Source organism: Candoia aspera, chromosome 2, assembly GCF_035149785.1.
Source record: "Candoia aspera isolate rCanAsp1 chromosome 2, rCanAsp1.hap2, whole genome shotgun sequence".
In the NCBI taxonomy this organism is placed as follows: domain Eukaryota; kingdom Metazoa; phylum Chordata; class Lepidosauria; order Squamata; family Boidae; genus Candoia; species Candoia aspera.
Window position 1 is genome coordinate 95,018,599 of NC_086154.1, and position 71,936 is coordinate 95,090,534.

The 71,936-nt window shown below is 37.9% G+C and overlaps 4 protein-coding genes across 4 annotated transcripts; 1 reads left to right on the top strand and 3 right to left on the bottom strand.

Moving 5' to 3' along the window:
• Positions 1-6,029: 6,029 nt before the first annotated feature.
• Positions 6,030-14,548, bottom strand: MAT2B (methionine adenosyltransferase 2 non-catalytic beta subunit). The gene is made up of 7 exons (XM_063292456.1): positions 14,414-14,548; positions 12,463-12,657; positions 11,861-11,975; positions 11,424-11,576; positions 9,088-9,281; positions 7,483-7,596; positions 6,030-6,677 (listed from the first exon to the last, which is right to left on the bottom strand). The coding sequence occupies exons 1-7, from the start codon at positions 14,474-14,476 to the stop codon at positions 6,507-6,509; spliced, it is 1,005 nt and encodes a 334-aa protein (XP_063148526.1). The 5' UTR covers positions 14,477-14,548; the 3' UTR covers positions 6,030-6,506.
• Positions 14,549-15,614: 1,066 nt separating this feature from the next.
• HMMR (hyaluronan mediated motility receptor) lies at positions 15,615-36,884 on the bottom strand. Its single transcript, XM_063292457.1, has 18 exons — positions 36,816-36,884; positions 33,519-33,617; positions 32,109-32,197; positions 31,556-31,636; positions 30,538-30,726; positions 29,148-29,231; positions 28,819-28,907; positions 27,429-27,500; positions 26,139-26,320; positions 24,700-24,818; positions 23,027-23,241; positions 22,043-22,159; positions 21,555-21,713; positions 20,281-20,427; positions 19,424-19,523; positions 18,817-18,993; positions 17,078-17,240; positions 15,615-16,552 (listed from the first exon to the last, which is right to left on the bottom strand). The coding sequence occupies exons 1-18, from the start codon at positions 36,859-36,861 to the stop codon at positions 16,518-16,520; spliced, it is 2,163 nt and encodes a 720-aa protein (XP_063148527.1). The 5' UTR covers positions 36,862-36,884; the 3' UTR covers positions 15,615-16,517.
• Positions 36,885-37,923: 1,039 nt separating this feature from the next.
• Positions 37,924-44,768, top strand: NUDCD2 (NudC domain containing 2). Its single transcript, XM_063292459.1, has 4 exons — positions 37,924-38,159; positions 42,007-42,055; positions 43,186-43,337; positions 44,279-44,768. The coding sequence occupies exons 1-4, from the start codon at positions 37,971-37,973 to the stop codon at positions 44,360-44,362; spliced, it is 474 nt and encodes a 157-aa protein (XP_063148529.1). The 5' UTR covers positions 37,924-37,970; the 3' UTR covers positions 44,363-44,768.
• Positions 44,769-47,750: 2,982 nt separating this feature from the next.
• Positions 47,751-56,902, bottom strand: CCNG1 (cyclin G1). The gene is made up of 7 exons (XM_063292460.1): positions 56,800-56,902; positions 55,425-55,688; positions 54,071-54,324; positions 52,914-52,992; positions 52,720-52,818; positions 50,504-50,702; positions 47,751-49,153 (listed from the first exon to the last, which is right to left on the bottom strand). The coding sequence occupies exons 2-6, from the start codon at positions 55,686-55,688 to the stop codon at positions 50,511-50,513; spliced, it is 888 nt and encodes a 295-aa protein (XP_063148530.1). The 5' UTR covers positions 56,800-56,902; the 3' UTR covers positions 47,751-49,153; positions 50,504-50,510.
• Between the last annotated feature and the right edge of the window lie 15,034 nt (positions 56,903-71,936).

Sequence of the window (71,936 nt, forward strand, 5' to 3'; positions counted from 1 at the left end):
GGTAATGATCCTTTGCTGAAGTACTTCATATTACTGAGTCATATTTAATTTGTACTATTCTTTTTCACAAATACTATTACCAACTCATATCCCTCATGTGCATTTGATTGTTTCCCAAATACATCACTCTGCATGCCCTTTGTATTGTTAATGTCATTGTTATTTTCAGAACATTTCTCTAACCTATTAACATTGATCTAATTTTTCAAAAAAATTACTTCTGTCTTCTAGTATATTAGTTATACCACTTGGGATTTTATGTCATCTCCACCTCCACTTCCTCATACAAACTAATACAATCCATTCCTTTTTGAAAAATCTGCAATTTGGTTTTGGAAAGTAACTTTTGCATCTTCTTTCCAGTCTTACAAGAAGACAGATTCTAACTGAATGTTTATGTATCATATTTATATGGCCGCCCATCTCACAAAAATTGACTCTGGGTGGCATTCAATCAAACCATAAAACAATTTTAAAAAATATTCAACTAATACAAATATTACAAATATTATTGAAAGGCTAGGAGAGAGCATCAGATACCATGAACAATGGAGCCACCTCATTAGATCTCCATTCCCTTGTGACTCCCAGGCCTGTTCACACAACCAGGTTTTGAGGAACTTCCAAAAAGTGGGGGAGGTGATGTTCTACAGGGTAGATGCCATGGCAAAAAGACTCGTCTCCTGGATCCTGCTAGTTGTAACTCTCTGCAGATGGGACCCGCAACATACCTCTTCTGCCAGACCTGATGCAATGGGCAGATGTAACCTGGAAGAGCCAGTCCCTTAAATAACCGGGTCCCATGCCATGAAGGGCTTTAAAGGTTTTCATGTTAGGAAAAACATCTTACTGTTCAGAGAAATTCTGCAGTGAAACTACTCCCCAAAAGTGGTGGAATTCTCTTCACTGAATGTGATCTGGCTGAATGTGATCTAGTGGACCCTAGAGAGCAATCTCCTGATAGTGCTCTGACATGGAATCCTGCACTAAGCAGGCAGTTGGATTCAGTGGTCTAAATCAGTGTTTCTCCACCTTGGCCATTTTAAGATGTTAGACTTCAACTCCCAGAATTCCCAGCCAGCATGGGAAGTTGAAGGCCACTCATCTTAAAATGGCCAAGGTGGAGAAACACTGGTCTAAATGGCCCCTTCCAACTGTACAATCCTATTGTACAAGCTGTCTGCAGTATATTGATGGCCTGGAAGATCAAGAGGCTGAATACCAGATGTATTTATTGAGACAAATTTTCCTACGGAGATGAGGAAACTAATCCAGTCTGAAGGCCAAACTGGCCGCAAGCAATGGCGTTAGAAGTAGCTGCCAACAGTGGGCAGGGTCACAGCTGAGAGTGAGTGGAATGCCAGTCAAATTGTGCAGGATCCTAACATAGCTGCTTGCATAGTTGCCTGGATACTCACTCACATACATATGTAAACACAGTCTTTTGCACTCTGCAATGAATGATGAGGATTGCTCCTAATTCTAACCCTTAATTATTACCTTTAAAAGATAACCACATTCAGTTCAAGTATTTTAAAAGGAGCTACAGTTTGACCAGTTAATATTGGATGAACATGGCATTTCACATCAGTCTGTAATAGTTATAATTGTCTGTTGACTCCACCATAAAGTCTTTCAACATCTCACTTATTCTTGCTTGCAGAATATGACCTCCTTCAGTCAGTTTAATGAATAATAGGCTACCATTTGAGGTTTTAGCAAGTTCAGCATCATCCATCTTCATTTTTCTTCATTGACTTCCCACTTTTTTGCAGCTTTAGATATTTATATGAATTACCACATTTATCACTTGGGCATCATTCTTTTTCTTTGTTCACACATCTTCTGAAATTATTAATGGAGATCCTTTGACATCATTTATTTCAATCTTATAAATGTACCCAACTGCTATTATACAGGGATGCACCCATGAATGGGGGAAAACCACTTCATATGTGCGAGTGGAGGAAGACAAAAACAAAACAGGATCAGAAGTTCAAAATTCTGCTTCCCTAAGACACGAGTTTTCTTTGTTACTTAAAAAGAGACTCTTAACAGATTGTTTAAAAGGTATCTGTGAAACACATATAAAAAAGCAGCAAGGGAAGCAAGGTAATTATGATAATTGGACAAAGCTTTTCTACTTTTTCAGTCATTATGTCAGAAAAAATGTTAATTAGGCTTAATTTTCATTAGATTGTGCTTGAGTTGCATAAAAAAATAAGCTTATACAATCTAGAGTATACACACAGACATATGTACACTTTGGTATCCATTTTTAAATTTTATGTAGAAATTACAGTAAATTCTGATGGACCAGATAAAGACTGTTTTAGAAATAAAATTTTATCTCCTTCTTTACTTGTATAATCCTGACTTCCTCTCCAAACACCCACACATCCATGGAAACAAATTTCTGTTGTGGAAACTCAGTGGGACATTGTGGGAATCTTCTCTTCAGGATTCTAGACATTGAATTCTATTACACTTCCACATCAAAATAGGACAGTTCACCTTCTATGCACAGTGACCATTATCTCTGGGCTACTGGAATAGGGGATTTTTCTACCCACTTTGCTCCCTCCTACTACTTTGCACTCATATGTAGATGGGTTGTACAAGGATTGTCACTCAGATTATTGAGATCATGGTATAACTGGGACAAAGAACAATTCCATTCTGTCTACTTACCAGGACTGCATCCTGCGTTTTTATAGGACTGATGAGATGTTCAGCAGTTCAATTATCAAGGACCAGTTTATTCAAATGAAAAAGCAGATTAGGATGTTTTTTTCTACATATACTTGAATAACAGTCTGTTTCCTGGTTCATTTTCACAGGGTATTTTTTGACAAATGATCCACTTCTTCAACTTCTGTCCTTTAAAACAACTTAGACTACAACCAAGAAGCATTCTGCTGCTTTCACCACAATTTAGGCCCCTCTTAGGGAAATTCTTCTCTAGAAAACCAGAGTCACATTCTAGGCATCCTAAATTCCAGTTTCTAAAACAAAATTATAATTCTTTAAAAGGAAGCTTATTGCTGCTTAATCCAAGTTTAAGCATTTTTTTTCTACAGCTGGATTGCACATAGCAACAGTGTTGATATATGTAGTGATCTGAAACCAAAACTAGGCTACAACTGGCAAATCATAGAAGTTAACGAATCAAATTTCTTACAATCCTAACATTAAAGTCAATGTCCATCCCTTTTTAAATATTTTTTTAAAACTGTAGCTACCTTGGAGGTTGCTAATGCATCTGGGTGGTACTGTTTAATTAATATATGTTTCTACTGGATATATTTCCAAGGAGTATTAAAAGTAAATCATATCCAACACTCAACCTTTCTAAGTTTTTAAAGCAACCATTATAAATTTATTGATCTAAAGTGTTGATTCCTTGTTTAGCCCAAGCATTCCAGTAAAACAACTTCCCTATTTTCAAATTTGACTTATTCTTCAGCATCAATTTTTCATTTTATTCTGTATGAAAAATGCATTTACTAACCTATGAACAACCAAATGTCCCTGGCTGGAAATAAAAATCCGTTTAGTATACCTGGAACGTACAAGTTGCCAGGATTTCAGGGCTGCTATACATGTGCTGTCCAAATTGGCCTAAAAAGGGGGATACAAATCTCATTCTCCCCCACAAAAAAATGTTAAAAATAAAATCCAATCATACAGTTGAAAATCTGGTAGGTTGAAGCATCATTATCATAAGGTAAGCTCAATTTGGCCAAAGGTATTTGTGGGGCTTTAGCCTGCCATAAAAATTTTCTCATTAACTTATCAGTATAAAGTATCTAATAGGAATTTATATTTACATCTGTCTTAGAATATACATTAATCTCGATGTAGTATTCATTTTGAAAACTTTAACCTTGCCCCAAAGACTTAATGGGACTTTCAACCATCAAGTTATATTCACTGACATTGCATTTATACATTTATACGTATTTAATTTAGCATATTATGAAATATTAAAAATATATATATAAACCCAAGTATTTTATTCAGCCTGTACAAATGGTAAATCCTAATCTCTTACAGTAATTCATAGATATAGAAGTTCTCAAAGGCAGCAAATTAGTCTTGTTCCAGTTAACAGTATAACCAGAGTATTAAAACATATTGCTATATGACTTCAATAAGCTTTGGTAATAACATTGCACAATTACCAAGGATAATATAATCAGCATGTAAGAACAATTTATATTCATTGTCAAATACCACTATACCCTTGGTATCTTGAAAATATCTAACAGAAGAAGCCAATGGTTCAGGAAACAAACTGAAAATTAAAGGAGACAAAGAGCATCCTTACAGATACAATGTAATTTGAAAGTTTGAAAAACAATTCCATTCTTAGTAACTCTAGCCATTGGGTGAAGATACCCAACTTAATCCAATGAACAAAAGATGGTGGACACCTGTATCTTCAATTTGATCTGAACTGTATCAAAGGTCTTCCTTCTCAGTATCCAACAAGATTAGAACAGCTAATTCCATCAGCTACAATATCTATAATATCAATCACCAGGTTGATGTTGTCAGGTGCTCGTCTATTTTTTTATAAATCCAGACTGAGATGGATGAATTATATTGTTTTATGTAGCCTCCTGGCCAGCGTTGCAGGAAATATTTTAGCATTAACTTTAAGCAAAGGTATTGGACTATAGTTTGTATGTCTTGTGGGAGCTTAAAATGATAAACAGAGAATAAAGATTAAATAATTATAACTCTGTAGGTGCCAGTAAGTCTGTTTCCTTTTGGAAGTCCATCTGGTTTGGGAGCTTTTCCCTGCTTCACAGATTGCAGAATTTCTGTGATTTCTTGTCAATGGCTATACCAATTTGATTTTATCTTCCTGAGAAATCTCTTCCATTTCAGTACTTCCCAGGAAATTGATAATTTTTTGTTGTTACCAGAATCCCTTGTTGATATAAGTGAATACAAACACCATAAAACTAATAGATTCTGTTTTGGTAAATAACTGTCCATCATTGGCCTGAACTGCAGAAATAAAACTTTCTTAGTGTTGTTGTTTCATGTCATAAGCCAGTAACTTTCTAGCTTTCTCTTATTAATATTTCTTGTTAATAAATTTCAAGGAGTATTCAAATTGTTCTGAGTGTAGTAGCTCCAGTACATGCTTTGCTGCTATAAAGGCCTGGATGTGTGTCTGTTGGGTTCTAGCAAATAACAAAAGTGAATCTTCAACTATCTTATCCAACTATATTAACATTAGAACTCTCTTTTTGCTGAGGTGAAAGCAATAATTGATACCCTGATGTATGCCTTAAATGTACCCCAGAGAGTTAATGGATTAGTAGAGGTCCTATATTATATTAAGCAGAGGTCCTCTACTTAAATATTTTTTAATATAGTCTATAAAGAAAGAACTCTTAGAAGAAATATATTCAAATACCATATAGAATTGGCTGATTTATATTGTTACATTTCATACTTAAGAGTCCCTGGAGATTGCAATGGGCCTACTGAAGAGTCTATAACTTGATACAGTAAAGTAGAAGAATTTTTTTAAAAAATCTAATTTGAAACGATTTTGAAGTACCTATGAAAAAAGTATATTCTATACATTTTGTATTTAAAAAAACCCAAATACCTATTAAGTCCTATGCTTGTAATGCCTTCCAACTTTGAAGAACAGTTAAGTTTTTTTTTTTCCACAAGAGATTTCCACGAGATGTCACTAGGGGTTTTCTGGGAGATCACAATTTATTTTAAAAATTATTTCAAATTCTGGCAACTTCACATTAAAGAGGTAAGTTTTGTTCTTTATTTTTAGTTTAAGAACACCGTTAATGCATATCTACAGGCCTCCACATGAAACAAATATAATATTGTAACTTCTGGACTATATTTGAACCTGAATGTGCAGGGGTTCCCCAAGGCCTGAAAAACATTCATTTTTGAGAAAGGGTAGTGAATTGTTTCATACAAAGCTTGAGTTTCAAGATGCAGCACAACGTGAAAACATGTGAAGTATAAGTACACATTCATTCCAAACAAAAATAAAGTTTTACTTTATTAGAATGTTTTAATCATATCTAAAGCAGCTCCAGTACTTTTCATTTTAATTTCAAATTGCATTGGAAACATTAAAGTTCTGCATTACAATGTTTGTTTGTTTGTTTATTTATTTATTTATAGTAATCAAGAAAATAAATGCCAAGAGATTCTATCCAACAATTTTAAACACAAAAATTGCATGTGAGGAAACATTCTCATACCACATTACTGATGACTGCAATAAGTGTAGATCACTAGATATTTATGATAAGGCAGTGATAAACATACAAGTATTAACAGCTTCAAACAAGGTTCATTTTTGCCAACACTTCTTACAATTTCACTAGTGCAAGACCATATTTTTACCTGATTGAACTTGAAACACAGAACGCTCAATACAAAACTATTCTTTCTCCCCCTTTTTAAAAAAGTGCCTCATACCATACTTACACTAAAATATTTACAAGCTAGTGGAAGACTGTCTGTCTCCATCTCTTGTCAGTGAGGAAAGGCCAAAGTGATTCCTTGATCCCAACTTGAAATGGAGTATGTTGACCAATGCCCAACATCCGAAGACGGGAACAGTCAAGCTGAGCATTCTTGGGACGAGGAGCACCCAGGACTGGGCTATCTGTAATCTTTAATTTCAGAGACCAATATACTTATTGTTCAGAATAAAAATATTAAAATGCATTTATTTCTAAGAATCCTTTCTCTCCCAGCCCAAATCCATTTTTTCCTCTCTCATTACTCAGCAACAAATCCTGAAATCTGCTAGTAGTGCAAAAATGGAACCAGAGACTATCTGCCAAAACACTTCTGAGCCTTAGTCTATGAATTCAGGAGACACATACAGAGACTGAAGTCATTTGTCTCTCACAAGAAGGTGCTTCTAAAGGTAGTCTTTGCTTGTAAATCAAGCAGAAGTTATTACATTTCCCCTTTACTAGGATCCTAGAGGCTGACAGAAGAGGGATAGATGAATTCATTTCTAGACTTGATACACTTGATAGTATTATTTCTCTAATTTTCCAGGCCCTTGATCAGCTCCATGGAATTCCTTGCACTTGCCTACATGGAATCACTTATTATGTGACTGTTTACATAAAAGGCTGGGGTAAAAGGGCCATTCAGATAGTCACTTATTGAAATGTGAGAAACTGAATCAGAAAGTAATTTTTCATCCTTTCCACATAGCATCTTAATTGCAGCTGAAATTTCTGGGTTACATTGTTATAAGCTTATCATTTGAACTACAGAAACAAAACACATTGTTTCCCAAACAGCCAAAGGAGGGTCAAATAAATGGATTATCAATTTCAAAGTTTTCATCAGATAAAGAGCAATTGTTCCTCAAGGATAACATCTCATAGCACAATATAAAACAAATGCCAAATGTCTATCAACTACAAGTTAGCTTTTCTCATTCTGTTAACTACTTACTGGTCTCAAGTGGCTACTAGGAAGATTGAAAGCATCAGCCATAGCACATGCCATTTCAAATTTGGTCATCTGCTCATTACCAGACCAGTGGAATGTTCCCTTAATGGATGGATCCTTGGAAAAGCAACAAATACATACAATTTTAATTAATTTTAATTTTCCTATGCTAAAAAGTTCCATGAAGGAAAAAAAAAATCCAAGCTTTGTAGGGAGACCATTCTTTTTAGACTAATATGAGAAGCAACGTTTACTCAATGAAATATTTTTCGCATTATCTCAGCAGATTTTTGTTTCCGCTATAGAATGTAAGTTAGCATACACAAATTCAACTCAGCTGGATGGTACTTTGTACACAATAGTGTTACTAGAAAACACTAAATGCCTTGATCTTGTCCAAAAGAATAGTTGTGTCTGTTTTACAACCATTTTTGTTGCAAATATAACCTAGCAATCCAAGATGCAGTACCATGATGCAAGATTTTTTTTAAAAAAAATCTCAGTGAGCTCCCTGAATATTAAAAGCTTAGCCTGGATAGAATTATCTAATGCTTTATGTGTTAAATGAATACAGGTCCTATACACAGGGCATTTAGATTGACTGTAGGAAGCTTCATAAAATAATGGACATCTGAAAGATGGGTGTACCTTTAATCACAGCTTCACAGCAGGTTTTTTTTTTTTAAATGTTCATTGATTTTCAAAGCTGGCAGGGAAATACAGAATGTACAGACATACATGGGGAGGGAGGAGTTGACAAAATTGCCCTTTTTGATGGAGATCCTGTTTCTTTTTAAATTTTGAAACCTATATTATAGCAGCTTTTTCAGAGAAGCAGAACACACCTCTACATTTATTTCATGTCCTTCCAACAACATTATTGTTCTGCCACCATGATTCCTGTTTCCCTATTATCTCAACCCTGAGAATAACTACAGTATCATATAGTATTATATTGTAACCACTTACTCTTGTACAAGTATTCTGCATGTTTTAATCAGACCTTTATTATGCTTTTCATGTTACAATGTAATCAGATACATATTACTATATGTTTTAGAAAGTCTGCATATATTCTTGAAACCTCAAATACATCACGAAAACCACATTATTTATTTTTATATTTATTTTAATTAATTAATTAGTATATATTAATATATTAATATATATTAATATATTAATATATATAAAGGTAAAGGTAAAGGTTTCCCTTGACGTAAAGTCCAGTCGTGTCCGACTCTAGGGGGCGGTGCTCATCTCCGTTTCAAAGCCTTGGAGCCGGCGTTGTCCATAGGACACTTCCGGGTCATGTGGCCAGCATGACTCACGGAACGCCGTTACCTTCCCGCCGAAGCGGTACCAATTAATCTACTCACATTTGCATGTTTTCGAACTGCTTGGTGTGCAGGAGCTGGGACGAGCAACGGGAGCTCACCCCGCCGCGCGGTTTCGAACCGCCGACCTTCCGATCGGCAGCTCAGCGGTTTAACCCGCAGCGCCACCGCGTCCCTTTATTAATATATATATATATTGTAAAATGTATAAAATGTGAAGCAGTCCTTAAAACCTTGATTTAGGTACATTTAATATACTTAGGAAAGTTCTTACCACCATTCTCCTCTCAGCTAGCTGTCGGCAAACAATGGCCACATCCTTGACGTAGGTAGGAAACCTCTGCTGCCAGTGGTCCATATTGGCTGATTTGTTATTGAATTGCACTTTATCAAACATAACTGTCACAGCACTCTCCTCCAACTTTTCAACTTCTCCATATAAAATAGGAATTCTAAGCACAGCAGCACCTAAGAGAAAAGAAAGAAAAGCCATAAATGTTAAACAAAATCAACTAAGCATATCCATGCAATTGCCCAGCTTGCTGTAAACTTCACACCAATAGAAAAAATGGAAAAGGGTCAGATTTAACTGGGACAAGCCTAATTATTTTAGATATGGTCTATGAACAACAAAAAAAGGCTGTAAACTGGAAACTGCTTCAAAACTGCTTGTAGCAATGTTTCTTAGAATAACTTCAATTGTCAATACTAACTCTACATAGCTTTGTTTATAATAATAATTTTGTCAATATAATCTTTCTTAGTGCAGTATTCTCACTGTACTAACATCTGGGAAACTACCAATATGAACTTGCAAATTCAATTGGTTCTGAAATACCTACAAGACATCATTTAAAAACTCAAAATATGAAGTTGCCTTTGCTGCTGCTCCTTATTATTTCAGTCTTTCCTCTTTCCCTTTCTATTATCTATGTAATGCACCACCTATTCAGAATATGATCCTTTTAATTTCCACCTGGCCATATGCAGCATTCTACCATTCCTTAAATCTTTCCCTTAAGAACATAGGAAACAGCTTGCTGGGTAAGCACATCCAACCCAGCATTATTTACAATGAAAGTCAATCACTAAAAAGTAAGCAAACAGGCATTTTGTAACTGCACAGAGATGCTTTTATGGTATTATGTCTATTTACCCCAGCCTGGTTTACTAATCGATCAAATTTATATTTTGAAGGGCTGAAATATTTTCATAAAGCCCATGATCGATAATTTATAAACCATCCTCCTCCCTGTCACTGTAATCACCTTTCTGTTCAAACACTGAAGGAAAAGACATTAGCTATTTCTTACAGATAGTAGATTCAATACTAAACCATTTTAATTTCTCCCTTTTTTTGAGAAGTTTACAATGCAATGTTAGTTTATTTACGTATTGTAGGTCACAAATTTCTTCACTCCAAAAGCTCCAGACAGGATGCAAAAGTAACAATATAATAACAGAATATAACAGAACACAAAATAAAACCACTATATAGTAACTACAGCAACATTCACATATTTGACATGGGGTTTAATCGAGCTGTCCTAATCTTTCAAGCTCTCCAGAAGAGTCAGGTATTATCCAATTTCCAGAAGGCCATGAGAATGGGGGCCATTCTTTGCTTGGAGGGTCAGCTGTTTCAAAGGAGGGGAGCTCCACAGAGAATGCCTGCCTCCATGCTCTCTCCTATTGCACCTCCTGAAAGAAGGGAGGCAGAGTTGACATGGGACAGGCAGATCTTCCCTTCCCTATAGCGTACTGGCCTCACTCCCTCTATATTCTCCTTTTAGCAAGCTCAAAGGCTGAGACAGTTGTGCTTGAAAAGGAAAACAGAGCCCATGACAGTAAATTAAATACAACCACTAAAATACTAAGAAAAAAATTGATGAATCTGTGTCCCTTGTGTACTGTTTATTAAAGTTAAAAATGGAGAAATTTTAAGACTTGCAAGTGCTGGTAAAAATGCAGTAGAATGCAGTCTTTTGGGAGGAAATGTTTGTCAAAGGAAGTGAAAAAGGCTCTAAGTAATAATCTTCTTCTGCTCATGTTGTTATATGGAATTAAGTGTTGGGTATCTCAAGAGAAACAAAAGTTAAAAATAGTGAAAATGAGGTACTTAAGTATGTGTGATAAAACAAAAAAAGATAAATAAGTAGCTGCTGAACAGCAATATATACAATTAAAATATGTTAACGCAATATGGCCTGGATGCTTTAACAACTCCAGAGGCACATGAAATACTTGAATGTCTAAGAAATGCTTTATTTGAAGTAAAACTAACAATTCAATTTTATGTGAGACAAAACCCATGATGGTTAATATTGGTATATGTAATTTGCGGAATAAGCAACTGGATTTTCTGAAATGCATCATTATAAAGCTACAATGTCAAAATACATTTTGACATGGTCTAGCTGTTAAAGGCCTGAGCTACTTTTGTATTAAAATTATATGGATTTTTCCACTCCTTCCTTCTTAGCTCATTTTAACCACAATTATGTATCTCTTTTTATTGCATTATTACCATGTATTATTTGTTAATCTCACTAACTGCTATTAAACAATAAAAAGGGGGGAGGGAAAATATGTACCCAAATTTAAACTTACCTTCATTGTTTTTTAAAACTGCTCTTTCACCTTCTAGTTTAGTTTTGCCATAGAGATTTAGAGGATTTGGAGCATCATTCTCCTTGTATGGAGGGTTTGTTCCATCAAATACATAGTCTGTACTAATGTAGATCAGAAATGCTCCCACTTGAGCTAAATTAGAAAGACATTTATCATAATTAAATGTAGCTAAGGGAATATTCCATCTAGCTTTCATTTCTCCAGTATATTATACCACTTAGAAACTTGCTGAATCACACCAAAGACCTTCTATTTAAAATAACAATCAGCAGATCCCACAATCCCCTTTTACCAAACCACGTTAATGAAACATTAACTGGCAGAAATTCTTCAACACTGGTCGATCTACCTATACTTAGAATATCATAGAAAATAATAATGTAACCTATTTTTTAAAACAAATCAATCATTTTTACCTGCTTCTTTTGCTATGATTCCTGAAGCAGTCACATTGAGCTGAGCAGCAGCATCTGGTTGACTGTCTACAACATCTGGCCTTCTCTCAGCTGCACAATGTATTATCACATGAGGCTGGAAATAATAAACCCATACGAGTAAGTTCATTTAAACAGGACCACCAAAGTTCTATTTAAATGCACAAATACATTCTACCTAAATTCCATATTATGTTGTTGTAAGACTAGTTTACCTGAGATCTACCAGAATGTATACAATACTTATCTATTCAAAACAGGGACTGTCCTTGGCTGTTTACCAACTGATGATTCCTGTTCGTTTTCTTTTGCCATTCCAAAGAAGTTGAAACATACAACAAAAGTAACAGAAAAGATTCTAGAAGTATGGTCTTACTTTTAATAAATTCAGTACAAGACTATTTCCCTGCAGTACCATTTTTTTCCAATTCAAGCATTTCATATAAATAAGGTCAAAACTGTTTAAAAACAGAATACTCATACTACACAGTGGATAGGAAATGCCAGTATCTAGGAAAACCAGTTAAATTATTGAATAAACAATTCTAAAGAGTATGAGATATTTTTCCTTTCAAGATTCTCACCTGAAAATCTTGGATTACATTGTGAATAGCAACAGAATCCAAAAGGTTAACTTGTTCAAACAAAGGGCGAGCTCTACTGTACCCACAGCCAAGAGCGTTCCAATTATTTACTTTAAATTCTTTATAAACAGCTCTGCCAAGGAGTCCAGTGGCACCAGTAATTAGGACACGTCTATTTGGGATATCAACATCTTCCTGTAAAACGAAAATATAGTCGTATCAAATTGTCAATATTTTTCCCAAAACTGCTTCATGCTCCTATGCATCTCTATCCTGTATTTTTACAAATTTAGTTGGAATTAAGTCACAAAATAGCCGCTTCAGTAATAATCTGTGCTGCACAAGAAGTTCAAATATTGAAAATAGCATACTCATGTACTGTGGCTAACAGTATCAGAAGATGACTATAATTTAGAAGTATTCATTCCATATTATTAAAATTGATCTCTACAAAAGGGTTAATTGAAGAATGTACTTTTTTTTTGTTTTAAACTGTCAAAACTGTTTTATTTTAAACCTTGCAAGGTGGATTATTTTCTTAAAAAAGCAAAACAACATGAAATTACTTTTTTTCACCTATCAGCCAGTAGTTTGTCTATCAAGATTTTTCAAGACAGAAAGGAGCACAGTTACCAAAAGTCCTGCTGAAGTTTTGCCTTCCTTGTTACTTTTCCAGGAAGTGTTTCCATTCAACGACTGATCAATGACCTTCACCTGCTTTCTGGAATTCTATCAGCATTATAGCTGATAGAATTGTAATTCCAATTGTTTATAAAGAATTGTTATTGGAATCACAGAAAGTTAAGGAATAATACTGAGCAGCATTTTTTTAATAGTTCTTTTCTCTTTTCTTTTTTTTTTCCTTTCATGACATGTCTTTTTAGATTGCTAGGTCTGACAGCAGGGTCTGTCTTGCCTTTGTTGATATGTATTGTCTGGGTTCTATATAACTTAAGAGCAGGCATAAATGCTTTAAAAAATTAAGCTGATAAACAAAGGGTTAATGGAATTTCATATCCCAAAAAAGCACTTAGACCAGTTTCAAGAAACACACAGTCTGTCCTTGAAGTAGAAAAAGCCCAAATACCTGACAGTTAACAAAACCATCAATTTTTTTGATCATAAGAACTAAGGATTACTTCAGGCTATGCAACTGAACCTAGATAGTAGAGGATCTCTTACTGAAACAGTGAGGAGGAGGAGGGGGGGATGCAGATTAATACAATATCAACCTATCCCACCTTAGTCAAGAGAAATAGTCTCCAAGTCCATATAGAGCCCCACTAGAGAGAAACCTTAGGAATTAAAAGGACAATTCAAAATATATTACTTCTCAATCTTTCATTTGTTTACTAGGCGTACAGTAGTGGAACTGTGGATACTTAGTTTTATGCAACATTAAGACTACGGTTTTACGGTTTGCCTCCACAGATATGGTATTTTTCACTAAAACAGCAAGCAACATTAAACGATCACGTGTATGAATGGATTATTTTAATAATTCTCCTCCCATACGCTACTTACTGGGAAAAAGAGAACTCCCTCTAGATCTCACTCCCCAGTGTTTACAATTGGTCGGCAAGGCTGTGCCATCTTGCACACCCAACCTGGCACCTCCAGCTGAGTTGGACCCCAAACCCTAAAACCTCCACCATAACTAGTGCTGGCTGGGGATTATGGGCGTCCTGGTCCAACACATTCAGAGAGCGCCAGCCGGGGGAACACTGCCATAAACACTGGCACGGGAAGAAACCCTCTCGAGCTCACGGAGATTTGCGAGCCAACTCAGGTCTGCATCCCGGGGACCCCCTCAGCCATCGTCCGCCCCCGGCAGAGCAAGGAGGGCGCCGCCGGGCCGGAAGGGTGAGGCGGCGCAGAGGAGGCGCGGCCACTTTGTTTACCGCGGAAAAGCCAGCGGAGAGGACGAGGGGCCTTGCGAATCCTTCCTCACCTCCTCGAGCCAGCAGCTCCCCGGCTCAAAATGGATGCGGAGCCCTTTCTCCCACCCGACCATCCCTCCTGCCTTGGTCCGGAGGCGCCGCTGCCCGCGTTCAGCTGGACACTGGCGGCGGCCGTCGCCCAAGGCCCACCCCCTCCTGCAGCCGCGCAGCTGATTGGTCCTTTCCGCCGCGGGAGGCAGGGCTCGGAAGGAGCTACTCACTGCGGATGTGCGAGCGCCCCCTCCTCCGAGGAAGCAGTTTGTGGCCATTCTTTGCACACAGTCTACAGTCCCGGAAATACTAGATAGAGCCGCAGTGCAATAAATTCATGAAAAGATCCTACCCCCGCCTTCCCCCATGAACTGAACGTCCTACTTCTTGTTCTGTCTCAAAACAAAACACTTCTTAGTCAGTGTAACATAACGCTACTGGTTTAGTATGTAAGGCAACATTCAGCTTCTTTATTTTCAAAGCCAGAAATCTTTGCAAATACGGAAACGTGTTGTATGCATGCACAAAAAAACCTGGAAAACGTACGTTAAAAACAGCACGCGCAAACTTGCCACCCAGATCAAAATAATACACAGGTAATAAAGGAATCTGGCAAGGTCTGTAAGTCCAATTAAAAGTGAAATTGCTATCTAATTTCCTATAGTGCTAACTTTTATTACTTGTTCAAAACTCTTGAGATAAGGTTACAATCTAGTTGCCCTCAGAATTTTTGCAGCCCTAAACTAATTTTAGTTTGCATTAACTTTCCAGAAACTGCACAGTAAAACCTGTAAGATAAGCCATTTCAAAAATTTGAAATGTTTTAACAAACAGAAAGGAATAGAACATCCAGTTCTCCCTCTGAAATTTGCTATCTCTGAGAATTCAGCTACTTCCAGAATTCCTCAAACCAGCAGCTTGGCATGGTCTGAATTGCTGAATTTTGCACATCCATGCAACCATCTTTATTGCATATAAAAACCTGTATGCTATCATAAATCTAAAAAGAAAAAGAATTCTGACATACTCCCTAAGAATCAAAGTAATGATCTTACGGTTAGTAACTTTCAGTGAAAGATTATACAAGCATATCCTAACAGGTTCAACCTTCAGCATGTTGAAAACATACATCACATCTAGTCCTGGACAGATACTTGTCCCAAAGGCTTATGGAGCTTCTGGTTGATCATTGTGGGAATGGAAAGAAAAGCAGCTCCACGGTGAAGTTATAGTAATAGTTTATTTCTTAGCATCGTCAGTATTGTAAAAATAAAGAATTGCTCCAGGGTAGTCACATTGAAGATGGGAAAAATCTGCCTTATTTGTTTTCCTTATGGAAGTTGTTTGGCTGGCAGGAGGAATTAACCAAATATCAATGTCTCTTCTTCCATTCTATTATTAGGAAGAATTTCCTTTTATGTTTGTTCTCTCTATAGAAGAACGGGGCATAGATGACAAGTAGGAAACTAAAGGATATACCAGTTACCAACCCTATAATTAAAAAATGGTCCAGCTCAAAAGAAGCATTTTATAATCATGAGGTTTCACAAATTCCTCTTAATGAAATGGTGAGCCAAGAATAAAATCAAGTAACACTGCAACCTAATGTAGATAAATAATCTCTAAAATCAGAGCCATACATATTTCAAGTCACAAGCAAAAAAAATCAGTTCACATGCTAATTAAACAACAGAAAAAGTTGGAAATTATAAGTTGCATAGTGTTTGGAGGCTAAGTTCTTCCACAACTATGAGCTATTTATGATCATTGAAGCAACTGTTTCAATTTCTAAAATACTTTACAAAAGTCAGTTTAACTATGTAACATAATCTGTGTGTGCGTATAAACAAGTTTCACTAGGTCTTATGTATTGACTCAACTGATGTAATCTACAGAAACTACTATACACTTAACGTTTTATAATTGTGACCTACTGATATTTTAAGATGTAAGTGCTGTGGCCATTTGCATTTTAGATAGTTTAAAAGTAATTATTATTTGCTTTATTAAAGAGGTATTTAAAGAGAACTTTCTATTACAGAAGTATAGATTGGAGCACACAAGGCAGTAGAAATCGATACTTTCTTGGAAAAATGAATCTCTCAAGAGTGAATTTGTTCTTGTTCAGTAGAGAACAGCTTGATTTTTGTTTCTGTTACCTGTTAAATAGTGAAAATAAGAAATTAATTGAAACTATGATTATTTTTGAATTACAGAAGACTTAGAATTTATTTTATTGTACAGTGTATTCCAATAAATGGAATAAATGGAATTACTTCCACCGATTAGTTAATTAAAACATCAATAAAACAATAAATGCATTCATAGTACTGAAAAGATAAGAATAAAACATATTAAAGCTACTCTGCTAGTTAATACATATATATAATATCAAACCCTGCACACCAAGCAGTTCGAAAACATGCAAATGTGAGTAGATTAATTGGTACCGCTTCGGCGGGAAGGTAACGGCGTTCCGAGTTGTCATGCTGGCCACATGACCCGGAAGTGTCCTATGGACAACGCCGGCTCCAAGGCTTAGAAACGGAGATGAGCACCGCCCCCTAGAGTCGGACTCGACTGGACTTTACGTCAAGGGAAACCTTTACCTTTACCTATAATATCAAACTAATTCCCCAAACCCAAATTGTTAATATTTATGGGATATACTTATGAATACTCACTTTCTTTAAAAGGTGTTTTGGGAGCAACATTTTCCTTGATAGAATGCTGAAAAGCTTTAGCAGGATCAAATCGTCTAATACCCTGAATTTCATTAATTTGATCTTGGAGCTCTCCCCTTGCTTGTTTTTCCTTTGCTACTTGGGCACGCAGCTTTAATACCTCCTAAAAGAAAGCATCCCAATGCAAGATAAATTCCAGACACTGCAGACATGGCAATACATGTCCCCAGATCAATCGCAACAAAAAGTTGAGTGATGTGGTTTTACGAGGTTCAAAACAAAGCATTTTTCATCTTTCATGCATATCCCTTGTGTCATGTGTCCTTCATTTGTCCTATCTCCCTTGTCACATATCCAAACTTCCATGCTCTAACCCAAACAAATGTTTTGGAGCCAGTTTGTGCTAACTTTGTGGTTAGCAAGAAGCCAAGAGTAGATATTAGTTTAGATGTATATAAGAAAAGCTTATATCATAGGAGATAAAAGGAGTGGCTACTGGACTGAGCTGGCATCAAGGCAAGAAGCCTTTTTAAAAAAAGAACTCAGAACTCAGGAAGAACTGGAATAGAGGTTTGGAAAATTTCTGACAAATAAAATGTAGAAGACAACAACTGGCTGTTGATGATAGTTTTAAGACACAGAAAGTTTGGTGGTAATCCCAGAATGGAATGGGCAGTGCTTAAATTGCTGAAGGTTCATTAATTCCAAATGGGCCAAGATCCCCAGAAGGACAAGGATATGTTCTGGAAAAGCATGCTGAAGACCACAAGAGGGTGAAAGCACTGAGGGACAACACTAATGAGGCAGAAGTCACAGTGGAGGTGCCAGAAGTTTACCAGTTAGAGGAAGGCCAGCTGTCAATAATCTCAAAAAAATTGCTATCGGTCTCTATAAGCCCTTCCTTAACTCTAGAATTAGGACATAAGTAGAGTTAAAAACAGAGTAATGTGTTAAGATTTCATCATAACTTCCACGTGTATATATAGAATTAGAGTTGTTTTATACTGAAATCTTGATATCAGAGAACAAAAAATTGTTCTCTCTTATCAATTAAACCTAGGGAGGAAAGAGAAAATCATTCAGCGGTATGCATGCTATGCTTGAAACTGAGAAACCAGAAGTGTTTTGTTATTTTCCTGAGTCTGCTTCTTCAGGCTGAAATTTGTCTAGTCCTATTACATTGTATTATCTATATAGCATGAGACATAGTTCTTGATTACCACTCCCAGCCTTCTCAAATCTAATCAGTTTCAGGGCACATATTATGACCTATTCAATTTCTTGATTGCCTATCCCTTCTTTTTGCCTCCATTCCCCTCAGTTACTAAGTGTCATATGGTTAGGATTTGATGACTAATCTGAGGTATATGTTATTTTTCCTCCAGTAAATGTTGCCAGTTGCTGTTCTTGATATTTCTACCCCACTTCTATTAGTTGTGGGTCTTATCACCACTAAAGTTCCAAGATTGTTGGCTTTTACTCCCTGCTAATTGATGGAGGTGGGGAGAAGCTCTGCTTTGAACATGTGCTTGATCATTTCATAGCTGTTTAATACATAGTTGTTAAACAAATGTTCTTTGTCTACACACAAAGATAGCAATTTGACAGCATATATTGAGTTTCCCCCCACCCTTAAGAGATACATGCAGAGGCACCTTTGTTACCCACATGTCCTTTGATATTTCTGTCTCTCTCTATCACACACATACACTTCGTGTCCTTCACAGAGTAGCACAGACCTGTTTTAGTTGGGTGTTCTCTTCTTTCAGTTTCATTACATGTTTGATCTTCTGCTTCTGATTCTGATGGCCCAACAGCTTAGCATAAGCATCACTAATTTTGTTCAGTTCTTCTTGGGTTGCACCGTGCTCATTTAGAAGGGCATTTCTCTCTGCCTCATATGCATCTAGCTGTTGCTGAAATGCAAAGTATGATATTTGTTGAATCATGATGATTAGCAATTCTCAACTGAGTCCGTTTGACCCAACAGATTCCACAAAATAGGAGGAGGTGACCTCCTTCTCAGCTGTGCCACCTCCCACAATATTCAGAAGGGTCCCACAATCCTGATTTGGTATAATTCCCAATGATATAGGGAGAAGAATTGCTTTCCTGCCCATGTTTGTGATGGATCAAAAAATCATCCACCATCAGAATATATGCTGTTTTAAAAAAATAACAATAACCAATTTACTGTAGGAACCATCCATCAATACAAGGCATTTGTAGTGTTAGAACAATGGGAGCATCCAAGAAATAATCAACATTCCAGCTTGATTTTGGGGTTCCAAAGTAATAAGCTATTAAAAGCTGCCAAAAACCCATCAGTGCTTAATAAGGACTAACCTGAAAAGGCTTTACTTTATTATATAGGTCTTCATAGAGGACACGCCAAGTTTTAATATTCTCTTTGTAATCCACTGCAATTTTTTCTGTAATGGTTTTCCTAAAGATTAAAAAAAAAGGATATGCAGTGAAGTCTTCTAAATACCAATATTTAGGTAGGCAGCCATTCTCTCTGGGACCATATTCTCTTGGAGCACAGCATGCCAATTGATGGGGTAAGACGTTTTTTCTTTTAGAGATTTCTTTTTTTCTGATACCCTTTTGTCTGACACCTCCTCTACCTTGCCCCACAGCCCCCACTCACCAGAGTAGGATGACACAGGTTATTTTCATTTATTTAATATATTTATATTTCTCTTTGTATGCCAAAGCATCTCATAGCAGTTTGCAACAAAAGATCTGAATATCAGGCTTTGGAAATTCCACTAATTTCCGCCAAAGTGCATAACCCCTGGACCCTGGAAGCATTTGAATGTCGGAACCTTTCCAAAACCAGGGCAGTAGGGGAAATGTTTTAATGCATGGAGCATGTTAATATTGACTGTACTCCACTAAACTCGTTTAAGTTACTTTTAAATTAAATCACAACAAGTTTGTTTTTTTTAATCTACTGTACCATCTTTTTATCCTGGTACCATTTTTTGGGAGTAAGATCTGCTACAAGCCATCCAAAGGCCAACGTCATGTCTTAGATGAATAAAATAAAATAAAATAAAATAAAAATGTTGGGCATTCCTGTTAAAAAGCCCCAGGTTGCTTACCACTATTCTAATGCCTACTGAAGACTCAAATTATTTTCTCCCAAAGACTCAATTTATTTTAACCTGAAGATCACATGCAAGAAAACTGAAACTCACCTTTCTATTTCAAGTTTTTTGTTTAGTTCTTCACTTTGCTGCTCTAGTTTTGCTTGTAGATTAGCAATTTGCATAATACTTGATTCCTTGATTCTTTCTATTTCTGCATCTTTTAATGTTATTTTTGTTTGAGTGTCAAGAAGCATCCTTAAAATAAAGGGAGGGGGAAAAGAAAAATGAGAAGGAATTCTCAGTAAATATGCTTCGGCAGTGGCAAAGTTTTAGACGGAAAAGAATGTGCTACATATTATGTCACACACAGGCAAAAGTTAGGTCAGTATCTACCAATATCAGCAAACAATAAAAAATAATCCTACTGTCTAAATTATACTGCTAAAATTATTATAGCTCAAGATGCTGGAAAATTATATTTGCAGAAAAACATTATGATATGGTAATCAAAACAAATTGTTTAATTCCAAATGTTTGTCATGTCTTTTGGTAATGCACTCTTGTTGTTGGATCTAAATCCTAGGCTTTGTTTGTTTTTCTATAAAAGCCAATCCTACAGTCTGATATCCACTACTCTCATGCTGGCCTAAATGTGTTTGTGCTATTGAAATTATTGTAGATAATCAGTTCAGAAATATATAATTCAGATACTGCAGAGTTGGGAGTGAAAGGAGATACATACTTTTATACAATTTCTACTAAACATACAAACTTTCTGGTTGGGTCAAAAGACGAGAATTCTTCTCCAAATAGCTTATTCTGTCTTAAACTAATCTAAAACAGACTTGATAGAACTTTCTATAAACTGGTATTTTGATGGAAACTACATAATTCTAAGCAGTTTGCAACAAAACGGCGTTCCGTTTAGTCATGCCGGCCACATGACCACGGAAGTGTCTATGGACAAACGGCGGCTCTTCGGCTTTGAAATGGAGATGAGCACCGCCCCCTAGAGTCAGACACGACTGGACTTAATGTCAAGGGAAACCTTTACCTTTACTTACATAATTCTAAGCAGTCATAAATTAGAACACACACAAGAGAACGAAATATTGGGGAAAAAGTCCTAATCATAATCATAGCAGTTTGACAACAGAACCAGTTATGATGGAAGGTATGTGAGCCTCTCTTCACTGAATGTATAAAGGAGACTGGCTATCCAACTGTCATGAATACTTTAGCTTGGATTCCTGTATAAAGTAGAGGGCTGGACTTGATGAACTAGACTACCTTTTTCAATTCTGATTCTACAAATGCCACAAAGCACCAAGTACCGTCTTCATGGTCAAGTCTACTTGGCAACATTTCCTAAATGTCCATACCTCATATAATCTTCCTTTGCCTGGTCTTTAGCATGCTGTTCTTCTTGCACTGCGTGAGTCACTTGCTGGACTGTTCTACTCATCTCAGTTAATTTCTCCTGCAAAGTAGCTTTGTCTTGCTTCAGGCATGTAATCTCTTCAGCCATGCAGACTTTGTAACTAAGGAAGATTTTAAAAGTTTACATTTCTTTTTGAGCTGTGCGTAGTACCCTTAACCTCTGTCACCTCTATGCTAAGGTTTACCCAACATCCTGACACAAGGGGTTATCACAAATCTCATGGCTGACAGGTTTTATTGAGAGAGAAATAATAAAGCTTGTTAATTTTAAAAGGGGTTTTGTTAACTTCAGTGAATCTTTGCTACCTAAGGCAAGGAAACATGGTACAAGATGTTAATCCCTCTGTTCTTATACAGTCACTCTGAAACAGAAGAGAGTTCATCATACCAAGTGGGACCCTTCCAACCCTTCCATCCTTTCCTGACATACATTTCAAATTCAGCAGTGGTCTCTCCAAGTTTACACTGGAGTTTGCTGTGTTCCTCTTGTAGCTTTTCGATGGTACTCTTGGATGATTCAGCCATTTCTTCTAACTCTGCATTTTTCCTGCACAAAGTAATAATATTCAAGAGTCAATTTGTTTTAGCACTCCAAAAGCTACTGATTGAACTGGAGGCCACAAACAGAGTGTGGGGGAGTCGGGACTATTATTTTAAATTTGATTTAATTTAGTTTATATTTAAATGGATGGGAATGGGGAACCTCTGGGAATTCCCATTCTTAAACTCCAGAAATAGCCTGAAAGGTTTGGGCAGAGATAGGAGGATTAAGGGTAGGAAAGGATGTACAAGGTCTTTCCATTCCCATCCTTAATTTTGCATAATAATCTGTTTCTGTTTAATTTAAACCAAAAAAGTTGATATGATTATTCCTTACTCATGTATTTATTAATTTTATTATCCTATCATATAAGAAATTACACTTTGATAACAACTTTTGGAGTCTCTGGGGAGACATGCAGAGTTTACAGAAGCCACGTGCAAACTTGGGACCTCAAGCCATGCACTTCTGGTCTACATTATCTGCCATTTGTGAGAACTAAGGGCACCATCCATTAGTGCATGACTGCACTCCTGCTTCTTCAATGGGAAATTATGACACGGATGGTTTTTAAGATCTCTTGGCTGTATTTACTGTATACTTAATTTTCTGTACTGTTTTAATTGATTGTTTTTTTATTGTTAGCCACCCAGAGTCACTGTTCTGAGATTGGCAGCTATATAAATTGAATGAATGAATGAAATGTACTTTCTTAGCACATATACCCTGATTCTCTCCAAAGGGACTTTTGAACATTCAGAAGAGATCTGAGAATACATGGACTTCAAGAAGGAAATCCATTCTATCAGCAGTGCCTGTCCTATTAGCTGACTGCAACAGATGATTTCAATAGAAGCCTGCTTTTCTACAAACCTTTGCAGTTTTGCTTCCAGCTGTGATAACTCCTCAGTTTGGGATTCATTATCCTGTTCCAAGTGCTTTAACAGCTTCTCAACTTTAGCTTCTTTAATGTGCAATTTATCCAATTCATCCATGGCTTCTTTTAATTCTGTCTCTAGAATCTCTCTCTCTTTAGCTACCTCCTCTTGAAATTTAAGCAACTTCTGATGCATACCAGCTGAAGCTTCCTGAAGTGGGTGCCAACAAAAATACAAATGAAATGTGGCCATTAACAATAATAATCAGATAAGTTTTTTTTTTCTACCTGAAGAACATAACATTTAACAGAAGGAGCAAAGCAAGAACCTAATCTTCACAGGTGACAATTTACTCAAGCTACTCACTTATTTTTTATATTTATATTTATAACAGCATTTCTATGCTATCCTGCTTAATTTTAATTTTATATAGACAAAAGTAATAAAACCATAACAATATCAGAACATGTAAAATGCAGGCAGATGGGGTTTCCCAAAATCTCAGGGTCAAGGTATTCCATAGGGAGGGGCGGCTGCCCCACAAAAGTTTTCACTTATTTTACCACATGAGATGGGGACCCAGAATAGCTTTTCTTGGAATGAATATGCAGTATGGACTGATTCTGGTTAGGGGAGATGATCCTGCAAGTATCTTGATCTCAAGCCATGAAAGGCTGAAACGGTTAAAATCACCCCCTTAAATTGGACTCAGAATCATACAGGTAACCAATACAGAGACTTTAGCATAGAGATAACACTGCTAAGGTATTTCCACTTGTCAGTAGTTGGGCTGGTACATTTTGAGCCTATCACAGCTTCAGAGTCATTTCACAGGCAGGCCCGTCATCTAAAGCATGTTACAGTAGTCTAACTGTGAGGTCAGGAGAGTATGAGTCACCACCGCAAGGTTATCCTAAATCAGAAATACCTACAACTGATGCACTAACTGTTTAAGCAGTAGTCATGAAGAACCCCCCCCCCGCCCCCCGTTTCCAACCTTCTCCTTCAAGGAGAAGATGACTCCATCCCAAACCAATTTAGGGATTGGGATCAAGCTTCAACCATCACCTACATGCAACAGCTCTATTTTACAGGGATTTGAGCTTGTTTTTGACCTACCCAGCCCCTCATAGCCTCCAGACACTTGATCTGGATCTCAATACCATTCCCAAATGTATAATTGGGTATCATCAGCATACTGATAGGAGATGGGCGGGGACAAATTGGATGGATGGATAGATAGATAGATAAATAAATAAATACTGATAATTCTTCAGCCCAAACTGACTGATGATCTCTCCCAGAAATCTCATGTAGATATTAAACAGCATGAACGATAGAGCCACGTTCTGTGTGGCACCCCACACTAGAAGAGTCAGGGGCTCAACTACTGTATCATCCATTCAGGTAGGAGTAGAACCATTATAAAACAATGCTGTCCACTTCCAAAGCCTTGCAGACAATCCAGAAGGACACCATACTGTAGTTGATGGCACTGAATGCCACTGAGAGGGCCAGTCAAACCAGGGGAGGTGCACCCCTTCAAACAGGTCCCAACAGAACACTAGGGGGAGGAACTGGGAAGCACACCGAGGATGCTCAGTGCATACTGAATTTTATCCACTTGTAAATAAACACAGCAAACCTTTAGTTATCTAATCTTTTTACCTCAAAAATCTTCTTCTGCTTTTGGTGTTCCTGCTCTTCTGTAGAGAACTTTTCTTTTAGGCATTGTATCTCAGCATTCATAACTTGCTGCTTTTCTCCATATTCATGGAAGCATTTCTCTAAACGAGAACTCTGCTTTTTACATAAGAACTCACACACATATTCCATCTGTTGTTCTATTGACATTTTCATGTATTTTCTAGATTCCTTGATTACTTTTACTGCTACAGAAAAATCGGACAGCTTAAGTTTCTCCCCATAAACTATTTCATAAAAACGTATTAAAGCCCATGAAATACCATCTGAGCTACTTAGAAGCCTTCAAGCCTCTCTTATTTCTTAGAAATGCAATTGAAAGAGCAGAAGCTATTTCCAGAGTGTGTGTTTTTAATTATTTTTTTCTCAAAAATGCCAGTAAACGTTTGAACATTTTCTGTTCCAGCTACTGGGATTCATCAAAACAACATTTTTTAGAGCACTCTTTCTTTACATTTTTATATCAGGCCATTAAAGGCAAAAAGTTTCCATTTCTTGGCAAAGCTTCTTGACAGATTTTTTTTTTCTTTTTGCCTGTAACTACCAATATAACTTAGATGTGAATAAAACAAAGCCTTTACTTGGCGTTGTCCTGATTACAGTAGAGATTATATGGATAAAGTTTCCAGTAGTTCCATCTATCCGCAGAATATCAATTCAGGCACTTTAGGCTCCCTCTCCTTCTTACATTCTCCCTTTCCCTAACCTATTATAGAAGGATGATGCAGGGAGGAGGAGAGCTGATGTGATGCTAAGTGGAGCCCATAGAGGGAACAAATATTTAGTAACCAATATATAATATTCATGGAAAGGCTAATAGATTTCCATTTTTAGACTTAGAAAACTGAAAGCGCAACCATGCATGCATGTTGGGGATGTGATTCCCTTGGGAAATCAATGCCGACCCCATTTCACTGACTAATGAGGAGTTATCATTGTAACATGATAAAAGCTCATCAGATCAAGGTGGTATTAGCTGCCAATGTTGTTGAATCGTATTTTAAAGTGCCCAACCACATGCTGTTTAATAAAGCACATCAAGCCAAACTTTCCTTAAATCCCTTTCTGAGGTTCAAGCTAGCATAGAAACCCGCCCACTGCACATAAATTTGGAATGAAACAACACTGAAGTCAGCGTAATGAAATCCTTTAATATATATTCCTGTTATGCTCTGTATTAGTGTGCAGTCAAGTTAAAGAGGAACGGTATTGATCTAAAGGTAGTGTTTGGGCTATTGCTTAGGAAGTTCTGACTTGGCAGGCAAACGGTTTTATTCGCCATGATGGGCAGGAAGGAAATATTTCTCAGCCAAGCTTAGAAATATTTTTTCAGAAGGCTAACAAATGGAGTTTGTTTTCTAATAGAGTAATATCTATTAAAACCACAACATTTTTGGAGTTACCTTTCTGCTCTTCAAGTATTTTGCACTTTTCATTCAGTTCTTCAGTTTGTGTAGATAGCATAGTTTCTTTCAAATGAAGAGTACTTTCCAGTGTTTCAATGTCCTTGTTCTTGGACTCTATTATTTCCTCTAATTTGACAATATGCAGCTTGTATTTATCATCAACTTGTTCTGCAGCATTGCTGTTAGAAAGAGGAAAAAAATCACACTAGTTTTGCCATTGTGTTTTACAATAATTTGGTTAGCAAAAGATATATATATATATATATCACTTCATCTTCTTCTGTACGATATACAAATTTGGGGGAGGGGGGAATCTTATTTTCTGTATCTCTTAAAATAATCTCTTCCCAAAAAGTCTACCAGTAGCAGCCACATTTGACCACTGAAGATAAACCACAATTCTTCCTTATAAATCACCCCAGCTTTTTTGCTTCCATTTGAAGTTTAGATTATATCTGACAAGCTATTCCTAGCCAATTTTTAAATTAAGTCTTCAGCTGAATTGTACACAGTAGGACAAGTTTTTCTAACATTCGTTGGCATCAAGCTTCATAGAACAATCTCATAGGAACCAAAAATATTTTTTTCAAAAATAAGTTAAAATGGTCAAAATCAATGATGTCACCTTTAAGGTCCTGTCTGAACTTACTTTGAATTTAGTGCTTTTGCTGCCTGAAATCTTAAATTTTACGTTTGGCAATTCCCACAAGGTGATTATTAAAGACAGACAGTCAGTTGGATGGATGGATAGGTTTTCTGGTCTGAATTTCTGCAGAAGCCATTTTGAGCAACAAAGAACTAAAATAGTCACTTCAGTCCATTTGATTTTGCTGCTGTCCTTAGAGTGGTCAAGATACATGTAGCTTTTCTACAAATTATTCCTTTGAAGGGGAAAATGTTGTAAATGCATGCCTCTTGCTGTTTTTTACATGCCTATCCAACAAAATCAATTTAATCTCTCTCCCCACCATACTAGTTTAAAATTGAACGGTTAGCTAGCAAGGATCTTCTGCAAGCCACCGAGATTAATCGAAAGTATGTTACATCCAGCCCTGGGTCCCATAGACCGTACTAGTGTGTTAGGATAGCTGTTTTGGGAACTGGGGATTCATCTATCATGTACAAAACTGTAGCTTGAAAAGATCAGGATTTGGGAGCAATGTGCCTATCTGTCGAGACATATGAATATGCCCATATATTTCTACTAGTGGGTAGAGAACAAGCCCCATGATCATTGTACAACATGGCTTGTCCAAAATTAGGATTGCATATGCATACTTGACTTACCCAAGTTCGGCAATACATGCCAAGAGTTTCTCCAAGTCGTATTTCTCTTCTGTCGGCCCCTCTGTTTCTGTTCTGAAATAAAGTTTGTTTTATATATATATTTATTTATTTTTCCGATTCCTGTCACCGCCCCAAAGTTTGATCACAGAGTATTGATCTTCAGAAAATAGGACATAACATATTCCAAGTCTCATATTGGCAAAAAGGGTAGTTTTATTTAATTTAGATCCCATGTTTCTTTAAAATAAAGTTTCAGAAAATAATGGCAGCTGGTCTAGCCATGCCTTTCAAGACTCCCTTAATTTATTTCATTAAATTTAAAATAGCTATCCACTCCAGCAGACTCTGGACAGCTTACAAAATATAATACTAAATTAAAAGTTAAAAATGCAGACTAAAAACCTTTAAAACAAAACACGACAGCTCCCCCCCCCCAAATGCATTAACCCCAGGCCTGGGCCCATAGCCAGGTTTTAAAGGCTTTTCAGAACCCTAGAAGAGAGGGCACAGTCCTTATCTCTGGGGGGATGATGTTCCAGAGGGTGGGGACCACGACAGAGAAGGCACACTTCCTAGGTTCTACAAGACGGCAATATTTAACAGAAGGGGCGTGGAGCACTTATTCTTCTGGAATGTACTGGGCAGGCAGAAATAACGGCAGAAAGGCAGTCCCTCAGATAACCAGGTCCTATGCCATGACAGGTTTTAAAGGTAACAACCAGCACCATGAATTGCACCCAGAAGCCAATTGGCAGCCAATGTAGCTCATGTTGCAGAGTGACACATGGGCACAACCATGTGTGCCAATTACTGCTCATGCCAGTGCATTTTGAATCAGCAGTAGCTTCCAGATGGTCTTCAAGGGCAGCACCATGTAGAGTGCATTGCAGTAGTCCGATTGTGAGGTCACCAGGGCATGAGTGACTGTCTGCGGGGCCTCCCTGTTGAGAAAAGGGTGCAAGAGGCGCACAAGATGTACTTGTGCAAAGGACCTCCTGGCCACAGCTGCCACCTCCTCTTCAAGCAACAGCTTGGAGTCTGGGTGCACCCCCATGTTGTGCACCAGTCTTGAATAGGGAAGTGTCACCCATCTAAGACCAATGATAGTGATGCCCCTGACCCGAGGAAGGGTGGTGGTAGTGGGCAAACAGTCATAGCCAGTCTTGTCAGGAGAGAGCTGAAGCCTGTACCTCCCTATCCATTTCCAAACAGCCTCCAGACACTGGGTCAGTACCTCAACAGCTTCACTTGAACAGCCCAGGGTAGAGAAGTAAAGCTGGGTATCAACAGCATACTGATGATACCAAACCCAAAATAACTTATTACCAAAATATATTTCAGTGAAGTTAATAAAAATGGTTGGTGCTTGACAATTCATGAGATAACTCACAATTTTTCAGGCTGGGCTAGTTTTTCTTCCACAGTTCCTTGGACTACATTCAGGTTAATTTCCATGTCTTCCTTTTTAACAGGATCCATCTAAAATTGCATCAACAAACATTATAAAATGGCTCAACATGTGAGGGACTATGACTGTCCTAAACTTTCTTTAAGCCAGGAAAAAAAAGTATGGAAAATAGAATAACATGAGCAGCAGTAATTCCTCTAACTCATATTCATTAGGAAAACTGTAGATCTAATTTATTATCATGAACTTGTGATACTTGCAAATTTCTTAAGAAGTGAGGAAATGTAATCCGCACCTTTAATATAACATACCTTTTTTGAGTTCATTTTGTTCCTAAGCTTCGTTAATTCCAAATAGAGATTATGCATTTTCTTCTGGGTTCCATCTTCAAAACACTTAAAATGACAGAAGGCACAGCACATCAGTTTTATTATTAGATTTGGTTTACGCCACTTCAGAAACTACCTAGGAGACTCACAACAAAACATGACCTTGACATATCTGATTCCAGTGGGAGAGGATAATTATGCCTAACTCAGAAGTCCCACAGTGTTCAATGACACTTGCTCCCAAATACAGTCTTAAACATGTTCTTGATTCTCCTTTGGAAACAAGTGAGGTTTAAGGGTTATCATAATACATAAGATCTACCTAAGTGATATCAATATTTCATGAAGATGCTCCACCAGATGTCAATGTAGCATCCTGTAAAAACCTTTCCTTCAAACTCAACTAGAATCAAAAAGGAAACATGCACTATGCTTAGGGATTTTTGGTTTGAGTACACTCCATACATTTGCAATTGCTTGGATGGAATAATCACACATACAGCAGTGTTACTAAATCATGTGATGAAATCTGCTTTGCTAACATATTCTTTCCCTGCAACAGAGGCTTGGTTTTTTTTTACCTTATTCACAGGAGGGCTTGAACATTTCTTTCTGAGTTCTCTAGGTGCTTTTACTTTATTGCTGGAAGTGTCAGAGACTACAACTGATGATATTTTCTGCTATAAACTTCATTGCCACTCTGAAGTCTCCCCAGCTGCCTGCACAGTCCGAAATAAATTCAGTAGGAGGAGTTCCTGCATGATGTCTCCTCTTGGAGCTATGAAAAGCCAGGAAAACTCCAGACTGCTGATTTTATGGCACAGGAAAGAAAGAAGGCAGTCCTACAAATTCCTTGGCCACCTTAGAACATATGAAGGACAAGAAAGCCACGCTGTCCTAACATTTCACTGAACTGCTCTTTTCTTTGAAAGAAAACTTTGAAAACAAATTCTCTTTCATGAACCTGAATATGAATTGCTACAAAAAATGCAGAAATTTGCTACACAGCATGACCACCAAAATGTTCTTGGAGAAGAAATGATTTTCACATTTGTATTTTGAATGTACAGGTAGTCCTCACTTAACAACCACAATTGGGACTGGCATCACGTGATCGTGGGGAGACTGCAATAGTCATATGTGCGAGGACTGGTCATAAAGTTACTTTTTGTCCAGTTGTTGGATGGTCACTAAACAGGGCAGTTGTTAAGCGAAGATTACCTGTATAAAACATCTTCCTTCAGAGAATACTGATCATTACATACCTGTCCTACATTGCTTTTTTTCTTCTACCTATAAATGCTAGAGCCCATCATTACCTGCCCCCCAGCAAGCTGTTATAATGCCTTTAAAGAGAACTATCTATATGCACCTTTGTTTTGAGCAAGTCATTGCTTTTTCTCAACTCCAGAAGTTGTTTTTCCAGAGAAGCGACATTTGCCAAAAGAGTGTTTTTCTCCCGAACTGCAGCAGACAGGTTTGATTCAGAATTGACAAGATCTTCCTCCAGGACTTGCAACCTTTTATCTTGCTGGCCACGTTCTCCAACTAGTATCCGAATCTAACCAAACAGGATGAAATTGACTAAAACATTTGACAGAAGGCAAGTCCACCTGTCTATATATTTTGGCAAAATACACATAAACTTGTTGCTAATATAAAACCACTGAACTGAAAGGTCCCGTTCCATACTTGCTCGCTGAGGGAAGCAACTGTATTTATTTCTAATGTGTGCTGCTGCCTTCTACCAATGATTTCAAGATGGTTTACAAAACTCAAATCACAAAACACAGGTTAAATGAAACAACCAAAGGAAAGTAGTTAGTGTACTCTTGGAGTCTGGGATATAAATCAAAGCATTTATAACATGCTCTTCAACTAGGGACTAGCTTACAAAGATTAATAATCAGACAGTCCCTCCATCAACTATCTGGGGGGGGGGGGAAATGATATTTTACTGAAACCCAATTTATTTATTAAATTTGTAGGCCACCCAGCTCATAACATCTCTAGTCAGCATACAACAGTGGTTCTTCCACTGGAGGTAATTACCCCCAAGGACAATTTGGGCATATCCTTAGGGTAATGGAACAATTTGTAATTGCTTGTTTGTGAGTTGAAGATCCAGTTTGGAACTGCCACTGGGTCACTTGTGTAAAGCATAGACTCTGGGGTTTTTTGTAGGGGTTATGACATTATTCAAAACTAAAAAAGGGAGTAAGTAGGTCAAACAGTTTCAGAACCGCTGGCATACAAGATAAAAGCATATAGCTGAACTGAGAAGACAAAAAAAACAGAAGCCGGCTTTGCAGAGCTAGCTTATTGATTTAGATGTGTCAACAACTAGAGTGTTGACTCCACATCAGACTTAAAATGGCATTGATTAATACCTCCTTTTCCAACTCCTTTTGCTTTTTCAATTCTTTAATGGCAGTCAGATCCTTGTCAGACTTTACTCCTGTGCTGTTTGGCTGTAAATTCAAGAAACACAGAAACAAGGTTAAAACCTTAAAGGTTAAAAGTTTGCTTCATAAGGTTACTGAAAGCTAGAAACCGAAGTTTTGCTTTCACTTTTTATGAAAAGAACCTTTAAAATTATAAATGCAGCTTGAACGACTACACAGCTGAGAAATACACCACTTGCTAAGAAACCATATCCTAGATGTAGATTTGGCAAACATGCTTTGAAAGATAGTTCAGCGAATTTTAAGCTCTTCAGTTTAATATGTGGGGTCTGGAAATGTCCTCCCACCCCCATAAAACAATTGTCACTGTCACAATTATTACAGTGCCAAATTCCTTAAGGTGACTAACAGCTTGCTTAACATTTAGATATTTCATATTTTATTGTAAGTTACAAACTCCTATTTAGAAGCAAATGACCTCTCACCCTCTACAAAATAATGCTAATGGAATATGAAAGAAGCATGATGTGATTCTTACCCTTGAACCGAGAGATGGAAGTTTTCTTGTAGTTGCTGGGGAAGGCATAGGTTTCATATTGCTTGGATTTGGCTGAACTCCCACATCCCCTACAAAATACAAAATAAGAGGTTTCCTTCTCCATCCTAAAGAGCGTAATTTCCCCCAAATACATTGGAAAGCGATTAACTCAGCATTGAAACACTGGAAGGTGGAGGCCCTTTATGAAGAAAGCTTGAAATAGAAAATCTGGCACATTATCTATTTGACTTCCAATGTTTAGGTTCCAAATCGGTGGTGTATCTGACAAACTCCACTTGGTGACACAGGCAATAATGTTATTACCCACAATAATGTTATCATTTGCCCAGCTTTCCATGCCCCATGGAAGCCTATATGGCAAATGTAGGCACATTCACAGTTTTATAAGGAGATTAATAGACATTACAGAAATCCCAAAGAGAAATGTTAACTTGTTTAAATGCATAATTCCAATACATATAGGATTGCTTTTTCTTAAGCTATTTAGAGTCTCGCAGCTAAAATGACCAATGAGATTGCTTTGCTTTAGAGAGAATATGGTATAATATTCTGGTCTTCTGGAATGTTTTTTTATTTTATTTTTCTGTGCAGCCTTTTACATTCAGAATTGTGTTAAATGTGAATTGACACAACAAAAATGCTGGAATTAGACAAGGGAAACACATACACACATTTTTGCAACACTTAGATTAGTAAGCCAAGAATAATTGATTACAGTTAGAGTAAAATCAAAATGTAAATGTAGTATAGATTTAAAATTAGCATTGTCAAACAGAAGCAATTCTTTAAACATTTGATTAAAATCCAATTTGTGTAAGATAAGCGGTTAAGAGTGTTTAATGCCACTCTTAAGAGTCATTTCAGCAATTTCAAACTGTAAAATAGATGTTAAATATGTCATAACTGTCTTTTTAAAAAAAATTAAATTAGATACTCCCCATATCTCTACATCGTGCAATTTCAATTTCATTATTTTCATATTATCTTATTGTCAGGGTTGCCAACTGGTGCTGGATGAACCTGCACTACTCTATCTCTTAAGAAACAATGATCTTGAGTAAGGTTGCCGATTGATCAAGTTAGATGCTGCATTGAGCCTTAGTTTGTCACTCACTGCTCAGTCCTGTGTGAATTTTCTCGGAAATAAACCCTTCTATGTTTGCTGAGGGTTGTTCTCAAGTTGTTACAGAGGACATAAAGCAGCAGAGATACCCCAATGAATAAGGTGTTATTCAACATCCTGGGACTACACATGATCAAACTGCAATGAAAGCTAGAAACAGGCTCTCCAGACACATGCTTCACATTAACGAAGCAACCGTACATACAAGCAAGAAGCTGCTGAATAAACTTTGCAAAACCTCTACTATTCCTAAGCCAGTTACTTACCCATTTGCATCTTGAATCGCCAAGACTTTTCAAAAGATACAGGTCCTTTTGAAGGGTCTGAAGTTTTGATATCGTAAGAGCCTGGTGGTGGGGCACACGCTAGAGAGGTGGGTAGGGGATGAATATTAATCAAAGTTAGAGCCCCAATTACAATAAGCTTTGTGTGTTTTTTAAAAAAAATAAGCCATTAAAATGATTATATTTAACTTAAATCTGTATACATTTTGAGTGTATTTTTTTTCTTGATTTCATAGTTCCATTAAATATAGAAGGTACCTTTGAATATTTATGAACTCTTAATGAAATGCTACATCATGGGGTGAGAAGGTAAACTCATGTGTTCCAAGACAGACAGGCAGATAGAGACCTTGATGTAATTAGCACTGATTTTAAAGAAAATAGTACATTCTCTTTTTGAATGATCTACACAGGCTATTTGAAAAGAATATAGCAGGGGAAAATTTATTTGCAACTTTGTTACAGGATTTTGAAGAAATTCTTGATTTGGGGGAGCCTCTAATGATTATTCAGAAAGAAGGGCAAATACATATATCATCAAGATGGTATTCTCTCCCCAGATGTTTGCTGTGCTAATGACTTGCTTGGTTCAGTTGGCTGAGCATTGGATATTTTGAATGCCTTCCTCCCCTGCAGAAACTTCAGGCGAGTGACTTGTTTTTGTTACCCAGCCTGTACCAGGCTGCCAAATATAGTGCTGGGGCTGGTGTGGTGGTGTAGGGAACCGAAGGTAAATCTGCAGATAAACCTTTAAATACAGTACTGACATGAAAATAGGCACTCCATGTTTCTGACAATCTGCAATGGTAGGTTTAGGCATACTTAACCTAGATTAAGAGAATTACTTTAAAAGAATTTAAAAAGAAATCCCATCTGTATTAATGTTTGACTGGAGTTCATTTTCTGCCAGCATATCCTCCTTCCTGGGAGGAGGTAATTGATTTGGGAGTATATGCAAGAGAAAGGCCTGTGTTTGAGGGAGATTAAGAGACAGAGCCAAGCCTAGGAATCTGTTTGCCTTCCTAACAAATGATATATCCCAGGGCAAATGAAGATTTACCTGCACATGAATTCAGAAGAGGCAGCCTAGGAAGATGAAACAAATGCTTTTATAATGGGAATTTTTAAAAATATATATTTGCATTTTTTTTCCTGCCAATTTTTCTGCAAGGTAGCTTTCAAAGAGCACTCAATATAAACAGCTATTCTATTTGTTTTTGTGATCATGGACTGAAAAGGGAATACATTTTTCTTGTAGTTTTTTCCCTTGTGTTCCCAAAAGTAGGAGCATGCTTAATGCTTCAAAGGATTGTTCCAGGTGGGATGTTATACTTCCAGCTGGAAACAAAACACTTTGTTTGTTTGATGAACACACCCCATTGTTATTTGCACACTGACAATTGTTAACAAGCATGACCATGCATTATATTTGTATTCTTTTAGACTAATGTAACCTACCAGGGAGCCATTATTAAAATTAAGTTTTATCATTTTCCCTATTGGTTGGGATAAAAGGGGAAAGTGGAAGAACTCTCATCAATTTTATCTTGTTTAAAACAAAACAAACAAACAAACAAAAAATGAAGTAGGTCCATCCTTTCATTGTTCCATAAAAAAACTTGCAAAATAAATAAATAAAATTAGACAGCTACATGCTGTCTGGGGAATTCTGGGAGTTGAAGTCCACTTATCCTAAAGTTGCTATGGTTGAGAAACACTGCTCTGTAACATGACCTCTGATACCAGCAGGCTGGATCTGTGTCGAAGCTGGGTGACCAAGGGCTGACAAGTGTGGTTAATTCAGGAAGTGATTAATGCCTCAGAGAGGGGAAAATGCCACCAGCCTTGACAGAGAGAGTGATATGCCATCTCTCACTCTAAAATGCCCACAACTGGGATTTCCTAGACTATTTGGAACCCTGATTTCTTCCTTCACCACAGGTCATTCATTTTGAAGAAAGGTTTATTTCATTAACAATCTTGTATTCAATTAGAATACAAGATATTTCCAGAGCTGACACTCCAACTAATAATGGTACAGGTCTCTGGAATGTGATTGCACAACTGCCATGGCTTCTACTGGATTGGATAGGATTTGTGATATTAAAGCAACAGGAAACTCCCTATTATCTAGCTCTGACCGTATCTGGGCTTGGAACTAAGCAGGGTTAGGACTGGTTACAACTTGGATAGGAAACCTACAAAGAACATCATGGCTGAGAAGTCAAAAAAAAAAAATCCCAGAATGCAATGACAAACACTTCTACAGTGCTGCCAAGAAAAGAAATTGTCGTCCATGAAGTCATCAGGAGTCCAGCTCAGCTGAAAGGAGACTACCTTTTACTTCCCTAGATTTCTAACTGGGTCCTTCATTATCAGTTACTATTTGATTCTTTTAACACAATCAAACCTTTCTATTTGTACGTTTTCAAATTTCCCCATTTAATTCCATTGCTCAATCAGTTAGTTTATCTGAGGACTGGACGGGTGGGAGGGAACCTAACAGGAACCATTTTTGTATCACTTCCAGAGTTGGATGCACTGAAAACCTCCTACTGAAAGGCTCCTTTGAGAGGTTTTTCATCCAACAGCATTTTTTTTCTTCTCACCAGCAGATGCAATGATCTATTTGATCTCCTCCTTATTCATGAGCTTTGTAACAATTCATTATGAAAAGAGGATGCTAAATTGAATTACTCTTAATCAGTTCCAATGAAACTTTTCCATGGTTTAACATATGTTAAGCAGGCACCACCTTTTCAAACTTTTCATCTAGTTATGTTAATAGATAGCTCTATCTTAGTGCATTAGAATGTTGCATATAAGCCAAGCAATTCCAACATTTTTTTCCAACAATGCTTTACCACCCTGTTTCTCTGAAGGCCAATGGCAATGCTGGCTGGGGATGAAGGTAATTATAATTCACTTGATTAGAAAATCTCTGGATGGGGAAGACTGCCCCATTACTACAGTGTTTCTAACCATGGAAAGTTGCCAAGGTTGAGAAACATTGTATTGATAGATCGATAAAGAAAATGAAGTGCAGATATAATAATGATACCCCAAACGTCTCAGGAACGGAACTCCATACAGTATACGATTATTTTGGAGACATTTTAAGTTTGCACAGAAATACAGTCAAGTAACGCAGGAGGTAAGGTATAACACGTTCTCGCGCAAATTTTCCATCATGATCGAAAAAGATATTTTCAATGACTTTTTCGTTCGGAGGAGTGAAAGACAGCCAAGCCCAGCGTTGCCCAGCACCCATTCACTTACTTGATGCCTCATTGAAGCGCCTGATCGGAGCCTTCGGAAACGACATAACCAGCTTCGCAACCTCCCACACTCGGAATGAACAGAACAAATTCAAAAACCGAACACGATCCCGCCCGCTTTAAGACTCGTCCGAATCAGCCAATCGAAGAATTCGGCTGGCGAGTTGGTCTACAAATCAGGGGTCCACTGTGGAGCATGCGCAGTTGGTCGGTGATAAATATGACGAAGATTGCGAAATGCGTTCTTAGCTTTGCTCGTATTGAGTGCGGTGCAATCTGAACGGAAATTATTGTCAATTTGAGATTGTAAAGAAAAATGAATATTTAACATACTTTAGAACCTACTTTTTTTTCTTAAGTATAAACCCATTGCGTATCCGGTTTTCAATATTTTGCGTGTTGTTAAATGTAAATACATTTTATACTGTGCACACAGAATTCAGTCCCGAACATGTCAACTAGATTGTGGATATATTTAGCAAGCTTCCCCAACCTGGTTTCGTTTTACTTCCAGATCAATCCTATTTCAACTCATAATCTGCTTGTTGGTCAACGGTTATGGGAACTAAACTCCAAAACATCTCTCGGCCAAGGGTAATGCATGTGATAATAATACTGATGCATCGTTTCTAGGACCTTTTCTTCACGCAAAGTATTGCTGTGCTGTGTGAACAGCGGCAACTAAATGTGATTCTATTTTAAAGCGGCCCATGTTTCTACGCATGCTCCTTTTACCAGCACATTGCCAAATACGGCGGATACCCACAGAGCTTTTTTATTTGCAGTCCTGGTTCCCCGTATTGTCTTGCAGTAGCTCTTGGCACGCGGTCATATTGCGTGTCTTAAAGATCTTCCATTAATAACATTGAAGCACATTGAGCGCTAACAACTAGAAGCCTGAACCAACTGCTCCCGCCCAAAATGGCAGGCTGTCCTGCAGCCAGTTATAAAACAATATAACCACGCACTCTACCACTTTTTTCTCCCTTCTAGGTCTATGGGCTGTGTCGTAAGAAGCTGGCGGAAGCATGACACGCCGTGGCATCATCGCTCCCCGCGGTTTCTACCGGAATAGCTCCGAGGATAGAGGAGGAGATCGGACGAGGAGGAGATCGGACGAGCGGCAGCCGTGTTTTTCAGGTGGGCGGCCAAGTGGATGTCGGCGCCGTTCGAAGAGCGGAGCGGGCTGGTGCCCTGCGCCACGCCCTGGGGCCGCTGGTACCAGACCATGGAAGAGGTCTTTGTGGAGGTAAACGTGCCGCAAGGGACCCGCGCGCGGGACGTGGAATGCAGCCTGAAGAGCCGGCACCTGGCTTTGGCCGTGGCGGGGAAGGAGGTGCTCAAGGTAACTGCAGAACGGGAGAGAGCGTTTCCTTCGGTGGTATTTCGGTTTAGCCCTCATGATGTGACATGGGATAGCGTACGGCAAGGCTCATCGCTGCGGGGTCTCGTATTGAGCTGCGCTTAATGCTATTATATTATACTATACTTTTTTTTTTTTTAGCGCCTTCCAGTCAATTCTGGCGACTGCCCGGATAAGTCCCTGCAGTTTTCTTGGCAAGATTTCGGAATTGTTTTGCCATTGCCTTATTCATAGGGCTGAGAGAGAATGACTGGCCCAAGGACCCCCCCAGCTGGCTTTGTGACTAAGGTGGAACTAGAACTCACAGTCTCCCGGTCTCTAGACTGATACCTGAACCACAACACCAAACTGGCATGCTAATACTGTACTATACTATTATACAGCAGTGCAAGCAGCAGAGTAAAAAATGGACCTGCTTTGTCAACTTTATATCAAGGGTGTCAAGGTTTTGTTCATTTCAAGAGAGTTAGATTGTCACTTTCTGGGTTCAGGAACAGTTATATGTGTAAGACTTTTCCTCAAACCAGGAGTCTCAATCTCAAATCATCACGGCTGCAGGAGGACTAATTCATTAGCTGGAGGGTTCCACGTGCATAATGGTGAGCCTAAAATGTTGCAGTAACAGCTATACTGATAGTTGAGGTTTCTAATGACATTGGGCTAGGTGTAGTGGTGAAGGCATCATGAGTTCTAGTCCTGCCTTAGGCATGAAGCCAGCTGGGCAAGTCACTCCCAGCCCTAAGAAGCAGGCGATGGCAAACCAGTCGTCAGGAGTCAACACTGACTTGAAGGCACACACCCACACAAAGGTGACTGTTGTGTGAGTGCCTCCCCATCCTGCTGTTACCAGAGCCAGTCTTGGATGTTACCCTGCTCAGGGCTCATGGATCCTGCCACTGCCTCCTGTACAGAAAAACAGGGCAAACAGCAACAAACCCTCTCTACCTTGTAACAACTAGAAAATTCAGCAGCAATAAAGATTAGTGATTTTTTTAAAAAGGAAGACTGGGAACATATGGGGATATTAGGGGGAAAATGTAGAAGTCAGGGAAAGAGGATGGGAGAGGATAGGGGTGGAGATGTGTCACCAGGATTAAGTTTCCTTACGCTACTCTGTCAGTAGTACCATATGCATGTTCTTTTACGCCTGAGGAAGAGAAAACGCCAGATGGAAGGGAAATGAGGTGACTGCACTCCTGGCACCAACACAGCTGGGGCCTAGACCTGGTCCTACCACCAGAGCTTCTGTTTACTATACCACTCTGAGCAATACCACTCTGCTCCGAAAATGCAAAGAGTTTGTTTTTCTAGACAGAAAAGGCATACTAAGCTTAGTAAGTGAACATTCTTAGAATAGACCAGTGCTTCCCAAACCTGGGTAAATTACCCAGAATTGGTAAAAGTGGTATTTGAGGAACCCATTACCCAATCACAACAGGGACATTTAAGTTGACTTAAAGTGTTTTACCTACGTTGGGTAAAAAGGACTTTCTGATCAGCAGTTTTGGTAATGAAGGAAAAAGTTTGGGAAGCACTGTGGTAGATAGTATGTGTATTATTTCAATCAGAAACAACTGATTGAAAGGAGAAAGTACAGATATCATGCACTGTGATTCAGAAATGGTTTCCATTGGCTGAACTGCTTCTTGGCCCTTTAAGTGACTTCTTTCCTGCACATCTTTTTAGCAGAACTTAGCTCTGGCCTTATAGTTCTCTTAGCTCTTTCAGCACAGCTTGGCAATATCTATCAGTCTCTTTCCAGCTTTTCATATAGGCTTCTTGTCTTTCTTCTTCATTCCTTTCTTCCCCAGTTAATAACAGCAGTTGCAGAATAGCAGTTGTTTGTTGTTCAGTTCCTTTTTTTTTTTAAAAGGGCTGTTCCAGTTTATCAATACTGACATTATCCTTTGCTGTTTAAGAAGATTTCTGTTACATGTCAAGATTTATGGAAGACTTAGTTTAATGCAGGATTTACAAAGGCAACATCTTGGAAAGTCTCCTGAACAGAAGCAAGGCCTCTTTTACAAATGAGTAGAAATTCTTGAAATGTATGGAAGCTAACAGACATATTCTCATCCAGTTGAATTAAACTATCGATTTCATGGGAATTCTGTCAACCACATTGTGGCTGTTCCCTATGTTTGTTCACTTGTTTCCCAACAGAGAGCATTTATAGTATTCAGAGCACTTATCATCTTTATTCTACTATTGTACACATTTTTCACATTAAAAACCTGGGAATAAATAATATAAAATCCACAAGTGTGTAATATCTTTAGTAGACCAGCCAGAGTGGCATAAAGGAATGTGCAATCTTTTCTATTTTCTAGAACTCTTTCCAGGGAGAGATGGTACTTCAGGGGATGAAGTATTGGAACTGTCTACAGGTTATTCTAGGTGTTATGGTGATCAGAATTATTTATTATCTCAATGTAACTTGTGGACTGGATGCATTGATTGGTAATAAATATTCTAGGTAGCAGGTTATATCTAGAATTCTGGAACAGAGTGGCTAATTGCCCCACTCTCTTTCAGAGTACTGCATATAAAAATTTCTGAGTCTCATATCTGTCTCCTACCTTAGGCAGACGATGCAGATTCCTAGCCTGCCATCTAGAAATAAAGAAAACCATCAGTAAAGCCAAGAATAGTTTGACGAGTAGTAAATAATGTTTATGTTGTACATTCCTTTTGGGTGCCAGTCTAGCTTGACAAGCTGATTAAAGTATAACATTTATGCTGTTGCGAATATAGCTTGCTTACCTTGCCAAATTTAAATATTCACAGTCCACAGAGACTGCAGCCTACATATCTATGTGTTCAGTAAACATCCCCATAAGTGCAGATGGATCCCTATAACATACATTAAGGCTAGAAATAGAAAAGGGTTGGTTACTTTAAAACAAAGGAGATAATTGGGCAGAACTTTTTTGAAGTCTGTGTACTAAGGCTGGGAAGATCATGGGACTACCATCCTTCCCCTCAGCCTCTGATTAAAGATTGGATACTTGAGGCAGAGCAAATATATATTTTCAGGAATATTCTAACTGTGTAGAAATAGGTTGCTGTTGTTATTAATAAAATTATTACATTTTTATCTTGCCTTTTTTCTATTTTTTTCTTTTTGTAGTATTTTTCTTTTGCTTATCTAAGTTACAAGCTGTTTTTCTCATGAGCTGGACAGCTTTGGAATTTATTTTCAGCACCAAATATTTGGCTTAAAGTTAAAAAGGAGTACTAGGTCTTTGTTTTTGTTTTACATTTGCTTTTAGCTTGGGATGATCTGTCCCCCTTGTGACCATTTCCCAAATATATATGTTTGCTGATGTTGATTCATTCTTCTTCATCTCCATCTTTGGAATTATGGCTCTGTAAGGAGCAAGCCTATCACCATTTTTTTTTTTTTTTGGTATTCATTAGGTGTCACTAAGCAGTTGGCTATTTAATCATTTCTTTCCAAAGGTGATGCAATTTGGAATTAAGTCCTGCTATTTTAGCAGGCTGAAGTTCAAGTGCAAGAAAAACAAATGTCCATAATTAAGCTTGGAATTGTGGTATTAGTATATTATGATCTTGAAGGCCTCAAAATTAAAATGGAAAAATCTGTCAAAAATGTGAACTCCTCTTATGCAATAATCGTACTACTAAGCAAGCTGATTTTTTTGATGGTCTGCTAAATCTAACATTTATTTAGTAAATTTTACAAACTCATATGCAAAGTTACAGTATTTCTGTGACCAATTTGAGAAGTTCAAATATTAGAAACCTATTTGCTTTTGAAACACAGAGTTTATTCCTGTATTTTTAAAAATATTTATATTTTTTTCAGGGTAATCTATTTGATTCTACAATAGCTGATGAAGCAACCTGGACACTAGGTAAGACCTGTGCTTCAGAGAACTTTATATAACAATTTAGTGTCATTGTGGACTTTCTTTCTACTAGCATGGAATTTGTTTTATTATTTAAAAAAATCACATAGGATTTGATCATTATTTTGCAAGAACACAGGACGTGTAATTTTGGCTACTGTTTTTCCCTTTCCCTTCCCCCACACTTCTTTTTAAAAAAAAAGGAAAGCTTCTTAAGGGTGAGAGAGCATGGACTTCTATTCTCATATACTGCTTTGGGAATAGAAGTGGAGGGAAAAAATGAGTGCTGAGTTCCATGGAAATATTTCAGCTATATATTCAGATTTCTTCTAATTTGATGGAACATTGAAGAAAAAAGGTATGTGGATGTGATAGGACAACATGGATCTCTTAAAAGTCTTCAAGGGTTTATTGTAATGCCTGTACATGCATAGATGCAAGAGAAAGAGAAATAGTCCTAACAGGGAAGATTTGTACCCATGATGTTCATGTAATATACAAGGATTCACAGAATACACTGGTGAATATTTTGTTAGATCCACTATATGAAAACAAAAAACAGGGTTTCTCAGTCCTCCTTCTATACTCAGAAAAGTTTGAGAGTTACTCAAATGCTACATGGAATTCAGAAGCATAGGAGAATGGCAGAGTTTTTCCCCATGTTGCACTGACCATCTTGGAAATTCCTGAAACTTCTTGCTGCTTTCTAAACATCTGAAATTTAGTAAAGTTAGCTCAAGCATCCACCCTTGTTTTCAGCTGTAAAGGAAAACAGGACTATACCCCAACAGTTGCATTGGGTTGATCTCAGTGGAGTATCATCAGACCCTGTCCCCTCCCTCTGGAAGTCAGATGGGGATGGTTCACATAATTTGTGTTACACTTTTTTACAGTTCCAAATATGAGGATTGATTATGATTATATGCCATCATATCAGTGCTGACTCTTAGTGATCACTTAGATAGATTTTCTCCAGGACAATTTGTCCTCAACCTTGTCCTTCAGGTCTTCTAACAGTGTGCTCGTTGTCCTTTTAATTGAGTCCATCCACCTTGCTGCTAATCATTCTCTTCTTCCAAATAATAATCGTTCCAAAGATAATTGTGAATAAATCCAGTGTTCTTTCTTTTGAAAAGAGGACCAGAAATTGATACGAATTACCTTGACAAAAACCAACCGTGATGCTGGCAACTGTTGGGGTTCCCTGCTGGAGAATGAGTATGCTGCTGATCCTTGGGTCCAAGACCAAATGCAAAGGAAGCTTACACTGGAAAGGTTCCAGAGGGAGGCAAGTGAATAGATATTATCCATACTGTAAAATGTTTATTTATTTAAAACACCTATTTCGTAGACAGTGCTTTATAAACAGTAATCCGGAATTAATTGGAATATATTTTATTTATAGACCTGCGGTGGCGCTGCGGGTTAAACCGCTGAGCTGCTGAGCTTGCCGATCGGAAGGTCGGCAGTTCGAATCTGCGTGACGGGGTGAGCTCCCATTGCTAGTCCCAGCTCCTGCCAACCTAGCAGTTCAAAAACATGCAAATGTGAGTGGATTAATAGGTACCACTTTGGCGGGCAGGTAACGGCGTTCCGTTTAGTCATGCCGGCCACATGACCCCAGAAGCGTCTACGGACAGATGCCGGCTCTTCGGCTTTGAAACAGAGATGAGCACCGCCCCCTAGAGTCGGACACGGCTGGACTTAATGTCAAGGGAAACCTTTACCTTTACCTAATACACCATCTATGGAAATAAATACCATATTGGGTCTGCAGTACTACTGTATTCACTTACCAGGGACCAAGACTCATGGAATGTACTTTAAATATATTCTGAATTTTGTTTTGGCTTTCAAATGTGTTATATATTAATGTTGCTAGAGCACAGCTGGTTGTTTTTACATTTAGCTTTATTTAAAAAGTGGGGGGGAAGATGGAAGAAATAGAAGTGGCATTTGGATTGGTGCAGGTTATAAATATGAAATAAATAACAGAATTCTTTAGAGGCAATGTGAAGTTATTTGTGTTTTTATTTTTTTTTATTCATTCAAATTTCTATTGTATTAGCACCTATTTTTCAGGTGCTAATACAATAAATATTTGGAAATTGTTAAGAGCACAGAACAGAATGCTGTGCCTTCTTAGTCTGTAAAATGATTAATTTGAAATGTATCCTAATAGGCACATTCAGCAAGAGTATAAATAAAATGTTATGCCTTCTCTTGCAGAACCCTGGATTTGACTTCAGTGGAGCAGAAATTTCTGGAAATTATACCAAAGGAGGGCCAGACTTTTCTAGTCTTGAAAGATAGGGGTGTCCTTTCAGCTATATATCCTCCAGTTGCCTCAAAATGACAAGCATTAAGCTTCAGAGTAGCTTACTGGTTTTTCTGGACAGCTTCAAACCACAAAATAACTTTTATGAAAATTGCACTAAAAGAGTAGTTAAAAATAAACATTACGTGCATATTCAGATCGATATTATTTGTATGGTGACACTGGTGACCAAGGTCAAGAGCACACATTTTTAGCTGCTACAATTTAAGCTGTTTATTAGTATGCCGGTAATTTTTTTTTTTTTTTTGAAAGTCTGAGACCTGGCTTATTCTTTGGTGAAGCAGATGAGTAAAAAATATTACTACCTTAATGCTTCTGGCTGTAATTACAACTGCAGCTTTCTCCAGTGGCAAATCACTAAAATAAACTTTGAAATATGGACATAGGTATTTTCAAATACACTGTTGTGTGGTATAAGACAACATTTTGAAGGCTAATGATTAAAAGCCATCGTGAAAAAGTTATATTAAGCCAATTCAAACGCTACATTTCACATAGAAGAGTCTTTAAAACTAGTAATGTTAAAATCTAGTATAATTAATATCTTCCATAATTTTGTGCCAAACAGTACTGTCAGTCAGGCCACAACATCTAATATGCATCCTTGGGTGAAGAAGTTTAGAATTCATACATTTACCCCATGACATTCTTTGTAAGAATAGGAGTTCCAGTGTGTGCATTCTCTTTTAATGAGATCCAGATAACCATTTTGGCCAGTTCAAAGAGCTGTTTCATGCCAAGGAAGATTTTTGACTTCTGTTTTGACAACAGGTCCCTTTGTGCTATACATCAAACTGGAACATTTGGCAGATTAAAAGCATGTGTAACTTCTTGTGTGACATTGTTCTGACTGCCCTTGGATTTGTGGATACTTTTATGCAGCCCAAGATATGATTTATAGTCAAGCTTGTAACACCATCGTCAAAAATATCTGAGTTGTTTCCAGTGATGTTCTTGGCCTTGCAACTCAAACAGTTCCCTTCTGCATCCCAGATTGGGTCCAGCATGTTAGGGGATATGGAACTGGGGATAAGACAAAGCAATGAGGTGAACTTTCATTGAGTGACCTGAAATCCACATGGATGTTTTGTTTATATATGTAAGAATAAAGTACATGCTTCCCATGTAATTAAAAATTCTAACAGTTGTACCACCTTCAAAAGGATGGTTAAACATAAGACACTTCTGCTTTGTGCATACACACATACACTCATCCAATTAACAGAATAAAAGTTAATTGTAGTCTGATTCGCTCCCTAACCATGTGTACTCTATCTATAATTGCTGTATCTTTATGCTTAGACATGTTTAGTTATCTATCGTTTAGTGAAGTAGTAATTTTCATGTTTAAGATTTAAAACTACCTCACAGTTTGTTGTATAGTATGTTTTAATTGTACATTGCCAAGGAACGCTAAGTGTTTTGTCTGCCAAGAACTCAAGGCTGCTATTTCAGCTATTAAGATGCCACAAGCAGAACATGTATTATTTATACAAATTGAGGAAATAGAATCAATAAAATTGATTTTGTACGCCTAAGGCAGACTTGAAATACAAAGGGTGAGGAGAGAAAAACATTTACATTAAGCCCAAGTAACATTCTCACAAATAATATCAATAGTACTCATCTGAGGGTGTTGGAAAGAGATTGAATATTTCAGCAAGATGATGTTCAAACCATGATGTGCTCACAGGAAAGAAAAATAAAGGTTTTAGAATGGCCTTTGCAATCCCCAGATGAATATTGATGAAAATCTGAGACCTCAAAACATGCAGCATATGAAGGCCTTGTATTTTTTGAGCTGGAAGACTTCTGCAAAGGAGCATGGAAAAAATGCCACAGGAAGAGATTCTTAGCTGGCTACAGGAAACATGGAAGCTGCTATTTCTGCCATAGGTGTAATTTATTAAACTTGTGTGCCACCCTGACCCTCAATGACTGTGGGCATTGAGAGTCCAAAGTGTAACGAAGTGTCCAAACTTTTGCACTTGTCCCATTTTACTGTTTTATTTTGAATCAGTAAACTATATTAAATGTGCATTCAAATTTGCAGAAAAATGTATTTACACTTCATTGAAGTATTCCTTGAACTGGGGGCACATAAACCTTTGAATGCAGTTATATGTAATTTTACCAGTCCTCACACATGGGGTTCAGAATTAGTGCTCTTACCTAAAAGCCTTAAATCTAGGTTAGCATCATCTGGTGCCTTCAAGATACATTTTGTTGTTCTTGGCCATATTGTCCAAGATGATTGGGAGCTGAAGTCCAAAACATCTAATGACCATAACAATCTAGGATCAGAATATGTCTGAATTCACACAACACATCAATTTCCAAATCCGGGTTAATTGATCTGGTCAATTAACCTATAGGGATGGGAAAAGTAATAGAGAAGGTAAGTTCCTGCAAGTCCAGCTGTGGTGTGATCAACTATCAGGCTGCTGTATATGTATATTTTTTTTTTTTTGAAAAACAAAGCTGCTGGACCACCTTTGCAGTAGCTGGGAGAGCATCAAGGGTGTGCTCGCTTTGATTGGTGTGTCTCCAATTTTGCATTGCTGGCAAAGAGAATTACAGGCATGTGATCCAGGACAGTAGCTGGCTGGACCGGCCATGTCTTGCAAAGAGTCATACATAACATAAAGCCTTGTTTAGAGTACAGTTAAAACAATATCAGCACATTTTAGAAAATATGTTTCTTTAAGCAAGTTACTTTCATGATCCAAGGCCAGCAAGTTAACTCTTGCAATTCCATTTCAATGTGTTTTATTGAAAGGTACTCTTGCTTACAGGCATAATAGGACTTTTTGATAACGGTTTATTCCCCCTTGGCACTGTAAACATTATCTTGAATATGGTTCATTTTCAATCTTTAGATAGCAAAGGCATATTAGATATCATTCAATTTAATAACATCCATAAAAAATGATTGTCTGCGGAATCATCCCGTCAGGTTTGTTCTGAAGAGCAGCTAGCAATGAGGTAGAAGTAAATGGTTTGTACAACATGCTGGGTTAAACCAAAAACAAGTCTTCAGATTTCTGTAATTACAGCAATTCTAAGTTTGTTACTTTGATTCTAACATACAAGCCAGTCAGCTTTAAGTGAGCTATTAAGACAACATAAAGTTACACCAAAGACACGTGAACTAAAATTTAGGTCAGAATTGTTGCATTATCTTTTCCAGTTTTCCTTGTGGCAATTTAAACAGAACCAGTAAAACACCCATACAAGAACTTAGGTAGAATACTAATTTGAACACAATACAGCTAGAAACAGACACTGGGGGAAGTGACTTAAAGGAACCGAAGTCAAAAAGCTATTGAACATGTTGACAGTTGCTTTAACAGATCACTGCTGTCTAGCAACTGTTGCCTCCTTAGGCCATTAACATTCAAGAAATCATAATGCACAGAATTAACTTGTCCTGGTTTGCCCACCTCAATTACCCATTTGAATCTACTGATAATTATAAACAGAATGAGCAAAATAGTTTAATCCTGCCTGATTTTTATTAGCATCAGCTGTTCTTCCTAGAAGAACACATTCCAACTTTTGGCTGAACAATGCAGCATACATTATGGCAGAATACAAATACATTCTCAAGTTGAAAAGATAATCAATTAAAACTGCTTAAAGTGGCCTAGCACTAAATCCTATGCTTTGAAGTCCACTTAACACAATGTTTTACTGGAAGTTTGATGCTAATCCAAATCCACAGAAATATTCCCTAAAATATATGCTAAATACAAACATATAATTTTTTCTGCTTCTAACAACAAGGGCTAAAAAAGTTTAATTCAAACCAGGGAAGTGCAGTAAAATTTGGTTCGCAGTGAAACGCAGAGGTCTCAAATCACGCTTAATTTGTCTCACCAATTTTGGTGCATGCAAGCTGAACTAAAGACTGAGGTGAAGCACTATGGGCTAGCTCTGGAATGTTAATTCTGTTTTTAGACATTGCCCACATTCTCAGCTGGCGCCTGAGTTGCATTCAATTTCCACAGCTAATATTACCTAGTTTCCAACTTCTTTCAAATACATTTTGCTAGAATCTGAACTGTTACATTAAAAAAAAATATTTACGTTAACGCACTGAAAATACAGACCACTAAATCTGGCCCTTGCAAGCAGTATGATCTAGGGCCAACATATCTTTCAGTTACAAACTTCTAATGTGCATCATGGTTTGAAGGAACTCTCTAATTTTGGATTAATTTGGAGTTTTAAGTTACACAGTTTCCTATCAATCATTATTACCATCACCATGAACCAGATGTAGCAGCATGCTTTCCTTTAATGATGTTCCTACATTCACCAGAGCTCTACGTTCATGTTTTACTAGTTTAAAGATGGTTTCTCAATATGTCTAGATTATGTTCATTTTCAGCCAACATTCAGTCCAGAAGTGCAGTATTTAACATAACTATTACGGATCAAGCCCTACTACACACATTTCACATTTCCAGAGGGCAGACCAAAGCAAAATCAGCTGACTTGTTTGCATTTTAGTCCCAAGCATTGTTTTATAAAAATGTCTTCAGTTTTATTAAGAACCTTGAGAGGGTTAAGAACAGTCTCATGGCAACATGCTATATTGTTGTATAGTTCAGAGACAAAAAATGTGGCTGCAGCTTAATATTCATAAAATCAGACTTTCCATAGGTCAGATGTATCCAACAAATTCTCAGCTTCAACACAAGAAAGCTTCTCAGTTGAACATCTGTTGCCAGGCAATGTCCCATCCACTCTTCAGGATTTCCCTAAATCAAAGGAAGTTTTAAAATTATTATTGTAACATAAAGATGCTTATGCAAAAGAGTGAGTTGAATTAGCAGTTTACAAGTAGTAATTTTTAAAAGAACAGGAATTTATCTCTTTTGAAGATTCCCATTTTAAAGATTCCATTATACAATTTTTATGCTGTTGAACAAAACTGGTGTTTATCTATATCAGGGTTTCTCAACCAGGGTTCTGGGGAACCATAGAGTTCAGCAAGAGGTCACTAGGGGTTCCCTGGGAGATCACAATTTATTTTAAAAATTATTTCAAATTCCAGCAACTTCACATTAAAGAGGTAAGTTTCATTCTTTATTTTTAGTTTAAGAACACTGTTAATGCAGATGTACAGGCCTACACATGAAGCCAATACAATAATTTTGTAACTTCTGGCCTATATTTGAGCCTGAATGTGCAGGGCTTCCCCGAGGTCTGAAAAATATTTCACAAGGGTTCCACCAGGGTAAAGGGTCTGAGAAAGGCTGATCTACATTAATCTTTGTTGAGTCCACTGTCATAAACCCCATCCAGCAACAACTTTATCAGCAGGGCATTACTGGAATGAAAGTCTAAAATATCTGGCGGGTTCCTGGTTTTTGCAAAGATGAACTCTTTATTCTCCCATTAATAAAAATCTTTATGATCACAGGTAGTCCTCACTTACTGACCACAATTGGGACCAGCAAATCCATAGCCAAGCGATGCAGTCGTAAAGTGAAATATCACATGACCACGCCCACTTACAAAGTCAGTTCCAGCTGTGGTTGTTAAGTGAGACATCACATGACCATGACTTACAATTTCACTGCTGGCTTCTCCAATTGACTCTGCCTGTCAGAAGCAGGCTGTGAAGCTCACATGACCATGGGGACACTATGGCAGTCATAAATGTGTGCTGGTTGCAAAGGACCCAAATGGCAATCATGTGACCGCAGGGACACTGAGACAGTCATAAGTTCAAGGACTGGTTGTAAAAGTACTTTTTCTCCACTGCTGTAACTTCAAACAGTTGCTAAACAGGGCAGTCATTAAGTGAGGACTACCTGTATAGTGAAGCACATTAGGAACTTCAAGGATATAGAATTAACACTAGATTTTAATAGGCCTTCAACATGTTTTCCTTAGAGATACCTAGAGATTAGTATTTCTCAAACACAGACTTTTATTCTTACAGAATTACATCTTACTGATTCCTAAAAAAAAAAAAGGGTTCGACTTTTATACTAGTTTATTTCAATTCAAAAAGTCAATATAGTTAAAAATTATACAATCTTTTAATGGTCTACCTTATGGATTATTTCTATGATGCTGAGTCAGCAACACTTTTAGGAAACTCACCTTTTAGGGACCAGTTTCTGGGATAGTGGGAAGATGGGCAATTCTGTAATAACTATGTTTCAGTTGCCGGGCTGTGCGACCAGATACAATCCATTTTAGCTTTTGTCCACTTGGCCTGGAGCATTTGCTTGAGGAATATTCTGAGAGGCACTTTGACACGAGTTCCTTCCAAAAGGAAAATTCTCTACTATTTATCTGCAGAAAACAAATTTGGAAATTAAAAACCAATCAGTACCACTCAGGAGCAACAAAATACATGTCAGTGACAACCAGGTGACACATAACCTAGAAAGTTCATACCAGTGAAACAATTACTTAAGCTTTCATTTATCATATAAGTTTAAAAATTGTTATTCAATACACAATTTTAGTTTACTTCAGAGCATTTTAGGTTGTGTTATGACAAGAAAGCATTTTTAATGTATAACTCTGGAGATGTAAATAAGAGGCTAAAAACTAATTTATTACAGGGAGATAAACCAAAATACAAGCAGGTTCACAATAAATTGTTAGTACCTGTCATTAAAAAAAAATAATGTGCAGTGTTTTTGGGTAAATAATTAAAAAGGGAATTCTAGAATGAAGATTTTTACCACAGATATAAACTTTTTAGAAGGATAAAAAGATACAGAACTGTATTTTTAAAGTGATCTGAGATATTAGTATCTAGAAAATTATACATGTAAAATAAAGCAGTATATTTTTGAGATAACAAATTTCTCAAAAACGAGACTGAGTATTAAGTTAGTAATTTACAACAAAAGATAGTTATGCATCAGATAAAAAAATAGGTGTTAACATTTATATATCAATATATTCATATAATCATGTGTGTGTATACAGTGTGTGTATATATATATATATAATTGATTCATTCACAAATATATCCCCCCCCAAAAATGTTCCAAATCTAGAAGAAACTAACAAGAAGGCCCTCTCTCATACGCTCACCAAATGTATCTCTAATGGTGGAAAGACCAAGAGGAGAAGGGCCCTTCCAAAAGGTTTAAAAACTTAAGTACACTCACAAGTAGGAATGCAATCATTTAAATAGCTTGAACCCAAATTGTTTAAGGATTTAAAAGTAATAACAAATATTTTGAATTGTGCCCAGAAACGTGAAAGCCAGTATGTTTCCTACAATTAAACCCACTTCATTGCCACTGAATAATCTTACCTTTCCAAACACTTTTGAGAACACAGAAATGACCAGTTGGTTTTAAGACTTGAAATTTTCTACAGGTGGTTTTTAGGAAATACAGCTCCTACTGAGTTATCAAAGGCCTGACATTTTAAGTCTCTTATTGCTAAAGAATTAAAGTTATGTTTTTGATATTACCATTTAAGTCTTCTGTACTATAATCTAAGGTAAGAATTAACCAGCTAATATATAACCAGGTGGATCAAATAAAGTAAAACCCATAAACTTACACACATTTTAATATAATGTGATCTGAAAAACAAGGATTATTTAGTGTGTTATATTGGACCACATAGTGTAGCTAAATCAACAAATCATAGTTAATCTATGAATCAGTCTATGTATCTCCCCATACCTCCAAAAAGGTTCTAAATTACTAAACCTCTAAGCCGTGGAACCTTTGAAGTTTTCATTCACAACATTCATACTTAGCCAGCCCTTCATCGCTGCCCAAATATCAGCACTCTTAATCCAGAACTATATCCTGTTTCCTAGTGTCAGGTTTGCCCTTTAACTACCATTCTGCTGAGCAAACAGAGAGGCCCTAAAGAGACTTACTACTTGAAAGTCTAGCCAGTTCTTCCATTCTATTTAACAATTAAACAATGAGAACTGTTGAACTGCACAATTTGCTGGGACAAGAGTTAAGCCACATAAGTTATTTTAATGTTTGCAAAATAGCCACTGTGTTCTCAAAGATATTTACAAGGAACTGAAACTGTGGCCCCAAACAGGTATCTGAGATACCTTCACAAAAGATTTTCCCCAAAACTGTCAAGTTATAATTCTAAAGTTATTCAGGAGGAAGGGTCCTCCTGAAAATCATTCCATTTCCCTTGCCACCTACATAGCTCATTCTGTCTGCCTCTAATCTAACCATACAAAACATTAGATAAAAGCAACCCTTGAATGATGCCTAGCCTCTTGACAAGTCAGTCATAATATTTCTAAGGTAACAAAGTTAATTCAAAGTTAAGGAAGACATCAGACAAACATTTAATTATGGCCCACCTTGGAATGGATTCGGAGACATTGTATCATTTCAACCAATTCTGGCATTTTCTCCTCTTCAGCTTCTAGAGCCATTATTGAAAGTGCCAGCGTTGAAGGCTAGTGGAAGACAAAATAATTAAGATCAATTATGTTAAGCTTTTGTAAAATTCTAATTGCTGAATTGATCACTGTTAATTGATCATGGTCCTCACCTTTGCTTTTGAAAGAACAATTCTGCAGTGACAGGCCTTTAGTCGGGCTTCAAGTCTCTCTAAATTAAGCTTATTGTTCCTGTGATAAAACAAAGCTTAATTTGTTGGCTTTTAATATTTCTATATAAGGATTACCACAAAGCAAAAAAAAATAAACTGAGTAATTACAAGATATAAACTAACTTAATGTCATAAAGTAATATTTGAGCTTAAATCAAAAATACATTTACCTAATATTTGCCAACACAGCTCTAAATTCTCATAAATTATAAAATTACATCTAAATACAACTGTGTTTCACTTATAGCATATTTAAAAATAATCAAGTTCAACAGTAGTTCAAGCCTAGTTTAGATTCAACTAACTAAGGAAAAGAGTATTTGGTAGATAAATCAGAAACTCTTGTTCAGAAACTTGCTCTGAGTGGGGAATGAGTAGCTATACAGGATTAGAAAAAGTGAGTGTCTGTTGCCCTTTATTTTCTGGTTTTCATTTCTTTCCTCCATCCAGTTCTGGTACCATGATCAAAGCCAGATAAACACATTCTCCATTGAATTCTTCAGGATTCAAGTAATTCAGGTTATTAGAGAGTTAACTCTGTTGCATTTGTTTGCCTGCAGATCAGGTACATTTGTATAAAATATGTTTTTCTAGAAACCTCAAAGGCCACTTACAGAAAGTTACTACTTGAGGGGCAAGGAAAAGTAATTCCACTCCATAAGCACTGCTTTAATTACCATGATGGCATGACACTGTGAATGGTATTACACAAAAATAAGTGTTATTTATTCAACCCTGTTTCAGTTAACTCAAATCTGATAGGATTATTATATTTCAACCTGCTATGTGGGAGTAATAGAATTGTACCACATCACAGCCTTGTTGTAAATATTAATTTAATTAACTTCTTAAAGCCAGACTGTCCATCTGCTGTAATGTACATATAGCAATACATTTTTGCATGAGTCTTGAGGGCATTGTTTAACAGTTTCCACCATATGGTTAAAATCTGAATTGAAAATGCACAACTGGATTATTTTAAAAGGGGAGTGAACAGATTCTTAGATGTTTGCTATCCTCCTAGGACACTTCCTCTCTATAAATCTTTGTTTTAAAGGAATTGTCAATTCCAAATTGGTCCTGAAAAGGAGACTTACTTTTCACAGTTGATGCTGTCACACAGAATTGAACAATAAAGTTGCAGAAACTGGAAGGCAGTTGTTGCTTTTACTTTTCCATGTAACTTCTCTAAAAGAATTTCCTCCATTCTCATCAGGTCACAAGCAGTAAACCGATACTGACTTATTCGGATTAAGTCAGTAGCCAATGGAATATTACTCTCTTCTTCCATGACTTTCACAGCCAAGTAAAAACAACTTAAGCCAACACAGCCCAAGTGTTTTGGCTGCACCTAGAAGGAAAGAAAGACTGAGTTGAAGCCTACAGTATATTTGCTTTACATACAGACTGCAAATCTACCAGAGTAAATATTTAACTCAATAGGGCTTTTGACTCAAAAATGCTAAGATTGACCGCTTTTATTCTATGTAAGAAAAGGCTTCTGTAAGCCCAATTGTTAAGCTATTTTCTTTTATGCTGTTCTACACTTTTAATATGTTTACGTTTATTCAAGAAAACAGGAATTCTCAGTGTGGAACCAAATGCTCTGGTACAGTGCCATTAATGCTATCTATTGTTTCAGGAAGGAAAGCAATCATTCCTTGCTCTCCAACAACAGTCAAGTACCTACCATTATATATGTACCCCTCAAGACAATTCAGCTCAGTATACAGGCTGGAAAGGCATCCACACATCTAAAAGAGCACTTTTTAAAGGATGTTATTAGAGAGGTAAATTTGTTTGGGACTTTCCTCATCTTTGCTTCACTGAAGAACCCAGAAGCTTTAAAAATCACATAGATCCATTAAGCCCCCTCTCCAAAATATATAACAGAAGATTGTACCAACATACTTTGCATAAGGCAACAGAAAGGTCCATTAGGCCAATCTTCTGCGATGAACTACAGATTCCAGGATCCCCAGACTCAGTGAGAATTAAGGGAGTTACAGCCAAACAATCTAGTACTAGGCTGGGGAAGAATGGTCTGCATTCACCCAAATTAGAAGAACTCTGGTGCCATTAATGAGACTGGCATGGATAAGGTTTAGATGGTCATAGTAGGGTTTCTCTGTCAGTCCTTATTAAGTATCCTGAAAAGTCCAAATGCAACTGGTACTCCTAATGATGTTAAGCATACTAGCTGCCATAGCTTCTGCTGTAAATGCTCCTCCTGTGAGCTGTTCATTCACTATATTCAGCTAAAAATAAGTGTTGATTCCAGTTAATAAGATTTACATGGCATAACTGCATATTAAGATTGCAAACTAAGGCTGTAATGATAAAATTCTCTTTGGCAGCTGGAGACTTAAAAAGCAAATTAGTAGTGATCTGTGAAGTCTTGTGTCAAAACAGAAATAAACTGGGTTATAACTCCATAGTCTAAAGACCTACCTTCATTTTCGATAAAAAACGATCTAAGTAATTCACAGCAAGAGAAAATGTCTCTGTGCAAAAGCCAAAGAACTGAATCAAACTAAGCAGGTCTTTCACTTCAAAATCCCGCAATCTCGCTGTCATCCGGAGCCCATTATCATGAGCTGATTCAATTATTCTCAGGCCAGAGAGCTTTGGCTGGTATCTCAACTCCTGCTCAAGCAGCACATTGAGCTGCAGCAGTAACTCCCGACTCCCATTTGTTGCAAACGTATCAATCATCTGAAACACAAAACTTAGATCAGGACTACTTCAAGCAGTACACTCAAATCAGAGAAGTTTGTAATTCTGCCACCTTTTACAAAGCAGTAAAGCCACAGAGACACTGCTGAAAGTCATACCCTATGCTCTTTAACCACATATATAACATTTGCAGAAGTAATACAAAATGCACAGGTAAAAAGAAGCTTAACAGGAGTGAAAAAGTGAGCTGAGGGGGTGGAGATGGTCAGAATAATTAACTGAATACAGTATATAAGCTGAAGAGGCTCAAAAATAATTTAAAAAATGAATTAAAATTAAAAATATAACTGTCACAGAGCCAGTGTATCCAGTGAAACAGAAGATGGTTTTCCTATTATCATAATCACACCTTCATTTATATTTCTATGTATTTTTTAGTTTTTAAAAATGAAACATTTGAAGCTACTGTTATACTATAAATGGCCTATGACTTAAGCAGCTGGACACTTAAAACACTGTAAGAGAGCCTTTAAAACTCTCTAAAGAGAGCAGCACATACCACAGGATGAAGCCCTGATTTACTAACTCCGTATTAGTGACAGAGTACTACTGTGGATGTCATCCTGACTCCCTGACTATGAAGTTACTTGTTTCTCCTGTAGTAAAAGGTCAGCTATAATTTATTAGAAGATCCTTACATAAGAGATCTAGTAAATTAGCCTGCCGCTGTCTAGCGTCTTCTAGAAGTGCTGGGCTTGACTGCGCTGCCAAGGACCTAGCAGAACTAACTGAGCGTTTGGTTGGGAGAGGCTGACTTAAGCGTTGCAATATTCTCTGCCACAGCTGGCTTTATCTCACTTTACTTTCGGGAATCCTTATTTGGAAAATATGGATATTAATGGGAAATCTTTCACTTCTTGTTCTCTCCCGCCCTGCCTTCTTACTTTGTATTATTTCAGTTGATATACATAGGAATTATTATTGCACTTGAGTAGACCCCATCAAGTTAGTAATCCCTTACTCTAACGACACCAACTTCAAAAACACGTCTGGACTTGCCCTCTCGACTCATACGCTGACAGCCACCCACCAGTAGGATACAGGTTAGGGTGCAATAAATAGCCCATCTCCCGGATCTCCAGCCTTTTACCTTTTATCCCAGGAAAAATACAGGCGGTCGGGGAGCCCTCGAATAACCCGAGTCGGAGTTGAAACAAAGAAGCTATTGACTTTTAAAATAAATATATAAATAGCCACCTCCAGATATTTCTTTTAAAAAAAAATAATGAATTAGCCTCTTATTTATTTTACAAAAGCACAGAACTGGCAGGGACGCCCGCAGCTCCCAGTAAGGCACGCGAAGGTTCCCCACCTCTTTCTGTTCCGGAGAAAACTAGATTCTGCAGGCAAGCACTACTCCTGCTTACTCCAAACTCCGCCCCGGCGTTTATAGAAAATATGAGCATTCTTCCGATTGGCTACTGTCCTGATCTGGTAGACAAATCAGAGCCTCTCGTTCCGCAGGGAAGGAGAAGCTGTATAGAGTTGGGAAACTTGAGCGCCTATTGCTCTATTTAGTACCTTCATCCGTTTCGGGTGCCGCAATCACCGGCAGATGAATACGCTTCCCTTTGCGTTCGGCGGGATTCAGGCCTTAGAGTTGCTTAAAGAGAGTTAACTTCTGTTGCAACCTGAGGTAGATTTGTACAGGATATCCTTTTCTAGAGGCAACGAAAGGAAATCCCACTCCGCAAGCCCTGCTTTACCATTCCTTGGAGCGCGACTGAGTGAATAAAGGTATTACACAGAGACAACAATCATAGGTGATATTTAGTCAAGCGTTCGTTTCGGACAGGTCAAATCGGATAGGATTGCTATAACATCATTTCAACCTGCTGTATGGGAGTAATAAAACTGCACTGCATTACAGGCTTGTTGCAAATATTAGTTCCCCTCACTGACAGATTGCCCATATGTAATGTACAGATAGAAATACATTTTTGCACAAGGCGTGAGGGGGAAGATACTGTAGTTAACAGTTTGTGCCACGTGGCTAAGATCGTAATTGAAAATGAACAATAAGTTGCTGCCTTTGGGGCGGCGGGGATAGAGGACATAATCAGTCATCAGAGAATGGTAATCAGAGAATACCGTGGCTTGTACAGTTGTGATCTTTGTAGGTATAGACACATCACAGCATTTGAATATATTTAACAAGGACTTCAGGGCTGCTCTGCCAAGTGCTAGTCTGTGGCATATTTCTTGACTGCTTGTTCCTTTACTGTCAATGGTTGACCCTAAAAGGCAGAAGCTATCCACCCCTTCGGTATCTTCATTGTCAGTTCTAAGGCCGGTTGTTCTACTTGTTGTCATTAGTTTGGTCATCTTTATATTTAATTTTAGTTCCATTTTTTCACTTTGCTCCTTGACTTTCATTACTAAACCTTGCAGATCCTTTGCATTTTTTGGCTGACAGGATACTGTCATCAGCATAGCACAGATTATTGATGTTTTTTTCCTCCAGTTTTAAAACCACAGGCATCTTCTTCCAATCTGGTTTCCCTTAAGTTTTATTCCGCATAGAGGTTGAATAAATAAGGGGAGAGTATAGAGCTTTGTCTCACTCCTTTGCTGACCTCGAGCCAGTCTGTTTTGTCATGTTCTGTCCGTACAGTGGCTTCCTGGCCTGTATAGAGGTTTTGCATGAGGGCAATGAGATGTTCTGGGATTCCCATTTTTCTGAGCGCATTCCACAGCTTGACACGATTCACACAATTGAATGCCTTTCTATAATCAATGAAGGATATACTGACTTCTTTCTGGTATTCTTTGGCTTTCTCAATTATCCAGCATGCATCAGCAATAATGTCTTGTGTTACTCAATCTTTTCTAAAGCCAGCTTGAACATCTGGCATCTCTTTTTTCATGTAGAGCTCTAATCTGCATTGGATGATCCTAAGCATTATTTTGCTAGCATGTGAAATTAAGGATATTGTATGATAGTTTGCACACTCTGTTAAGTCAGCCTCTCTCTTGTTCTCGTATTGGAATGTAGATTGACCTCTTTCAATCTGTTGGTCACTGTGTTGCTCTCCATATTTGCTGGCATAGCTTGGTTAGAAGGTTACTGATTCTTCTTCTGTTCCTTGCCATATTTCAGTGGGTATTGCATCAGTTCCTGTAGTTTTGTAGAACTGTAATACTGCTTCTTGTCTCTTTTAACAGCTCTCTGAAACTCTTTGTTAAGGTCCTTCCTGAGAACTTTTGACTTTTTGGCTTGGCTTCTCTTCTCTTCTCTGCAATTTCCATGATTTGTTCTAAAAGCCAGCTTGCTTTGTTCTCTTTCTTCATCTGTGGAAGTCTCTTTTCACATTCATCCTTAATGATTTCTTTAAATTCATTCCATAATTTGTCTGGTTCTCTGTCAATGAAGTTCAGGACTTCAAAGCAGTTCCTGATGTTCTCCTTGAAAATGGTAGGAATATGTTCAGGATCATATTGAGGAAACTGACTGGCTTTCTTCTTCTTCATTAGCTTAACATGGAACTTGCACATGAGCAGTTCATTATCTGTTGCATAGTCAGCACCTGGCCATGTCTTTGATGCTATAATTGAGCTCCTCCATTTCCTTTTAGCAATAATATAGTCAATTTAATTTCTATACACTCCATCTAGTGATATCCATGTATAGAGGTATTGTTCTGGTTGTTTGAAGACAGTGTTAGGTATGAAGAAATCATTGGAATGGCAGAAATTGTTAAGTCAGTCTCCAGCTTCATTTCAGTTTCCTAAGCCATACAATCCAATTATATTTTCCTCTTTAATGTTTCTAACTTTGGCATACCACTCTCCAATTACAAACAGCACATCTTGCTTGCATGTTCTGTTGATTTCAAAATGAACTTGATCATAAAACTCATCAACATCCTCTTCTTCTGCATTGGTGGTTGGAACATAAACTTGGATGATTGTCATATTAAAGGGTTGTCCACAAAGTCTAATTGATATTATTCAGTTATTGATTGCATTGTAGCCAAGCACTGTTCTTTCTTTACCCTTCCTAACTACAAAAGCAGCAGCATTCCTTCTTTGTTTTTCATGTACTGAGTTATAAACGGTGTGCACTTTTGACTGAAAGTGTCCAGTCCCGGTCCATATCAATTCACTGATGCATAAGGTATCAAGTTTTAGATGTTTGACTTCATCTTTCACTATGCTGGGCTTTCCCATGTTCATGCTTCTTATGTTCCCCATTCCTACTGTAATTCTGTCTTTGCAGCTTTGGATTTTCTTTTCCTGTATGGCAACATCAGCAACTAGACATCCCAAAGGCTTTAATCTAGCCACATCATAAACAACATTAGTACTCCGAAAGATCCTCAGCATTTCCTTAGTAGCATGCTGAGTGCCATCTGACCTGAGGGGCCCATCATCCGGCACTATATTGTCAGTCGTTTAATATTTTCTATCCATGTGGTTTTCTTGGTAAAAATATAGGAGAGGTTTACCATTGCCTTCTCCTGCACAGTAGGAATTGATACTTTTGCCCTTGTCACTTAAGTGATCATCTTCCTCCAGCATCTTCCTGTATCGCTGCTGCCTGTTTGCTTTAGCTGGGCAGCTGGGATGACCTTCATGCCTTGGGTGACCCTGCTGGGAATATATACTCTTGGCATACATTCCCACATTCTTTGCTCATCCCTCCCAAGAATACACATATGGATACACACACCCTGTCATGATGAGGCAGTAAGCAGGACTTTGGGGGAAATATCTATGTTACATGTTGGCAACTTTACAAAAAGGAAAGTAAGTTGTTTTCCTCTTTATCCTTATTCAGTACTTGAACTAATGATGAAATATTTGGAGGCCCTAAAGTGGAATCCACCAGCTTCCTCCCTGCTTTCCCATTTAGAGAGATTACACCCATTCCCTGTATTATAACTTTGTAAAATTGTAGCTTAGGAAGGACACTGCAAAAGATGCATGGCTCGGTTTTATTATTTGAGTTCTGGGAGAAGTTCTTAAGCTTCTCCCAGAACTTAAGCTTGTATTCAACTTTGAAGACAATGAAACAAATGGCTTGTTATGTTAGGGCTGAAGCATCCTGTATCTTGGATCAAGTTCTAGGTTTGGGGGCAGGGGGGAATGTTTTTGGTGGCTGTGAACTACACTTAACTTTGGGGGAAGGGCATTGGCCACAGTAGATGGATAAGGTTGCATCATGTATAGGGAATGGGATTTTTCACTCTCTGAGTGGTGGGTTCTTTGTTTTTTATACTACATAAAATTTATTTTAAGGGTTATTCTACAGTATTTGTATGCTTCCATTTTAAAATGGTAGAAACTGCCAGTGGTTGTTGGCAATTGCTCTAACAAAATAGGGAGGCAGGGACAATGGGGGTTGTAGGTGAAAGGTCAAAACTGGCAAGCTGGAGAACAAACCATCACCTATCATATGTGCATCAAAAGGGGCAGAGTTTGCATTGTAATGCTCTATCTGCCAGCTTGCCAATTTTAACACTCTGTCTGCCGGCAACTGTGAGCAGGGACTTGTGTGCTGCAAAAGATTTCAACAGCTGAATGCCACCTTGGGGATACTAGACACATATTTTGTGTATTTTTAATCCCTGGTAATGGATTGGAAATACAGAATGTGACAGACATGGTATTTGGAAGTAGTGCTTCTTATCATATTGACAGATTAGCCATATATTTGCTGCCTACATTGAGATAGCAGCATCCTCCCCATCAAAAGCCTCAGTGCCAATGATAAAATAAGGAAAATCAAAACCACACTCGTGGGAGGGAAGGGGAGAAATCATGCATTAACAATAGAATTATTTGTTTGAACTATTAATTGCCTGTTTAATGTCACCCCAATACTTGAGGCACTTCCTCAAACTGCCTAGTAATATCTAACCCAGAATATTTTACTGAAATGTTTATATAGCTGGGAGAGGTATTAGAGAAAATTAAAAGAAAAAAGGGGAGGGAAAAAAACCCACCCAAATCCAGTTGGTTAATGTGTTTATTAAGAACAACCAAATAGCACAAACAATGCAAGCATTTGATTTCTGCACAACTAATCATTAAGCCCACTCCCTCTTTTCTACTGCCTTGCCCAATGAAGAGTTCTGGAGAACCTGAAAAAGCAATTCTGTGTCACTTTGTTGGTCCCAATAAAGTTCTATTTAATATGATTTGCTCTGTGTGTGTGTGTGTGTGTGTGTGTGTGTATCTATATATTAAACTTGCTTTTTACATAGAAAGCACTCAAAGCAAGCAAGGATTCATTGTGATGTGTGCAAGGTAGAGGATTTCTAGTGTTTCTTATAGTCATTTTCCCAATTTTATTTTTATTTTTTCAAGTTTGGAAGGAAGTTACACTTTTGCAACACTAGTATGACAGAGGAATGCATTTTTATTTCTTTAAAAAGAAAAGAGAGGGAGATTCAAAATTAAACAACCGCAGGGGAAATGTATCACTAGTTAGCAGAGATGTCACAGGTGCTAAATAATACATGTCCACAAAATACACTGAACCTCAGGCATGGCCTTCAACAAATCAATCTGCCAAAAGTTTCTGAGGTTTGAGAGCACTGGCAGAAGAAAGGAGCAAAACAATTAGCGAGTTGGTGCCCTAACTGCCAGGTGGCTGGCACTGTATTGATCATTGGCTGCAATACAGACCTTTGAGGACACTATATAGCATGTGACCCACTTCTAACTCTGGTTTGTTAGTGATAAACTTTGGCCACAGTTTAAGCACAACAGTAGACCTAAATCTCCTAATTCTGCACTTCAGAAATTCCTTCGTAATTCTAAACTATTACAGATTTTTTTAAAAAAAAACCTATGTTATGCTTAGTGTTTTTATTTAGACATTCCTAACTACTTTTGGCTCAGTTTTCAGTGTGTCCAGAAGACAGCAAAGTGTGAATCTTTGAAACATGATAGGATGAGACAGCTGCACCCAATGTTTCATATACCTTAGCTGATTACTTTAGAAGGAGAAACACATGTTTCCTCTGCTAATTAGGGAATATTTCAGAAAAATATCACTACCATATGCCTGCTAGTAAGGGCATCATAATGTAGTAAAGCTATGAGGAAAATCTCTGAATTGGCCAATCTGAAGTGGCCTCTGGTAGAAAAAATAAATAAATAAAACATAGCCGTACCTCAGTCAAGAGGTTATGTCATCTGGTGGCAGGTAAAGATGATGATTGAAAAATTAAACTATCTGATTTATATTCAAAAACTCTGTTTTGTTATAGGAACCTTTTCTTTACTAAAGAAACCTAGAACCTTGGAGATTTCTATTCACTATGCAGGATGCCTCAGTACAAACAGGACTGGCTCTCTTATTAGGCAAAGTGAGTCAGCCCTTTCAGGGGATAGATACTGAGGACTGGACAGGGTGGCTAGATACTGGAGATTAGCTGGGTCAGAAAGCCCTTACTATTTTGGGTAACTGGTATATTTTTATTTATTTATTTATTTTTTATTTATTTATTTATTTATTTATTTATTTATTTATTTATTTTTCAAATTTAGCCAACACCCATCTCCCCCAAAAGAGGGACTTTTACTTAATCAAGTTTTGGTGCCAGTTTGCCTGGGGAGCAGATTTTGTAGCCAATAATTCTCAAGCCACCTTCGTGATAGCTGACCAGCTGACAATTAAAAAAGGGGGAGACATTGTGAAAAACAGTAGCAGCAACTATGATAGGCCAGTTGGGACCTCCCCACCTTCTTTTTCTCCTATTTCACACACATGCATGGATGTGTAATGAGAATAGTAGCATTGTGGCCTCTCAGCAAATTATATCACCCACTGATGTTATCACCCACTTACCTGGGAATAGGTCCCATTGAACAAAGTGGGACTGAATAAATGCATACACTTGTACTGTACACAGTCTGAACACTTAGAGGATTGGAGAAGGAAATTGTTACAAATTGCAGCTTTTTTTCTGATTTAATTGGCATCCTGTGAAAGCATTTGGCCTTGCAAAATAACATGATCTGGCTAAAAGAGGAAAGACTGCTGACAGCACATATTCTTTTTAGTCTACGGTTGTTTATAACCAAGTTCCTCTTTGTAGGAGAATGACAGTTCTTTAGAAAAGGGCTTGGGAACTGAGGGTTGAATAACACTTCAAAAGTGGATACAATCAAACAGCTGTGCTCTTAAAGTGGCAATCCTGTAACTAACAGCTGTTGATTGCATATAATTCTGTCTTTCAGCTGTTAAATACAATTTTATGGTTTCCCTTTCTTAGGCTGACAGAGCCATTTGTTCAGAAGTAATCCAGAATTGAGCACAATTAAGTTAAAAGTTACACATATATTATCTATTTTACATCCCAAACTGATGAACATATAAGGAGGGGGTGTGTGAGATAGGATGTCAAATTGGCCTAATTAATGTCAAATTAAACACGTAATCATGGCACTCTGGGCATACTTATTGTATTAAGAAAACCCAATTGAAAAAAAGAGAATTGTGTTCTTGTTCAACACCTACACATTTCTTGATACAGTTTGTATCCACATGTTACCACTTGTAAAATAAATCTTTTTTCTCATATACATTTCTATGAATGGTCTATGGTTTATGTATCTACCTATCCTTAAGCTTCAGCACACAGTGTACAGCTTTCTTACATTCAAACCAACATACAAGATTTTTATTCCATGGGTGATCTTAATTATTTGATGAATTCTCATGTGTGCACAGTTCAGTGGCAGAATAGATCTCATAAAATATAAGAACCAGGGCCACATTTATATTTGCCGACTCTCAGAATAAGGTTATCTGGTTGCTGAGATGTGCAGGAGCATTTCTGAGAATACCATTGCCTATAGAGACTCATTTATCAGGCATGTGAAGACAGGTTCTTCTCCTGAATTATTGTGAATAGCGGGATGTTCTTCAGTGAGACAGGAGTGGCCCTTTTCTTAGCTTTAAAAAAAGGAGTAATGTACATTTAGTGATTTCAGTGCTGTTTTCATGTAATATGGCTCCCCCCTCCTTTGTTTACAAGTATTTTAGTCAAAATTGTTGCATAATACCAGGCTGGTAAATAGTATTTGGTTACCGATGGTAAGATGATATAAAGAAAACAAAAATACTTTTCAATGAAATATGCACTGCCCTGTCTCCTTTCTAGCACAGTGAAACTTACTTTTCTTGACTGTTCATTGTCTATCCATGCTATGTGAGGAGGTTAACACAAAGAAACAACTGTGCTGCAAAAATATGGATGATCACCTGATGGCAGCAAGATGAAGTTTTTTAGTATCTCTTTGTTGCCATTGAGTCATTACTTAGATTTGTGTTGCCCAGATGTGGTAGTCTTATATTATCATCAATTTTTCAGAGGCATGTGTGATAAATAAAACCCAACCCATGATAAGATTATCATCTTTCCATCTTGCCTGGGTTAGATAATTTCCTGAACTCGGAAAAGGGAATGATTCACTTAATTTATTGTGATATATTCAAGCCATCATATGACAACTATAATCATCACATGTATAAATTAAAATGTGGTAACATCATTCAAGAACCCTGAGAAAGCTGCCATTCTCTGCTGTCTTCCAAATCAAAAGTAGATGACGAGCCTTGGCAGACTATGTACTATTTTTTCTCCTAGCTACCTTATAAATATTGATCAGCAGCTCCAAAGTGCAATTTCGCACAATGATTAAGGAAGTATTAATAAGAGGAATAACAGCACACTAACTGTAGAATACACAAATGCTGTGTACTCTGTATTTAACGATTAAAACAATTATGTAAATATGCAAATTTAGTGAAGTTGGGCAAATTTATTTTTGCATCATTCTATATTTTAACAATTTTACATAATAGAGTATTCTGCTGGCCATGGGACTCTCACATCCCTCTCCCGCCCCAGCTTCTCAGATTTCACAGACTTCACACTTTCAAACATAATATGTCTTCCTAAGTATAACAGTGAGAATATTGCTATAATGGAGAAAATAAACTAACAACCAAAATGGAAGTTGCACCCTTTTCCTCCCTGATTTTTGGACATGGCCAGGGTCAAACCCAGTTCTTCTCTTTGCTTAATCCTCAGCCCCAAGCTGATCCTCCCTTTCCCCAGACAAAGACCCCCTACAATCCCATCAAACGAAAGAATAGAAGCCTCCTCACCAGTTCACAGTATAGCCTAAGGGCAGCCCGGAGAAGGAAATTGCAACAGAGAGAAACCCCAGTTCCATCCTCCATCAGCTGATGACCTCAACATTCCATCTCCTTTAACAAGGGGCTTCCTCAGCTCTGCTGCCCTCCTGAAAGTCCAATTTTGTCCAACAACTGAACCCCAGGTGCACTGACAAGGACCTGCCTAGCTTCCCCAAACTGGCCAGTCAATCAGATCCCTAGAATTTCTCACCTTGTAGCCGTCAACTCATACTCCAGGAAATAAAGCCAGACTGCTCACTTGAGGGAATGATATTAAAGGCAAAACTGAAGTCCTTTGGCCACATAATGAGAAGACAGGACACCCTGGAGAAGATGCTGATGCTAGGGAAAGTGGAAGGCAAAAGGAAGAGGGGCCGACCAAGGGCAAGATGGATAGATGATATTCTAGAGGTAACGGACTCGTCCCTGGGGGAGCTGGAGGTGTTGACGACTGACAGGAAGCTCTGGCATAGGCTGGTCCATGAAGTCACGAAGAGTCGGAAGCGACTGAACAAATAAACAACAACAAAACCCTTGTTCTAAGACAAAATGTTGACTCTGTTGCTTGTTCTCTCCTCTTTATCAGGAAAATAAGTGAGAAACATTGCAACATAGTCACATGCATTAAGACTGATTGCTAGTTTTCTATCACAACTTTTCTGTTTGCTCTTTCTTAAAATAGCAACAGAAACTTTAACATTAATTTTGCTAAATCCCACTGATTATACTGTGGTGTTAGACTCGTGTTTTTCATGCCAGATGAAATGTTTGGGATTGAAAAAGACAGGACACCCTGGAGAAGATGCTGATGCTAGGGAAAGTGGAAGGCAAAAGGAAGAGGGGCTGTCCAAGGGCAAGGTTGATGGATGATATTCTAGAGGTGATGGACTCATCCCTGGGGGAGCTGGGGGTGTTGACGACTGACAGGAAGCTCTGGCGTGGGCTGGTCCATGAAGTCACGAAGAGTCGGAAGCGACTGAACAAATAAACAACAAAAGCCCTCAACTTCTATAAAAATCGTTGCTTTTCTATTGTTCATGGTCTCTCTTTCATAAAGCAGGAACCCAATGATAGTTGCAATAAACATGGCTCTTCTCAGTATTGTGCTCCTTCTTCAGACTGAATCCACAACATTTCTGTTAAAATATAAACAGATTCATATAACTAGCTGCTTCCAGGTCTAGGTTATGCAGCAATTGTGGGCTCATATATGATTGTGAAATGCCTTTTCTAATGTGAATCACAGAATCATGGAGTTGGCAGGATCCATTTAGGCCCCTGAGACTAACCCCTAGACCAATGCTGGATTCCAGATGAAAGCTTCACAAATGGATGCCTGTCTAGCCTTCTCTTGAAACACATCAACAAAGGACAGCCTATCACTTCTCTGGATAACTGGTTCCTGTCAAACTTGTTACAAAGTCTTCTGACATTCAGTCAGCATTCTCATCAGTGCAGCTACGTTTACTGCATAATTCTCTCTCTGTATACCAAAAGCTGTAGGTTTTCCGCCCTACAATTGATAGCGATAGAACAAGCTATGTTCTGCGGACAATACTGCAGACTGTAATAATACTATATTAAAGGCTCAGAAGCATGGGGTGATTAAAGAAAAGGAAGACTTCGTTCCTCTAGCAATCTTGCTGCTGTTAGCTTTCCTCTTTAGTTCTTATTGATAGAGAAGTGCTTGGAACTAGATTTAGGATGTTGAAAATGACAGTGAAATTGGTACTGTAGCTAAATCAATTCCACTCCAACCTTAACCTTGTGCTGAATGGTGCTATTGGTTTAAACCAGGTATTGGCAAACTAATGCACTTCAGTTGCTTTTAAACTCAGTCTTACCATCATGCCCATGGCAATAAATTATGAGAATTATAACCCAAATTTCTGTAGGGCATCAAGTTGCCCATACTTCTACAAAATGTTCAATTTTCCTTTTCTTATTTAACCCCTTCTCAGGAAACATGCTTGAAAAATTCTGGATACTGCTTTACTTATACTTGCTTATTAAAATCACTATCCCTGCTGCTTCTGATCTCTCCACACACATCCCCCCTCCACTATATTAATATTAAAGCCACTATATTATTGTTGAAGTATTTTAAAGCCACCTTCTCTGGATGTAATGTCCCAGAGAATTGCCAGTTTCTAAGTACTACTTAATTGCTCTCTCTAGGAGAGAGACATTCTAGGAGAATGTCATTTGTCCATAAAACTAAATTAGTTGCATGCAGTATTGATAAATACACACACTCAGAATCTCCTATCACAAGCAAAACGGGGTGACCTTCAACATACAAAATCAGGAAAGTCGGGATCAAGGGCAATTCCTTGCAAACAAATAAACAAAAAAGCTGGCTCATCATAATGCCCATATAAACTTGCCTTTATTACTGAATTATTCCAATATATAATGAAACTCATATTTAAAGTTAATGACATCTACATTATAGTTCCAAGGAAATGAAAGGTGCCAATAATCCCAATGCCTACATGCTGATTTTGCATTAAAAAAAAAAACCTAAACCACAGCTTTTCAAATTCATCTTACACTCAAATATACTTTGGAAGCTCAAGGAAAGGAAAAACTGGGTGGGTAGGTAGGTAGAGAACATTGTATATGTATGCAAAATGGTCAAGCATGGTCATATGTCATCTCAGGCTACTCATGATTTCATGATCACATCACTTCCCACTATTTGGTAAAGCTCCTCTCTTTGGCTTCTATTGACTTATTATTTTTTTACTTAGCACACTATGTGAAACTATTTCTAGTGTTAATAAACTGTTCTGTTTTTCTCTGCTTTTATTTTTCATACCAGTGGGTCAGGGAACCTATGGTCTGCCAGATGTGATGAATGACATCCCCCAGTGACCCCAGTCAGCATAGCCCAAAGTGAAGGATGCTGGGACCTAAAGTTCAGCAACATCTGGAAAGCTACAGCCACGCCCATGCATGCACATTGTTTATTTGTGGGTAAATTCGTAGCCTACATTTCAGCTGAAATGAGGCATTTTTAAATCCCAAACGTTTCATCTGACATGAAAAACATGAGTCTAACACCACAGTATAATCAGTGGGATTTAGCAAAATTAATGTTAAAGTTTCTGTTGCTATTTTAAAAAGGAGCAAACAGAAAAGTTGTGATAGAAAACTAGCAATCAGTCTTAATGCGTGTGACTATGTTGCAATGTTTCTCACTTATTTTCCTGTTAAAGAGGAGAGAACAAGCTACAGAGTCAACATTTTGTCTTAGAACAAGGGTTTCGTTGTTGTTTATTCATCCAGTCGCTTCCGACTCTTCGTGACTTCATGGACCAGCCCACGCCAGAGCTTCCTGTCAGTTGTCAACACCTCCAGCAACCCCAGGGACGAGTCCATCACCTCTAGAATATCATCCATCCACCTTGCCCTTGGTCGGGCCCTCTTCCTTTTGCCCTCCACTCTCCCTAGCAACAGCATCTTCTCCAGGGTGTCCTGTCTTCTCATTATGTGGCCAAAGTATTTCAGTTTTGCCTTGAATATCATTCCCTCAAGTGAGCAGTCTGGCTTTATTTCCTGGAGGATGGACTGGTTTGATCTTCTTGCAGTCCAAGGCACTCTCAGAATTTTCCTCCAGCACCACAGTTCGAAAGCATCTATCTTCCTTCTCTCAGCCTTCCTTATGGTCCAGCTCTCGCAGCCATATGTTACTACGGGGAACACCATTGCTTTAACTATGCGGACCTTTGTTGTCAGTGTGATGTCTCTGCTCTTAACTATTTTATCGAGATTTGTCATTGCTCTTCTCCCAAGAGGGCCCGACCAAGGGCAAGGTGGATGGATGATATTCTAGAGGTGATGGACTCGTCCCTGGGGTTGCTGGAGGTGTTGACAACTGACAGGAAGCTCTGGCGTGGGCTGGTCCATGAAGTCACGAAGAGTCGGAAGCGACTGGATGAATAAACAACAACGAAACCCTTGTTCTAAGACAAAATGTTGACTCTGTAGCTTGTTCTCTCCTCTTTAACAGGAAAATAAGTGAGAAACATTGCAACATAGTCACACGCATTAAGACTGATTGCTAGTTTTCTATCACAACTTTTGGGACGCGGTGGCGCTGCGGGTTAAACCGCTGAGCTGTCGATCGGAAGGTCGGCGGTTCGAAACCGCGCGGCGGGGTGAGCTCCCGTTGCTCGTCCCAGCTTCTGCACACCAAGCAGTTCGAATGCAAATGTGAGTAGATTAATTGGTACCGCTTCGGCGGGAAGGTAACGGCGTTCCGTGAGTCATACTGGCCACATGACCCGGAAGTGTCCTATGGACAACGCCGGCTCCAAGGCTTTGAAACGGAGATGAGCACCGCCCCCTACAGTCGGACACGACTGGACTTTACGTCAAGGGAAACCTTTACCTTTACCTTTACCTTCTCCCAAGGGTTAAGCGCCTTCTGTTTTCCTGACTCCAGTCAGCATCTGCAGTAATCTTCGCACCTAGAAATACAAAGTCTTTCACTGCTTCTACATTTTCTCCCTCTATTTGCCAGTTATCAATCAAGCTGGTTGCCATAATCTTGGTTTGTTTGAGGTTTAGCTGCAGGCCAGCTTTTGCACTTTCTCCTTTCACCTTCATCATAAGGCTCCTCAGTTCCTCTTCGCTTTCAGCCATCAAAGTGGTATCATCTGCATATCTGAGATTGTTAATGTTTCTTCCAGCGATTTTAACTCCAGCCTTGGATTCCTCAAGCCCAGCATGTTGCATGATGTGTTCTGCATACAAGTTGAATAGGTAGGGTGAGAGTATACAGCCCTGCCGTACTCCTTTCCCAATCTTAAACCAGTCCATTGTTCCGTGGTCTGTTCTTACTGTTGCTACTTGGTCATTATACAGATTCTTCAGGAGGCAGACAAGATGACTTGGTATCCCCATACCACTAAGAACTTGCCACAATTTGTTATGGTCCACACAGTCAAAGGCTTTAGAATAGTCAAGAAAACAGAAATAGATGTTTTTTCTGAAACTCCCTGGCTTTTTCCATTATCCAGCGGATATTGGCAATTTGGTCCCTAGTTCCTCTGCCTTTTCTAAACCCAGCTTGTACATCTGGCAATTCTCGCTCCATGAATTGCTGAAGTCTACCTTGCAGGATCTTGAGCACTACCTTACTGGCATGTGAAATGAGTGCCACTGCTCAATAGTTCGAACATTCTTTAGTGTTTCCCTTTTTTGGTATGGGGATATAAGTTGATTTTTTCCAGTCTGATGGGCATTCTCGTGTTTTCCAAATTTGCTGGCATATAGCATGCATTACCTTGACAGCATCATCTGGCAAGATTTTGAACAGTTCAGCTGGGATGCCGTTGTCTCCTGCTGCCTTGTTATTAGCAATGCTTCGTAAGACCCATTCAACCTCACTCTTCTGGATATCTGGCTATAGCTCACTGACCACACTGTCAAAGCTATACCCGATATTGTTATCCTTCCCATACAGGTTTTCTGTATACTCTTGCCACCTTTTCTTGATCTCTTCTTCTTCTGTTAGGACCTTGCCATCTTTGTTTTTGATCATACCCATTTTTGCCGGGAATTTACCTCCAATGTTTCTACTTTTCTGGAAGAGGTCTCTTGTCCTTCCTATTCTATTGTCTTCTTCCACTTCCACGCATTGCTTGTTTAAAAATAATTCCTTATCTCTTCTGGCTAACCTCTGGAATTTTGCATTTAATAGGGCATATCTCCCCCTATCACTGTTGCCTTTTGCTTTCCTTCTTTCTTGGGCTACTTCTAGTGTCTCAGCAGACAGCCATTTTGCCTTCTTGGTTTTCTCTTTCTTTGGGATGTATTTTGTTGCCGCCTCCTGAACAATGTTGCAAACTTCTGTCCATAGTTCTTCCGGGGCCCTATCTATTAAGTCCAGTCCCTTAAATCTGTTCTTCACCTCCACTGCATATTCCTTAGGAATATTAGTGAGCTCATATCTAGCTGATCTGTGGGTCTTCCCTAATCTGTTTAGTCTGATCCTATGTTGTGCAAGGAGAAGTTCGTGATCGGAACTACAGTCAGCTCCAGGTCTTGTTTTTACCAAC

Coding starts and splice junctions, on each gene's coding strand:
- MAT2B (XM_063292456.1), bottom strand. CDS start 14,476: ATGGTCGGGTGGGAGAAAGGGCTCCGCATCCATTTTGAGCCGGGGAGC. Junction 11,976..12,462: donor ATGTAATCCAAGATTTTCAG/GTGAGAATCTTG, acceptor TATTATTTCCAG/CCTCATGTGATAATACATTG. Junction 11,577..11,860: donor AATCATAGCAAAAGAAGCAG/GTAAAAATGATT, acceptor TTTCTAATTTAG/CTCAAGTGGGAGCATTTCTG.
- HMMR (XM_063292457.1), bottom strand. CDS start 36,861: ATGTCGTTTCCGAAGGCTCCGATCAGGCGCTTCAATGAGGCATCAA. Junction 32,198..33,518: donor GCGATTCAAGATGCAAATGG/GTAAGTAACTGG, acceptor TGTATTTTGTAG/GGGATGTGGGAGTTCAGCCA. Junction 22,160..23,026: donor CTGGAAGCAAAACTGCAAAG/GTTTGTAGAAAA, acceptor TACTTTGTGCAG/GAAAAATGCAGAGTTAGAAG.
- NUDCD2 (XM_063292459.1), top strand. CDS start 37,971: ATGTCGGCGCCGTTCGAAGAGCGGAGCGGGCTGGTGCCCTGCGCCACG. Junction 38,160..42,006: donor CGGGGAAGGAGGTGCTCAAG/GTAACTGCAGAA, acceptor TATTTTTTTCAG/GGTAATCTATTTGATTCTAC. Junction 43,338..44,278: donor TGGAAAGGTTCCAGAGGGAG/GCAAGTGAATAG, acceptor CTTCTCTTGCAG/AACCCTGGATTTGACTTCAG.
- CCNG1 (XM_063292460.1), bottom strand. CDS start 55,688: ATGATTGATACGTTTGCAACAAATGGGAGTCGGGAGTTACTGCTGCAG. Junction 52,993..54,070: donor GACAGCATCAACTGTGAAAA/GTAAGTCTCCTT, acceptor GTTTTATCACAG/GAACAATAAGCTTAATTTAG. Junction 50,703..52,719: donor GTCTCCGAATCCATTCCAAG/GTGGGCCATAAT, acceptor TGTTTTCTGCAG/ATAAATAGTAGAGAATTTTC.